This window comes from Colias eurytheme, chromosome 11, assembly GCF_061535395.1.
Source record: "Colias eurytheme isolate Ceu_HAF_F1 chromosome 11, ilColEury1 Martin Lab GWU primary, whole genome shotgun sequence".
Classification (NCBI taxonomy): Eukaryota; Metazoa; Arthropoda; class Insecta; order Lepidoptera; family Pieridae; genus Colias; species Colias eurytheme.
The window spans coordinates 4788148-4860236 of NC_142990.1; the positions used below are offsets into that span (position 1 = coordinate 4788148).

Here is a 72089-nt window from a genome sequence, read left to right on the forward strand (position 1 = left end):
ATTTTAAGTCAAACTAGACACCATTACAATTAATCTAATATTGATTGTGTTCATTGGTTACATTTTTAAAAATCTTCGTGTTTTAAAAATTGGATAACGAGGCGGGACTCGAACCAGCATTCTTTAGTGGTCGAATTTTTTCTATTCTTTATAAATTTATTGTTTATGAATTTATATTTATAAACAATAATACAAAAAGGTTAGTTCGTTGATAATTATTATTCCTTCATCATTTACATGTTGTAAGTAAAAATATACTTTGACTGTTAATACTTTTGTTCAGTATTTACCTGTATGATTATTGCTTGGTAATTAATATATTTTCATGTCGTATACCTAATTAAAAACATAAGTTTGATGTGAAACTAGCTGGATTTATTTTTACACACTCACAGTCTTATATTTTGTGTTAATGTTAAAATAGTATTAATAGTGTAAATCATAATATTTTTTCACAATTAAAAATATTTCTTTTTTTTGATGATGTTGGCATCGAATTAAACTGCGCTGTCGTTTCGTTCACAAAAATGTGAAGTTATGAGGACCGAATATGTAGCCGCTTCAACTTACGGAAACGAGAGTAACCTGCGTTGTCTGTTAGTTATTGTATAGTCGAATTTAACGTTACATGGAAATTGGAATCTAATTATATGTATACTTACTTATATACTTATATTAAATCTGTAGAGGTCAATTCTGTACATGAAATATATTTCCTAAATAACTATCACGAGGTGATTAGGGATCGACACTGACGCCAAAAATGTTTGTCCGTCTGTCTGTCTGTATAACCGTTATAGAAACAAAAACTACTCGACGGATTTAAACGAAACTTGGTACAATTATTTTTCATATTCGTGAGCAGAGCAGTAACTCTGTTCTCCATAATATTATATAAAAAATATCTCCCGACATCATAAATGTCTATCTTTTATGGTTGAGCTTAGGAGTTCAAAGCTTTCTGATTATATTTGTCTACTAGCTGTGCCCGCGACTTCGTCCGCGTGGAATAGTGACTATGGGACCTATGACCATGGGCTCAGGGTGGGGCAACAATTATTGTTTTTATTTTCATGCTTCCACTCCCACGTTCACTCCCAGGCCCACGCCCACGCCCACGCCCACTCCCCTTCACAATTGGTACCTACCAGATCAAAGCCAGGGTAAGCGCCCCACCCAGCCCCACCGTGGCTACGCCCATGCTGAATTACTACTTAACATACAATTATTGAGTAAATACGTACTACCATAAAATATAATTAAAAGAATTGTTACTTATTAAAATTTCTTACTAAACTGAGCTAAAAAACTTACGTACCAACTTATAAAAGAAAATCAAGAAATGAAATGCCTAACCTATACCAAATAGTTACTACATAATATTGTAATTAAAAATTATGATTAGTATACAATATGGAAAATCAAAAAAGAAATGCCTAACTAATTCTACGTCAAATTTCTTTTAAATTATGTCATATTATTTTTTAGGAACCAGGGGGGGAGAGTAGCAAATTCTATTTCCTTCCTTTCTTAAATGGATGTTTTTAATAATGTATGATGTAGCCACTGATCAGCTTAATCGATACTCAATTTTTATCAAATCCAGGAACAAATCCAAATTAGATGTTTCCTGTCTCACGCACGAAACTAAAGGCTGAAGAGAGAGAGAGGGAGCACGTAACTAAACCGTTTAGACGAAGAAAAGTGTATAAAAAGGAATAAATAATTTCATAAACTTCCCGACGATCTTTAAAAATAAATTATTATATCATTTTCATTCCCACTTTTACCCCTATGTAGGTATAATAAGTGGATGAACCGATTTTGATACAATTTATCTAAGAACCAGTGTCGGAAAATATGCTGCCTAACAAAAAAAAAGCCGCATCTAATTCGGTTTACCCGTTAGCCAGCTACGGTGCCATAGACAGACACACACACACACACAGAAATACATAGCAGTCAAACACATAACACCCGTATTTTTGCGTCGGGGGTTAAAAATATAATACGACATAATTTAAAGGACATTTTATGTGGAAAATTTACCTATTAGAAGTAACCATAATGTTAATTTGACCCCGCCCCCCCCTTCTACCTCAGCTTACCCCCAAACCCTTGGGGAATTTTGATATGATCACCTGGACATGTAAAGGAATAACTGTAGCGTACATATAACAGATAAATTACGTTTTATCGTACACTGTACAGTGTACAATAGAATGCCTTAGCAAATGTTCGCCGTGATTACTTATAAATTGTCATAACTTTTTTATTTATGAACCGATTGATATAAAATAAACACTAAATGTTAAATGAAAATTACCACAATACATTAGTGAAAACCGCATCTAAATCGGATAATCCGTTTCTGAGATTAGCGTGCACAAACATACAGACAAACAGACAAAAAAAATTTTAACTACAGTTTTGGGTTCAAGATCGATTTAATAATAACACCTGCTAATTTTTTTCTACATATTTTCATTGTACAGACATCGCTTTTCCACAATTTTATTATATGTATTGATGATGATGATGATTGATGATTATAACACTCTCAGTCCGTTTTAACTTAATTTTTATTCACTCGCATCAGTGCCACCTAAAAAATCTTTATATCGAAATTCGAGCAAAGCTAAGAAAATGAGAAATAAGAGTTCTCAAGGATCGTTAGAGGTAAGAGGCTTACTATTGACCGAAAACAACATGTGTTATGCCGAGAACCTGAAACCGCTTCACAACGAGAATTGCCTGTGAGACCGAAACCTTCACTGAGAGGGTATAACGTCTCACAGCTGATCGCAAATGGCATATTTTATCTCGATAATCTGAAACTTTTACTCAATATGAAGACCGTTTGACAAATAATAGGGTGCACCATAATATTATTCGATCTCTTGAAGATGAACATGAGCATAAGCAATGACTAGAGTAGGGACGCGAATATTACCATTATTTGAGACAAGATTATTTGAGACAAGTACGATTAATAAGTTTGTTTAATGAAAGATTAAGAATTGAAACTATTTGGTCTCTTGAAACGGACGAATAGCGAGAGGCCCGTCTTACTGTAGACAGATTTCGACAGTCTTAATGACTTAGAGGTAAACATAGAAGATCAATCTACGAGTTCGGTGGTGTGGTCCGACAAATATAAAAGTGGGTTTGCTTATAAGGAACCTCACAATTGATTACAGATCATCTTCTGTATAGGCGATATTAACGTAGTATGTTCTTTTTGTAATGCTTTAAAGAAGAGTAAGTAGTCGGCTTTCGTTTGAAGATATACCAGAACCTTTGAAATCACTACTTTTAGAGGAACATGTGCAATCTAAACAGTTCTTAGACAATATTCGCTCTTATAGTAGTGCGTTTTAAATGATCCTTTGGTGCTCAACAATTATCAGAGGATCCTTTCATGCTTACTTTTAAGATACAAGGTCAAGTTTATCATTTGATAGGATCCCTTTTGCCTGAAGGCCAACCTAAGTTTCTTCAAATATATCTTGTATTCGACTACAACGAATAGTCGAATACAAGAAATCAATATTTCTCGAATTTAAAATATTACAATTTTTCCTACAGTAGGGCGACGAATGTATTTTCGCATAGTAACGGAGGGGAACTCACGGGGGGTCGAGTGACGCGGGCCACGTACCACAAACATGCTTAGTTTGTTGTACCGAGCGCGAAAGAAAGTCATCGTGTTTTTAGTAAAATTACTATGTAAACTATAACGTAATTTAATACTGAGGTACATATTATATAATGATGCGCTCAAACTGTTAATCTACATTTAATTTAGATTATTATTTGAATTACTAAGTAATGTAGAATTTAAATCAAATTCACTCATGTTTTCCTCAGATTTTCGATGTCCTTCGATTTTAAGATTTTCTTATCAGAGTATTCAATTTTAATGTAGTTAATTTTTATAAGAGACAATTAAGAACATTCAAAAATAAAGTGTCACGTATTTTTTTTAAACGACGAATGACGAAAAACGACGTAATCGCGGACGAAGTCGCGGGCAACAGCTAGTTTTTTTTATAAAGCAACAGAAATTTCAAGTCACAGAAATTTCAGTTTGCACCTACTCATTTTAATGTTTAATATTTTTGTCACCAATAAATTAATTACTCAAGCTATGAATTATAAACAAAAATACCCTCTTAAAAGTTTTTGAATTTATTCAAGCAAAATCTTAGGTATTTGAGTAGTCCTAGAACCAGACCGTGCTAATAAAATTAACCGTTATAATACTAATTGAATGAGACAAAGCAATCATGAACTCTGAAGGCACTCCTGAAAGTTTTTAAGCATAAGAATCTAGGTCACTGTATAAACGTTGAATTAACAGAGATTTATTATTATTATTTTAAAACGTGCCTTATTTTTTGAAGCGAATATTTTATAACGAATTAAATTACGATTTATTCATTATATTATTATTTTATACGCGACTGTGGTCACGTGGATACAACGAAGAAGGCTAAAAGTAAACTACGTTTAACTTAGAGTTGAATATTAATAAACAAACTATTCTTAACAAAGTGATTTTTTGTTCTTAAATAAAATTTATATATTGTATTTCTTTTATGGAGGATTTTTTTTCTAATAATTAATGTATTTATTGTTTGAATATAAATTAAACACAATTTATGAGCACAAAATCTATATTATAATTAAAAGTGTGCATAATTAAACTTAAGTTTAAGTATTGTTTTTTATCATATTTATTATTTATGTTTTATCCCAAATTGTTACACTGGTCAACACTTTATAAATCAATCAATAGAAAAAAGATGTATGAGGTGTGTCTGCCTGTGTATCTATGCTGTTCGATTGATCGAAACATGACTTCCCGTTATCCAAAGTAACATACGACTTCAATCGACACCATAAAGAACGGTAAGAATTATAACCCAATTACTGTCAAATGCATACACGATATACGGGGTATTTATTAAAACAAGTGTTTAACGATTATGGCTTGGAATTGTGGAATTAATGCAATAAATCAACGTCGGAACATGTTTACGAGCTAACAGAGTTAATTCCTGTATGACATGACGTTTATATTCGTGAATAATTGTTGATTGCGGCCCGTGCAACACGTCTCATGTTCAATCTTGGGCTTGAGTTAAATAGAAACTTCTTTAGTCTATGGTATCGTATGGAATGTTTTTTGGATGATTTTGATTTTGTAACTAGAGCTTAGTGTCTGCGATGCGATGCTTTTGCGAAGAATGCGAATTTTACATACATCTTACTTCAAACTACTTTTTCGAGATTTGTCTTTTTAAAATATTTCAAAACTAAATATATAACAATGGGTGTTAGTTAAATATTAATAATATTAAAGGTAGGTATCATATTTCTTTAAAAGTATGATTATCATTTCAAGATATTTCTCGAAAAAAAACACGACCTTTATATATAAACTAGCTGTTGCCCGCGACTTCGTCCGCGATTACGTCGTTTTTCGTCATTCGTCGTTTAAAAAAAATACGTGACACTTTATTTTTGAATGTTCTTAATTGTCTCTTATAAAAATTAACTACATTAAAATTGAATACTCTGATAAGAAAATCTTAAAATCGAAGGACATCGAAAATCTGAGGAAAACATGAGTGAATTTGATTTAAATTCTACATTACTTAGTAATTCAAATAATAATCTAAATTAAATGTAGATTAACAGTTTGAGCGCATCATTATATAATATGTACCTCAGTATTAAATTACGTTATAGTTTACATAGTAATTTTACTAAAAACACGATGACTTTCTTTCGCGCTCGGTACAACAAACTAAGCATGTTTGTGGTACGTGGCCCGCGTCACTCGACCCCCCGTGAGTTCCCCTCCGTTACTATGCGAAAATACATTCGTCGCCCTACTGTAGGAAAAATTGTAATATTTTAAATTCGAGAAATATTGATTTCTTGTATTCGACTATTCGTTGTAGTCGAATACAAGATATATTTGAAGAAACTTAGGTTGGCCTTCAGGCAAAAGGGATCCTATCAAATGATAAACTTGACCTTGTATCTTAAAAGTAAGCATGAAAGGATCCTCTGATAATTGTTGAGCACCAAAGGATCATTTAAAACGCACTACTATAAGAGCGAATATTGTCTAAGAACTGTTTAGATTGCACATGTTCCTCTAAAAGTAGTGATTTCAAAGGTTCTGGTATATCTTCAAACGAAAGCCGACTACTTACTCTTCTTTAAAGCATTACAAAAAGAACATACTACGTTAATATCGCCTATACAGAAGATGATCTGTAATCAATTGTGAGGTTCCTTATAAGCAAACCCACTTTTATATTTGTCGGACCACACCACCGAACTCGTAGATTGATCTTCTATGTTTACCTCTAAGTCATTAAGACTGTCGAAATCTGTCTACAGTAAGACGGGCCTCTCGCTATTCGTCCGTTTCAAGAGACCAAATAGTTTCAATTCTTAATCTTTCATTAAACAAACTTATTAATCGTACTTGTCTCAAATAATCTTGTCTCAAATAATGGTAATATTCGCGTCCCTACTCTAGTCATTGCTTATGCTCATGTTCATCTTCAAGAGATCGAATAATATTATGGTGCACCCTATTATTTGTCAAACGGTCTTCATATTGAGTAAAAGTTTCAGATTATCGAGATAAAATATGCCATTTGCGATCAGCTGTGAGACGTTATACCCTCTCAGTGAAGGTTTCGGTCTCACAGGCAATTCTCGTTGTGAAGCGGTTTCAGGTTCTCGGCATAACACATGTTGTTTTCGGTCAATAGTAAGCCTCTTACCTCTAACGATCCTTGAGAACTCTTATTTCTCATTTTCTTAGCTTTGCTCGAATTTCGATATAAAGATTTTTTAGGTGGCACTGATGCGAGTGAATAAAAATTAAGTTAAAACGGACTGAGAGTGTTATAATCATCAATCATCATCATCATCAATACATATAATAAAATTGTGGAAAAGCGATGTCTGTACAATGAAAATATGTAGAAAAAAATTAGCAGGTGTTATTATTAAATCGATCTTGAACCCAAAACTGTAGTTAAAATTTTTTTTGTCTGTTTGTCTGTATGTTTGTGCACGCTAATCTCAGAAACGGATTATCCGATTTAGATGCGGTTTTCACTAATGTATTGTGGTAATTTTCATTTAACATTTAGTGTTTATTTTATATCAATCGGTTCATAAATAAAAAAGTTATGACAATTTATAAGTAATCACGGCGAACATTTGCTAAGGCATTCTATTGTACACTGTACAGTGTACGATAAAACGTAATTTATCTGTTATATGTACGCTACAGTTATTCCTTTACATGTCCAGGTGATCATATCAAAATTCCCCAAGGGTTTGGGGGTAAGCTGAGGTAGAAGGGGGGGGCGGGGTCAAATTAACATTATGGTTACTTCTAATAGGTAAATTTTCCACATAAAATGTCCTTTAAATTATGTCGTATTATATTTTTAACCCCCGACGCAAAAATACGGGTGTTATGTGTTTGACTGCTATGTATTTCTGTGTGTGTGTGTGTGTCTGTCTATGGCACCGTAGCTGGCTAACGGGTAAACCGAATTAGATGCGGCTTTTTTTTTGTTAGGCAGCATATTTTCCGACACTGGTTCTTAGATAAATTGTATCAAAATCGGTTCATCCACTTATTATACCTACATAGGGGTAAAAGTGGGAATGAAAATGATATAATAATTTATTTTTAAAGATCGTCGGGAAGTTTATGAAATTATTTATTCCTTTTTATACACTTTTCTTCGTCTAAACGGTTTAGTTACGTGCTCCCTCTCTCTCTCTTCAGCCTTTAGTTTCGTGCGTGAGACAGGAAACATCTAATTTGGATTTGTTCCTGGATTTGATAAAAATTGAGTATCGATTAAGCTGATCAGTGGCTACATCATACATTATTAAAAACATCCATTTAAGAAAGGAAGGAAATAGAATTTGCTACTCTCCCCCCCTGGTTCCTAAAAAATAATATGACATAATTTAAAAGAAATTTGACGTAGAATTAGTTAGGCATTTCTTTTTTGATTTTCCATATTGTATACTAATCATAATTTTTAATTACAATATTATGTAGTAACTATTTGGTATAGGTTAGGCATTTCATTTCTTGATTTTCTTTTATAAGTTGGTACGTAAGTTTTTTAGCTCAGTTTAGTAAGAAATTTTAATAAGTAACAATTCTTTTAATTATATTTTATGGTAGTACGTATTTACTCAATAATTGTATGTTAAGTAGTAATTCAGCATGGGCGTAGCCACGGTGGGGCTGGGTGGGGCGCTTACCCTGGCTTTGATCTGGTAGGTACCAATTGTGAAGGGGAGTGGGCGTGGGCGTGGGCGTGGGCCTGGGAGTGAACGTGGGAGTGGAAGCATGAAAATAAAAACAATAATTGTTGCCCCACCCTGAGCCCATGGTCATAGGTCCCATAGTCACTATTCCACGCGGACGAAGTCGCGGGCACAGCTAGTAGACAAATATAATCAGAAAGCTTTGAACTCCTAAGCTCAACCATAAAAGATAGACATTTATGATGTCGGGAGATATTTTTTATATAATATTATGGAGAACAGAGTTACTGCTCTGCTCACGAATATGAAAAATAATTGTACCAAGTTTCGTTTAAATCCGTCGAGTAGTTTTTGTTTCTATAACGGTTATACAGACAGACAGACGGACAAACATTTTTGGCGTCAGTGTCGATCCCTAATCACCTCGTGATAGTTATTTAGGAAATATATTTCATGTACAGAATTGACCTCTACAGATTTAATATAAGTATATAAGTAAGTATACATATAATTAGATTCCAATTTCCATGTAACGTTAAATTCGACTATACAATAACTAACAGACAACGCAGGTTACTCTCGTTTCCGTAAGTTGAAGCGGCTACATATTCGGTCCTCATAACTTCACATTTTTGTGAACGAAACGACAGCGCAGTTTAATTCGATGCCAACATCATCAAAAAAAAGAAATATTTTTAATTGTGAAAAAATATTATGATTTACACTATTAATACTATTTTAACATTAACACAAAATATAAGACTGTGAGTGTGTAAAAATAAATCCAGCTAGTTTCACATCAAACTTATGTTTTTAATTAGGTATACGACATGAAAATATATTAATTACCAAGCAATAATCATACAGGTAAATACTGAACAAAAGTATTAACAGTCAAAGTATATTTTTACTTACAACATGTAAATGATGAAGGAATAATAATTATCAACGAACTAACCTTTTTGTATTATTGTTTATAAATATAAATTCATAAACAATAAATTTATAAAGAATAGAAAAAATTCGACCACTAAAGAATGCTGGTTCGAGTCCCGCCTCGTTATCCAATTTTTAAAACACGAAGATTTTTAAAAATGTAACCAATGAACACAATCAATATTAGATTAATTGTAATGGTGTCTAGTTTGACTTAAAATAATAAACATCTACCTTCACTTTTAAAAATGTAGTATATTCACACGAATTATAAGCGCACCTTATAGGGAAGGGAAGATATTATGGGTTAAAGAGTTAAATAAATAAATAACATAATTATATTTAAATTATTAATTTTTACCATTGTATTCAGTAGTGTTAACATGTAAATTGATTTGATTTTTACGAAATCTCATAGATGGCGCTGTTTCAAATTTGTATACTAATAAATTCATTAAACTGATTCTCTGCCCAAATTACGTAAATGACATAGTTTTTATTGTGTAAAGCTAGATAATAGCATGGCTTACCCGAAACCAACATTTAAACATGAATCTTTAGATTGTACGCTGTCGTAATACACGGAATACGTAAGAAAAAAAAAGGTTCACAGCTCCTCCCCCGGAGGTGATAGCATGATAATATGTTTAAAAAAGCCTCACCCGACCTGTTAGTAATATTCATGCAAAATTTGAAGTCAATCTATGCAGTACTTTTCGAGATTAGCCTGGACAAACATACAGACAAACAGACAAACAGACAAACAGACAAACAGACAAAAATTCTAAAAACTATGTTTTTGGCTTCTATATCGATTATAGATCATGGATTATGTATTCTTTTAAAAAAATATTCAATGTACAGTTTTGACTTTCCTACGATTTTATTATATGTATAGATAAATTAAATAAAGCCTCACCCAATTTCCAGAATATTTATTATATTATCATTCAATGTCTTATGCATTTATCGAAAGATCTATTCTGAACCTATATTATTACTTTTTTTATTTCTTATTTATTTATTTGTAATGTTCTGTGTTTTGTCATTATTTTGTCAGTTGTTGTGTGTGTTATTATTTGTAAATAAATGTGTGTCTATGTCTACTTAAAAATAACTAATCTGCTCTTTTCAGATTAGAGCTTAATTTTGATTTTGCATTTTCTTAATAAATAATTGTCCTTACTGTGTCTCTTTACGTAAATAAAAAAAGAATGAATTTTCAGCAAAATTTTATTATTTTTCCCAATTAGCATCTCACCACTTTTAAAAGAGTTTGACCTTTTATAACGAGGATGTTTATAAAAACATAATTTTCCTTATACAGTCATTTAACACCTTGAAAATTATTAATTATTAGATTGACCTTCATTTACGTATGAGTTCAGAATTAGGTCACAGTTTTGCCTAATACGCTTTCGCCAGACCTATTAAAAAAATGTTTTGATCTAGAGTTATATTGAGTCAATTTTGTATGTATAAAATTTGTGTGAATGGTTGTAATAGGTAAAGGTTTTTACATAGAAATATGATATGACCAGTTGAGAGAAATAACTCTATCGTTTACCTAGAAATTCTTGGTTGAATGAGATTTAGTATCTTATATTATCTTCCTAAATGTTACAACAATATTTTAATGTGTACATTCAATCATTATTTTTTTATTGATTTTTATTCTGTTTTGACGTTTATACGAGGAATGAATTATGTACGTTACTGCTAAAATAAGATTGTTTTTATGATACGCTTAAATAATCTGATAAGATTTATTAATGAAACTTAATTTAATACCTTCCTTCTTAACGAGATATCGCGTAGTGAGCAAACTTTATAATGTTCGTGCTAAAGTATTTTATGATACGTATTATCGAACTTAATGCTAAACTTCGGATTGAGAGAATTTTATGGGAGTTTTAGTGCCTACCAATATTTTAAATGCTTATAATTCCCACTCAAAATAATGGAACAGTAAATTAAAGCTAGGCTATTAAAATGTATATATCCAAGTAAGTTTTGCTTTCAGAATCAGATACTATGTATATCAAAAAGGTAGAATATAAAACTGTTACAGACAGACACGAGATCGTATCGTTTATATCAAACTTTTATTATCCGTTGCTAAAACACTATCACTCAAAGAAGCATTTCTCAACGCTATCCTCAAAACTTCGATGGTACGGCACTTGAGTATTTTCTCAATTTCAGTTTGCAACAAAATCAGTTTATTCTCCACTGACAAATTGCATTAAAGTAACAAAGTAGAATTTTCTTTGTGGAATAACCTGCACACTTTTGTATTGCGCTACATATTTTTTATTGTACAGTAGGATTTGTTTATTTGGCTCGTAGCTGTGGCGGTATAAAGTTTGTGAAATGCAAAGAGATTATATCTGGAATGGCTGGCTAAATAAATTTCCCGTGTAAGTATTCGTTTTCCCCGTAATTTACTTGGGCCCCGTACGGTATGTTTCAATTACGGAGCTAGTTCACCGGACGTCATTATTTCCTGCACATGCTCTCCGCGCCGTCGCCTTCCTCCCGAATTTCAACGGTTACATATGTATATTTTGAAGGTATGGACTTTAAATCCAATTGTATAGCATTGTTAAGAACAGATTCTAAAGAAATTATATATTTAAAGACATCCTAAATTGACACCTATGTTATAGAAAGGTGATTGAATATAATTGTCGATTTGAAATAAAGTACGTAAAGTACGTAATATAGGGATAGCACAGTGTAAAAGTAAAGTTAAACAGAAAACTATTTAAACAGAAACTAAGAATCAATTTCAGTTTCAATTTGTTTTGTTTGGATCTTGCAAAGTGCAGGCTTGCAATTACAAAGGGGAAGTCATTATTTCCGGCGGTATATCGTCCCTCCTACGCAATGCTCCGACCTCTAAAATTCATAAAAGGGACCACTTATAATGCAAACTCTCTGCCGTTCGTATCGGCCTTTGTAATTGAGGGCCGGGCAAAGTCCTACGTTTTCGAAATTGGTTATTATTGAATGTTGCGCTCCAACGTTCCGCTTTTACCAATTTTGTATTAATAATTAAGGATGGTGTTTTTATTTAGTTTGTGGAAGGCAATAAAAATACTTTCCAAAAATGAAAGGCAATTTAAAAAGTAGGTAACTAAATGCATTATGCATCGTAAATAAATAAGTTTCTGAGTTTCAATTGTTTCATTAGGTACCATTATGATCTCTAGAAAATGTGAAATTAAGTGGATAAACAAAGATCTTCACAAAAAGTCAGGTGAGCCATTGTGATAACAATAGGCTGGAGCAAATTGACCACGAGGTAATACATAATATACGGTTTTACTCATTAGATATTGTTGCTGCGAAAGTTTTATAATGACGACGGGAGCGTTAAACAATAGCTTCATAGTTCTCACTCACATATGGTATTGTTCCTCTTTTATTGAATTCGATGCTCATTAAAACTGGGAATTCAAAACTCAAATAATGTGTGGAGTTAACCTTTGTGTGAGTTTTAATCAAGAAATGTCCTAAGGCGTCAGGTTTTTGGGTTAAATTAAAACGTAATTTTTTTAACGTTCTTTTGTAGTAAGTTTGAACTATATTTATCGTTATCGTGTGAATTTAAAAAATCAGAATGAAAATAGTTTCGTGAAAAGTTAGGGTCAGTAAAATAATAAAAAAGGTACAAATAATTTACAACAAATCATAAATTATCTTAAACCTTTGGTTTTATTCTACTACATAGAACGTTTTGTTTTATTGTACTGCAGTTAGCATTATTTATAATTTCGTAAATTACGGTTCACAGTTAGTTACCAGCGGCGTGGTCTTCACTTAGCGGGCCTTGCACAGAACACAGAAATGCACCTCATAGTCTCAAACACAACTAAACATAGAATTCTCTTTGTTCTTTTATACGGAGCTCGTTAAATATTTTAACTCCAACGAACAGCTTTTTAGTGAACCACTCGTAATATTTTCAGTAGTTGTATCATTATCTTTCTATGAAATGTTTTCCTTGTAAACCTTGGATGAAATGCTCGCTAACCGAGCACTATTTGTTCGTAATGTGTTGTATTTTTGCAGTCGGGACGCTTTGCAGCGGGAACCGAAAGGGTTGTATGAGATAACTGCAACCCTTTAAATAAAAAGGGGAATAACCCTTGCTTCGCTTTATTAAAAGATAAAGCAAGCGTTTGTCAGATACCAATAAGTTAAACAAAGCAGAGAAATCGCATTATGATTTTTGTAGTCAAAAAAGCACCCATAAATATTGCCTTTAGACCCTTACATCACTTAATTAAAATATAATTTATAAAGATTTGTAAGGAATGGGATAGTTAATTGTAAATACCTATGTAGGAGAGGTAAGTGCATCCATATTACAGTCGATAGTTAAATTTGGAGTTACGATTAGACTATGCCCGTCCACATTTAAGTATCTAGAAAATTAAACTCTATTGAGTTCAATTTAGACGTTCAATTTCAATTCAATTTAATATCTCGCAAGTCGCATGAGTTAAATTTCGATACTAAAAACGAATGATTAATATTTTCCTGTTATCGCAGTCGAATATACACTCGCATACGTACACGGATAGATTCTAGAAAGCTGATATCAGTTATACTTGCTTTGTTTGCAACTAGATAAGGTTGTGTAAAAATGTCCAGGAATATATTGTAACGAGAATCGAACAAAGAGCAAGCGGGCCGAGGGACGTGTCAAAGGCAAAAACGTGAAGTGATCTGCTTTTCCATCCTGTTGAATGTGATTGCAAGAGCCTTTCACGTTTTCTGACTAAATAAATACGGCTATTTATATATTTAAAATACAATGATACGCTGATAGGGATAATTCGGATAAGGGGAAGGAAGCAACTAATAAGCATGACACAGCACTTAAAAACGAGCAATTTCCAAGAAATATCCGTTAGAGATGCAAAGGTAAAATTGAAATGTTTTTCACAGATAGTTTTTTAAAATGCTAGTCTATAGTTTACTAGTTTAGTCTAATCTATAGTTTCTGAGAATGGGGAGTTAGTTTATAATACTAAATATCCATGAAAGGTGAACCTGGCAGTGACACGGATAGAGTTTAAAAGGGATGGTGCAACTTGATTCTTAATTAACTGTTTATTTACTATGTTCACGTTTAAAAGTAGGAAGATATGATTAAAATCATAATCATGTTAGCTATTTTTTCCAAACTTAAATTGACGCAAACATTGATACGTCTGAATTAAGAAATAATTCTGTATATTATGACAATGCATGCAATTAGCTTCAGACAAATTGAGGAAAATGGGTGTTCCAACTTTCAGACATTATAATAAATGCTTTATGGGTAGGCATCTTTATATAGTAGTACGCATTACTATTAATAATTCATTAATTCAAACAAATCTTGTCCTTGATCTTTCATAGTAGTTGGTTATCTAATTAGGTTGGAGATCGTTGTCTGTTTACTGTGCAGCTTTGTGTAAAGCTCCAATCTTAATTTAACTCAACACAATTTCAGAGATACTTTTCATCTAAGTGGAATTTATATTTTACATAGTATCTACATATAATTTTGGGCAATACAGAAAAAAGAAACATCAGAAGAGCTGAGAAAATTGGTCAGTGAGTTTCAATGTTTCGTTGAACTTTACTGTAATGTTTATCAGAGCACACGCATAATAAGAAACGTGAAATATGTTTAAAGTTTCACAAAATATATTCATTTGACTGGCCATAGAATTAATGTAAAGGTTCCAAGACCATCAAAGGGCTCAAGAAACGTTGATGAGGGGCGACGCAAACTCAGCGTGCAGTCATGCTCAGATTATCTTTTTCATCTTCCTGGCATTTCGTTACTCTTAATGAAATCCACTCAAAGGAAGGAAAGAATTTAATTTAAGGCGAATCAGAAAATATTCAGCTGCCGCCCGCTTGTTATAAATCATTTGAATGCTAATAAATTCATCTAGCTCTGGATGCCAGGTGGGAATACCTTTTCGCCCCACCATTGTTTTCGTTTAAAATATATTACATTCTACTTCATTACGAATTCATATCGACTATAGAACTGTTAAAAAAGATCGTTGATCTGCCTAATGAAATTATTATTTTGCGTTTATTCTGGCTTTATAAGTGTGGCCCACATTTGTTTTTACTAGATTTAAAACTTTCTTCACATATTGGCTGAAAACTTTGTTTGGAAATACATATATAATACGTCCAAAGCAATCATTCTATTCCAGTCAAAACAAAAATAATCTCTTCAAGTTCCATTTGGACTAAAAATACTGATACATTTTTCAATTAAAAGAGAAAATACTAAATAATTAAACCCTCTGAAACATTAACACTTACCTTGTGCGGCTTATATCATAAACGTAAAACCGAAAAGAAAACACTTCTTAATGAATCAGTGTAAATGAGTATATCAGTTATGAACTTTGTACACCTGTAAAAAATCTTAATCCTCGTTAAATTTGCTCTTATCACAAGTTAAGTTTTCACAAGATATGAATGTGACATTAATTAAAAATGTATGTCAAAAGGATCTCGCTTAGCCTTGTAAGGTTATTATAGAAAGTAATTAGTGTAGTGGCAGCATGATGTATTAAGAAGTATACCGTACTGCATCCGCGTAGAGGTTAAGCTGCACCGGGCGCAGCCTCAGTCCTGTATTTCGGCTTCAGTTATTCTTGACATTCCGACGACAACGCTCGCGCGTAGCACTCACGTAGAACCCGCGTAGCGCGCCTACGAACACTCGGTGCCCGTTAATCGTTCTAACTATTGACTGTAGTGTTTGTGAATTGTTTATTTATTTCACGTTTTTAATTGGATAATTATTAATAGCGGTAAGTTTTAAGTATTTAAACTAAGGTGTTGTTATTTGTGGTTAATAATTGTTAACTAAATAATTTCACTGGATTTTAAAATAAGTTTATTTTTTATTGGATTCGTTGTATAAATAATATAAATATAAATTGAAGCCTCTTAAAGTTGGGCTGCCAATAATGTGGGTTCATAACTTAAATAGTCTGATAAGAACATTTTTAAACATTTATTTTTATTTCTATATCTAGACACATACTTTTAAAGCAATTTTATAATATTAACATGTTAAGTCGTATACATTTATTTTGTTGTAATTTTGTTTAAATATGAATAAACATCGAGAGATGAGCATTTTAATTCAAATGAAGCAGTTTTTCCTACCGACTTGACACAGATGCGGAAAATGTAGGAAAATTGTTGTACGTACGCTTTCTATTCTTTGTCAACAATGACTTTAAAAATATCTTTTGTATTATAAAGACACATAAATGTACTCTTTGTTTGCATATGAATTATATTCACATTTAAATTTATTGACTCTAGTTAACAAATCTTTCAAAAGTATTAAACGTTTTATCCAATTTAAGTAATTGTTCATCAAGTAGAGGTATCTTTTTATTTTTCGAGTTATTATTTATTTATGTATAGTTTTTTTAAGATTGACATAAAACAACATTTTAAATAATTTTATTAGACTGACAATTCACATTCCACAAAATCCAATTAAAACTATATGTCTGCAGTGTATTGTACCATCAAAACTGTAATTCCACAATTAGTGAAGTTTAAGCATTCATAACGCCCTTCATTGATTGGCTCCGACAATAAAGTGTTTGACAGTTGAGTGAGGTCAACAATTTACGCAACCTTATTGAATTGGCCAAAATAAAATGGATTCAGATATAAGTAATAATCGACTCTCTTCCTTAAAATACAGGAGAAACGATTATTATATTTCTTTATAGAAGAGGTAAGATGAGAAAAATAATAGATAATTCACACGACGAAGTTGTGAGGCGTAGATAGTAATAGCTCATTAAAGCGAATTACGAGGCTGAAGATATCGCTTGAGATACACTTGATAAACGTTATTTTAGCCCAGAAATAATTTTGTATATCCTTCGGAAAATTAAGATCCACGTGTTTATTGCGACCTTGTTCTATATTGTTTTAATGTGTACGTTACTTAAGGTTTATTTAAATGATTGGCTTTTATAAAATACTTTAAATAGTCAGGAGCATGATGAACTAAAAAACAACACTGAGGAACTAAATATACTACTATAACATCGTATAAAACTGAAATATTACCATAGTTAATGGTCGCTTAGTGGTGTCACTTCGTTAATAATTACAAAGCGATTCGCACTGACTCGTAATAACTACATGCAATCTGCAACCATTGCATACCAATACTCAACACTAACGAAATGCTACGAAAAATGTAAAAAAAAAAAATAGTTTTGTTGCATTGACAATAACAAAAACACAACGTTGGTTGTTAAAGTTATAATTTTATTGTATTGTACGGGTAGGAATATGCTGGAACTCGAATATTATATATAATACTTGAAACGAAATAATGGTAGAGATTTTCGACATACACGAAAAGTATGTCATCTTAAGATAACAATATATTTATTGTGCACGTGCATTGGATGATCGTTATACAAGAGACTTGTTATAAATCTGAATTGATGTTTGTGTCGGCGTACTCTAAGGTACAGGTCACTGCATATACAAAGTAAATACCGATACAATCATAATCTTATTAAAAAGAACAGTCTCTTTGTCCCTTTTATACTTTTTAAGCAGGGGCTTAATGACCATCGTCTTTTGTACCTACACAAATGATACTTGGTAATTTGAAAATTTATGAAAAATATAAGGATTTCTGGAATTAATCGAACTATAAATATTTTTGTAATACTTATTTGATCACTGCAAGCATCAGAGTCAATTATTGGAGCGCGATAAAATGATGAACGTTACTTAACGTGTGTTTGTGTGAATAATTTTATCGAGTTCACTTCTTCGTTGTCAGCCTTTCATAAAATCCGGAAAATACATGTCAGTTAATTGGATTTTCGCATTTTAAAGTTACATATAAAATTATTTATTCACACAACAAGATGACCCTTTTTTAAAATGGTGTTGTCGTCAAATTAATATCATGATTTTGAAAAATAAAAAAGGTACATTTTATACTTTTATTTTGAAATCGATACACAATACACATATTTTTCTGATGCCTTACTTTAATAATATAAAAAAAAACCCCGTGATCGAAGTTCGAGTTTCGAAGACGACTAACGAGGCTCACCTACGTTCCAACTTCCAATGCACGTACCGCGATGAAACATGCTTTCGTTGAATCTGGAATAGAAAACCAAAACAACGACATATTTATTATTTCTACCCAACCAGAGACTATGTGTTCTTAAATTTATTCTTACATCTGTATTGAGATGAGAGATACGTTATTTTTTCATCTTTCATTTATTTAATTAGCATTAACGTTGTTTGTTAAGGCTATATTTAAATATGTAATTTGTTATGGTGTAGCTGATGGGGCACCTGGCATGAAGCATTTGTGGCGTGAAATAACGACTGAGAACCACATTCAAACATAATATCAAATAGTTTTGTACTATATCCATGAAATTATACTTTGAAATTTAAAAAATACGGTATGTTATAAATACCAAAATCACTTTATTTTTACGCGAAGCCTTACCTGCCATAAACATACATTTGGGTTATACACGATGTCCATTTTGGAAGAAAATTACTTCAAAATCGCATCTAGTTCCTAGACAACAATTATTACAGCCGTCCCTTACGATGAATTGAACAACAATACATCGATCTCAAGATGCGATAACGACAGGTCTCTCGAGTTGTTACCCGCTATTGTGGCAACTCCGAATTCGAACGCGCTGGACACAGGAGATATTATGCTATGTTCCTTTTATTGAATTTGTCTTTGTTGTCAATTATATGTTGTACAGCTTGGGGATTTAAACAAGATTCATATAATATATAATATAAATAACAGTTGATGTGAATCTTGTTTAAATATTATAATCTGAGTAGCTTTTTGTATCAACGAGAACTATAAGCTTGATATATCAATAAATATTTTTTACTTGACTTTACTTTTTGCTTACCATTTTATCATTCTAATAATACTCTTTGTTTATATTCAGATAAAGGACATAATATAAAATAAACAAGGTTTCTTACATAGTATAAATATTATTAACAAAAAGTTGTGCTTTTTGCACAGTTATTTCAAGGCATAAAGACATTGAAAACGCTGTTTTATATAAGTTATATTCAAAAGATTAAGACAAAATCACGGATCAAATTTCCGTACAGCCCATAATATATTCAATTACACGCCAGTACTTCAGTCTTTATGTAATATCTAATTATGTTGATACTAATTATGCGGTATATAAACCGATACATTGTAATAACGTTTCAACCAATATTAATTATAATTTGATTGACGCGAGTTAAAATTGGTGTAGTCACAAGTTGTTCTGAAGATTGTTCTTAACTTTTATACATATACAAAATTAGCAGTAGGTAGCTACAACGCCGTACACATCGGAAAGTTTTTCGAGCGTCGTTGAGTTTTGTAGAGAAGTTACACGAATGTTTGTTAGAGTTTATAACGTGAAATAGATCTTTTACATGACTAAACTTTAAATGCATTTTAAACAAATATCAAACGATTAATGAGGTATATTAAATGCAAATAAAAAACCTCAGACCTATTATAGGTCTGAGGTCTTACAAAAACCACGTGTGTGAGATGGCATAAGTAAGGTAGGTTCAATCAAAAAATATTCTCACTAACATACTTTAATTAAAAATTATAAAACTTTCAACGAAACGGCGGCTACTACTAATTTAATAAAAGTGAATATTCTTTTACAGCGAGAACAAGAAATATAATAGGTACTCATTTCATATTACTTTTATTGAATTTTTAATATAATTTCTTGCTAAAACGAATGTATCATTTTAATTAATAGTGATTGGTTCGAAGGAGAAATAAAAATGTTTTATAAAATTTCGATTATTGCTGTAATGGCCGTTTTAAAGAGTATTAAAAAAAATTAAAAGTGAACTGAAATATATAAGTCTAGAGTCTTCATAGTATTAAAAAAAAACTAAGAACGTAAATTAGTATAGCTAACATAAATATGTAAATATGCTAACAACACACTTTGCAATAAGAAAACTCGTTATTTCACTATTTAATATGAAAAAGCTTAACTTATTATAGCTTTTAAAGTTTTTAAATTAACACGTTTTTACGTTTTCAATATTCTTAAAATTATGGTATTGCGGTATAAATTTGCAGGCTCGTACAATCAATTATTAAAAACAAATAATCACATTTCTTCTAATATGATTCATAATATAATTTATTTTTGTGTGTAAAGAGCATGCATTCACCGTCTCAACCTTCCACGTTTATGAAATAAGTACCTAGTATAACATAAATAAATAAATATAAATATTTTTCAGAACACTTTTCACACATGGCACAATCTGATCCCATACTAAGCTTTCGCTTGTGTTTTGGAAACCAGATGGCTGATAAACATACATACATAATTTTTAAATAAATACTTATATAGATAATTAACATCCAGACACAGAGCAAACATCTATGTTCATCACACAAATATTTGCCCGGGGTGGGAATCGAACCCACGACCTCTTGGAAGGCAGGGTCCACCAAGCCAACCGGTCAGTCAAATAGTTATTAATGTTATATATTAGGTAAATGTAATAAAATAAGCTCATGTGGCTGCAGATACGGGCATCGTTACCATTATTGGGTATTGCATGATTACCATTTCATCAATATTCACGTTTTGCTCTTATTAACATGGTGCTAAGCCGATGCGTATATTAAAGACAATTATGGAAACTATTTGACAGGCTGCCATCTACATCTTACCAATATCATAATGTCTCGAGAGATCTATAAGTTCTACTAAACTATCTAATCTCGGTATCTGGCAGAATTATCAGTGTTGTGAAGCTTGCTTTGCGACCTCATGTTGAGCTGCCTTTCGTAATCATAACGCACGCATACCTATATTGTAGTGTCATTTGTCACTTATTTATGATTGTTATCTTTTATTTAACTGTATTTATTTTCTGTACAAGTGTACGGCGCACACATTGTTTATATGATAAAATTAAACAATATTTTTATTAAAAAGGAAAACATACGTAAATATATGTATACAGCAACGAATTATTAATATGATGATTAGGAAAGGTACCGTTTTAGCGATTTTGTAATATGTTCCTTCGTTAAGGTACTTTTTCATAGTTTCACTTCACTATCGATGAATAATTTGAAACATGGCTGCAAGCTTTTCATGAAACTTTTAATTGAATTCGGATCTATATGAACTTGTTAGTTATTGTAAGGACCGCTCAGCTTTATAGCAGCTTTAATAACATTAAAGCCTTAATAATAATCAGGAGAACATTAATTGTGAGCTTATTTATATGTTTATGAGATTTATGAATTATCTTGATGGACTTAATTAAAGGATCGAAATACGAGTCTATTTTATTTATTATCTGCAGTTATCATACTACACTATATTTTATTAAAATATTTGGTTTCGTTTTTTATTTACATTTACTTCAATGTTTTAATGTAACTGGCCTTCGAAACACAGTCTACCACTAGTTCGAAGGTCAGGGTCTGAACATAATGATGTACCTGTTTCTTGAAAAATATTTTTTTTATGTTTATGTTTTAATACAATAATATGTAATCAATCAATACCAATATGTCGGTAACCTATTAAAAACTCGAATTTCTATTACCCGAATCTTAAAACCCCGAAAACGGTTGTTAGAACTTTTAAAAGACAGATGTAATGAATGACAAATTTTTAAAATTCCTTTTTTAATTTCCCAGATGAATCAATTTCCAGATGCACCAAAACCAGATTTTTAAAAAGTATTTTTTTGTTTCCCGTATTCTCATAATCCAGATCTCAATATACCAGATTCTCAGAATACTTTTTTTTGTTTCCCATCGTACCATTTTCCAAATAAACTATTGCCAAATTTTCATAATCTTTTTATTTGGTTCCCATATAATCGTATAACAGATAAACTATTGCCAGATTTTCATAATCTTTTTATTTGATTTCCATACAATCGTGATTATACCTTTACTATCGACTGAAAATAAACATTGTCAGTAAGTAAATTTATTGTTTTACTTGTCCATTACAGACCGGTTTTAGTGTCAAAGTCGACTCAGTAGGTTAGGTTTGAACTACGACCCCCACGCCAGAACCGACTCGCTATTGTTTTACTTGCCCATTACAGAAAGGTTAAAGTGTTAAAATCTATTCAGAAGGTTAGGTTAGGTTCGTGCTGCGTCCCCCTGGAAGGATTACGTTTTGCTGGATATCGTTTATTGGAATTTCAAAAATCTGGACATTGTTTGTCTGGATATCAATTAACTGTATTTCAAAAATTTGTGTTTTAAAAATCTGGCTTTCGTGCATGTGGATTACGGTCATCTGGATTTTTTGCATTTAGATTTCGTATGTCTGGAATTCATTCGTCTGGATTGTAAAACGTCGTACAAATAAAGAAATGGGCAAATGAAATTCGGAGTTGCGATTATATGGCAAACAAAACTTCGAAATTTTAAAATTCGGGGTTATGAAAAAATGTCCAAACGTTTTCTGGATTATGATATTCGGAATATTAAAATTCGAGATTAAGATAGGTAACCCAATATGTCAATGTCAAAAGAATAGTTTTGGATTGAACCCATCTAACGTATAGTAATTAGGGTCTCCTCGTTATTAATGGCTCCGTCCAATAATAGGACTGAGTCAATGTCAAGTGTATGAATCCATGTATATAAACTATTGTAAATAGGAGGGCAGATTCCATATCTGCTGATATCTACTTATTAAGCTACCATTAATGTTATACAAGAAAACTCGTTCTTCTATATGTATTTTAGAATCCCCAATACATATTCATATATTTCTTTACTATTTTTACAATGCAGATTTGTAGAATGTATGTTTCATCGCGATATGTGCAGTCGAACGCAGGTGAAAGCCGTTAGAAGGAAGATCGAATTTAGGCCAGCAGGCGATCCTATTAATTTTTAAAAGTCAAATGGGTGAGTTCTGAGCTTTTAATAAATTACAGTCGAATAGCCTTCAATGGCCAACTTCTACAATATTTTCATTAATTTTATTTTTTTGAATCCATTTCAACGCAATATTTCATCTCACCGGTATCGTAAATAAATTAAATTTGTTTGTTGGTTTAGCAGAAAAACAGGGTATTCGTTTTAAATGTGAATAATTTTGCTTGTTTTTCTTAATTTTCTAGGTGGTTTTATTAGCAAATAAGGTACGCTCGTTACTCATAACAAATTAAATTGGTACTCAAATACTTACAACGACGCAATGGTAATATATAAAAGAAAACATATGCACGTTTATAAAGTAGCATAGTATCTTTTATTTACAAAAACGAATATATAAGAAGAATAGAATATTGAATTGAAAACTATTTCACTTTTCTATCGCTTATTTTTATTCGTTAAAATAATAAATACATTAATATGGTAACGGTATCGATACATTATCGTGAGATATTATCTATACTAATATTATAAAGCTGAAGAGTTTGTTTGTTTGTTTGTTTGTTTGAACGCGCTAATCTCGGGAACTACTGGTCTGATTTGAAAAATTCTTTCGGTGTTAGATAGCTCATTTATCGAGGAAGGCTATAGGCTATATACCATCACGCTACGACCAACAGGAGAGGAGCCACGGGGGTGAAACCGCGCGGAGCGGCTAGTGTTATATAACTCGGGTTGTAAACATAAGTCAAAAAGAGTAATATGCAATATTGTCATGCGCATGACTTATAAATGGAATAGATTTTTACGTTTATTGGTTTGTTTTGGATAAATTCAAATACAGGTTTTAGAATTTCTTCACCCAAACGTTCTGTAGATAACTTGAATGGCGCATGTAAAGTGAAGTTAGTGCAGGCACAGATAATAATATACCTAATAGATACTTGTTCAATGTAAGAAATGGAAGGGATTCTTTTTTAACAGATTTTTCTTGATTCTTGTATGCTATTGAGCAACGTAGGTAGTTCTGAAAAAGGGTCGATTTATTGAGTTGAATAAGAAAAAATTATAACATTTCTTCAAATGAAACTCATCAAAAACATATTATTAATTTTGGTTTAATTGCTTTTTATTTACAAATAAAGCCCTGTCACTATTTGATAAAGTTTCGTATATACTATTAATATTACAATATAATAATTATGAAACTCAAGTCATGAAATCTGATTAAAATATGTCAAAGGCATAATTGAGCATTTCGAAATCTAATTACAATAAATATGTCTTTTTGTTACCTTCTATAATTTAACATATTTAATTATTATGTAATTCAGTATTTTATTGGCAATATAGGTACGTATTTTTGTAATCATTGTTTATCATACTGCAATTTTAAGCATTTGATATAATATTTTTGTATATAAGTCAATCCATTTACAATTAATTATTATTATGTTAATTGAGAGCAATTTGATTATGACATTAAATAACAAACAGAATATTTTATCAAACATTAAATGAGCCGTTTAATTTAAATACTGAATAACAAAATTGTTACATACCTATGCATGAAATTTTTATACGTTCGATATTTTATACACATGCCTTCAGGCGATCCAGTTTGATTCATACATTTTTAGGAAATCCAAAATAGAAAGCAGTAAAAGTAAATAAAAGTAAAACAATTGTTCCTGTTATTGCCATGGCACAAATTGCATCATTACGCGGAATGGTAGAAACGATAACTCGTACAATAATCATACACAACAATTCAGCGGGAAATCTTATATGTGATAACACTTTCCTTAATATTCATGAGTAATGATCAGTACCCAGGTGCAACGAAGTATAACGGGATTCCCTGAAGAACACGTCGGCAATCGGTATGGGACCCTTATCCCTTATGTTTATATTAACTTGAGCTTAGCACGGTGTTTGCAAATTTATAACAATTACGTATAATCAGATTAAAACAAAACTTACAATTCTAAAGGCCGGTTTTACCGCATAATGTCCCTAATGGCCTATTTAACAATATGGCGTAAATGTTTTTATATTTTTGGCATTACATTTTATCATACAGAACTAGAACATAATATTTAAATCTATACTAATATTATAAACCTGAAGAGTTTGTTTGTTTAAACGCGCTAATCTCAGGAACTACTGGTCCGATTTGAAAAAATTCTTTCAGTGTTAGATAGCCCATTTATCGACGAAGGTTATAAGGCTATTATACATATATCATCACGCTAAGACCAACAAAAGCGGAGGAATGCGGGTTAAACCGCGGGGCACAGCTAGTAATTAATAAGTAGCTGTGAATCTAGCCATTAATATATTGCATTTATTATACTAGTTTTAAATTAATAAAATATAGTGGATTTCAAATTAATTACATAGGTACGTAGATGAAAAGGGCTATATAAACGTACGATGCGATCTAAGATGGTTCGGCAACATTCTATTGCCGTAGAGACTAGAGAGCATGTAAATCAGCCGATCGTCTGCTTGATTTCTCTCCCATTGTCTTGGACCTTCCGTCGCATTGAGCGATGATAGTGTGTGGAAACGTGTATAATATATGTGTACTCTATAGTGTAATGTCTTCTATCTTCAGTGCAATTGACTATATAACAGTTGATATATTATGTATAATTTTATATGTTAATGTGGCTGAAAGTTTCTATAATATATTAATCTATACTAATAATGCTAATAAAGCTGAAGAGTTTGTTTGTTTGAACGCGCTAATCTCAGGAACTAATGGTCCGATTTGAAATATTCTTTCAATGTTAGATAGCCCATTTATCGAGGAATGTTATAGGCTGTATATCATCACGCTAAGACCAACAGGAGCGGAGCACTGCGGGTAAAACCGCAGGGCACAGCTAGTTGTTTTACATATATCTGTTACACATAATATTATATGCCATAGTAAACACATACAACATTTGATTTTCTGTATATGACTCAAACTCTTTACGGGTAAGCTTGAAAGATTATGCAACTGCTATAAAACGTAACGTTGAAAATGTAAGATTATTTGCAATCGTAAAACACGCATAGCATCTGTGCAATGTTTCGTTAGTATTCGCTGTTTCGCTTTTCTTTGAGAGCGGCTGAATAAATACAAATATATTTTCGGGGTGTAGTATCTTTTAATAACGTTACAAATAGAAATATAAGTAATAGCCAATATAATACAAATACATTGATCGAAATTATTTTCACATTAAAACCTGAAATATTGAAATTATTCTTGTGCACTATTCTGATAATTTACGCAATAGAATGCGATTTAATATTAAATTCGAATCCTATTGGTTAATATTATGTTGTATAAATAGTTGTTATTATGAACGTTTTCATTGTTTAGTTTCATCGCTTTTATCATTTTGAAACTTATTAGATTTCACACAATATCAGTCTCATAATATGAACTAAATATAAACGAACAATACATAATTGTCAGAGTTGAAACGTAGACCAATAAACGTATATAATGTTCCTTTAAAAGGTTGGTTGGATTGAAGCAAACTTCACAAAAAGTGTGAATACTTCAATTTTTCGCTCGTGGATATTTGCAAAAGCGCAATATTCCCGAGACATTCTAGACAGTTCATTGGCATGCGAATGGACAATAAAATAAAGCGTCAAGGGAGACGCTGTTTGTATCGGATTTGAGGTTTAGATTGTGATGTTGAAGGAAGGAAATCATCATAACAAATAAAAGTGTTTATTTTGAAACTGTTCGGTAAATAAAGAGGTTCTGTTGCAAGAACTTCGAATTTATGTTCTATTATTCTATATGATTATTTGTGAAAGTATATTAAAAAACAAGTAACAAATAAGCCTAGTTTTTGATTGAATGATCAAGTCTCTCTCACACTTATTGCACTCCATTTGCTCACCATAAATACAGTACATTTTGTTTCATAATAATTGAAGTTAAACAATACATATACACTGAAATTTTTAACAACATTTTTAACGTTCTCTTACATTCCGAGTAAAAATAACCTCTCCCCTTTTGAATAATTTAAAACAAGTTAACAATTGTGTACCAATTTACTGTAGTTTAATAATAATCAGACGCCCGCTTTGCAATTTGCATCAAAGAGGTTGTTGTTTATAGGTTCCCGGAATCGATATATGACTTTTGCGTTCTGAAAAGGTAATTCAATTATTTTGTATTTTAACATTCAATATTGATATGTTTTCATCGATGTAATCCATGTTGCATATTCATTATGCATTATATTGTATAGAATATGCATTAATAGGCAAATAATTGTTGACTATCCTAATAAGATAGTAGGTGTGTTTTTATTTTTTAATTACATATGTACTTATTGGTAAAATCATATATGAAAGATGGCTCTATAAGATGTAAAAAATAACAAGGAAATTTTTATATTAGGAAGAATTACGATGACGTTATCAATAACATTTTAAGTGAATGGATGGAAATTGGAATATATTATTCCAAAGTGAAAAATGAAGGCCATATTTCTCCAGTTTATAGAATTGATCTAAATATTAAAGGTTCTAGGAATCAGAACTTTGAAAATAAAGTTTTTTTAGTCAACGGAAAGATAAACGTAATAAAGTAGGACAACTACATTGCGATAATACTGTTTATCGACCGATAGTATTTGTACTTTTTGTAGAAACTTCTTATATTGCTAATGTTGCCATTCTAGAGGATGAATGAGAGTATTTTTCACGAGCTAAAATTCTTCAGTTTCAGTTGAAAGAAGAAGGAACATACATTCATTTATCGTATCAAATTTAGTAATATAATGTTAATATTATTTACTTCATCGTGGTTTTTCTACTATAGATTTTACGAGTTTTATCCTATACATGTAAATTCCATTGTTCTGACTCGTTCATTGGAGCATCCAATAATACTTCGGTCACTAAATCGCGATAAAAAATAGTGCAAAAACTCGTATTCCAAATGAGTAAACAAATTACTTAGTCTCGTTATATTTAGACGAGATCGACATGTTTACACAACACGGCGTTGTTATCGAGTAGACACACATTTAGATTAATCGAATGTTCGTTAAACGTTATTAATATTCATTGATTTTACTAACCCGCTACACTAAATTGGATCACTCCATATAATCGGGTTACAGGCTATTTTTTATCAGATAAGAGCTGGATATTGCTTGTAATCTTTGAATAATGTTAGCATGTTAGCATGCACTCAATTGGAATAAAGTAATATCTGTCACTATAGGAATTGACTTGCGTCGTTTGTAGAGTTGAGTGCCGTTTTAATAGGCAAACGTTATTCAAAGTTTACATTTACCATTATATTGAAATACAAGAAGAGATTATTAGATAAATGGTGAGAGTACAAATAGGTGGTAAGGTTACTAATTCGACCGTTTATAGAGATAAATCTCGCCCGTAATACCTATTGTCTATTGAACAACTCTACCAAGAAAACGGTCAATAGTCAGATAGTTTCTAAGGGATAATATATTAGCCAGATAAAAAAGATCCTCTATGATCGTGTCAAAATGATACTGTCCCGTCAGAGTAGAAAAGGAAGAAGTTATAAAGTGCACCTGTGATTACACTCACGCTTGTGCACTATAAAATATTTCGCATCGCTCGCCTCCGTTGAGATTAGTCACCGTGACCAAATATACAAGGATGACTGAAGATTCTGAACGTTTTCATTTTTAATATAGCGTACGTGATGTCCTCTGAGATTTTCATATAGTGTTGGTGGTTATCCATTACTCGCTAAAAACAGACAACGCATTTGCAGTAGGTAGCCCTCTTTCTGTAAATGGTCAGAGGCGGTGATGACCGCCTACCATCAGGCGCACCATTAAATCCGCTGCCCTGTTAAATAAAAGCAAAAAATAAATATATAAATTAGTAATATAATAAGCGTTTTAAAGCGACGTGCACTAATGAAACCAAAGTGACTCCGCTATTAGAACAAGATAAAAGCTAATTAAAAGTTTAATTTGAAATGATGTTAATGCAATAACTAAAATTGAACAGACTATGTGCACAGAATGTAATAAATGAAGAGAAGGTTGTTCATTTTTATATGCTTAGATAAGATTATTATAGATGTTCTTAGGTATTTTAGAATATTGAGTTATGCTACAAGGCATATTGATTTTTTGTAAGTCAGATATGTGATTATTATTTTACTTTACTAAAATAGAAAGATTTCTATGTTAAGGTGAAAAATACTTTACATTATGAATGTTATAAATATAAAGTATTTATCAAGCTTGAAATAACAATTTTAATCTTGCACGACATATTTTTAACTTTTACCGAAAGGAAATAATTATCATTTTATTATAGCATTATCTTGGCGAATACAGGATTGTTAAAGAAAACAAGATTCATGTTAAGTCCCTTATAATTTTTTTTTTGTGTGGTGAATCCCTTATAAGTAAAATCCACATAGTAAGTAAAGGGTCTACAACGTTCGCACAGCAAACCATCCAGCCGAATTTCACATACATTGCGCATTGTTCGAAATGACACGCTTTACAAAAGTAGTGCAATGATGGAAATATGAACAGACTGACGTACAATGAAACAAACAAAATGGAACAACATTTTTGACCGCTCGGAACTCTATTGATCAAGCTTTCGGCTGACAGTTCGGCGCATAGTTCCAACCGCTCTCTGTCACCGAAGAAACAATAAAGTTAAAGTTAAATATTAAAATGTGTACAGTAATCCTAACAAGTACAGACTTATAGACTTTTAAATACCGAGTTAGATGTTATTTTGTTGCTGCATACATATTAAAACCACATAGTATGTTGCTGGTACCAACATCTTTATTTGGACAAATCATGCAAAAATTAAAACTATTCTATCTATATTGTAATAATCTACAAACCATGACAAAAATGTTTTATCTTATTAATATAGATTCTGAATTTCGATTCGATTGTTTAAACTTTTTCCATAACTTCAGAAAGTATAGACTTAATCTGAATTCAGAGCGCCAGGTTGAATTGCTGAAATAAATTTAGACTGAACAAAATGTAGCTACAATATCTTTTATTTCCTTTATTCTCCTAAAACAAAGCGTGACTTATATTAAAAGCGATTTCTGATAAGATATCATCTGAAGAGGGCGAAAATTACCTTCAGTAGGTATATTAAAATCGTCATAAAACAGTCAATTAATCTGTTTATTAAAAAGCTCTTATACAATCAATTGAAAATTAATATTGTATACAATTTTTCAATTGTTATTAACTTAATTACTTTTTTTTATAGAGACTAGTTCATTTACTTATCCTAAATTGAATTCTTATTAAAATTATACAATCGTATCAAGTCAATATTTAATGTAAACAATTTAAAATCATAACTTCAGTAGAATTCCAATACGTGTAAAATTCCATTGAATTGAATCATTAAAATTTCTGAGAAAACTAATTTAAACATAAAAAATCGTCAGTAAACTATTCAGAATTAAATAAAAATTATTTCAAAACACCTTCACAAGAGATAGACTGGTAAATCGTATTTAAAATGCTTGATACAATGAACTCTTTCAAATAAGTAATCTGTATATTTCCAATTAAGTTATTCCCGATGGTACAAAACGTTTTCTATTTCAGCGAAGTTATCGTTTATTTTAAAATAAAAAGGTCATTAAAACAAATCAGAGAGTGTATTTGCGTTGTGTGCTCTAGGGACGTCATTCTCTTTGTATCGCAGTGCAGATTGAGAAGCTCTTTCATTCCAGTTCTAGTTATATCGGCTACTTCAATTACGTTATTGTCTCCTTGTTAGCCTCTTAGGTTTGTACAGTAGGTACCTACACTGTACAGCGCTAACAGCTCTTCGCACCGCCATCCTCGGACACGGGCTTTTGACATGCATAGGCTTAGTGTAGCAGATGGAGTCTATCGTACTGATGTTGAGTTAATTGTTTAATTTATATTGATTCTTGGTTGATTCAATTGTGTTATCAATTGTTGTATTGTAAAGGATGATACGGTGGTACTTACTAATTAATAATGATCAATATTGTAACTATTGTAAATTGTAATCTGTATGACCACAACTTTTAACGTTTTCTAGCAATAAAAACAGCTTCATAGAATCAATTCTAATCTGTCGAAATACGAAGGAATTGTATAGGTATAAAATTATGTTCTATATTTGGAAATTTATTCCGATTAAATTGAAAAATTACAACTTTCAAACTATATTTCTGTTGTAAATAGTAAATACTATGAATCTATAGAATTTATTCAATCTTTGATTAAGTAGATTGATTAAAGAATAATCCGTTCAGTAACTGAGGAAACCTCTTAGATCTCATAAAAGATTGGAATAGATTATTTATTTAAATCCGTCACTTAAGCGCTTGAAATTGGAAAAAACACGACGACGGGTGGATAGATTAGGCGTGTAGGGGCGAGGAGGGTGACCATTTATTGAAAGCCGGGGGCAAGCGCGTGAAGCCATTAGTCCTCCCGTTCCTCTGAAAAAGTGTCGCTTTCTCTGAAACATTGCGCTGGGGTGCGCTATTCAATTGGCGAATGTATTTTATACGGAGCCAATCGATCTCGAGACAACAAAACGCACGTCGTGAATGGAGCGTCTCGCGAGGCGATAAATCACCGATGTCTTCGATATGCTTAATGAAAAGACTTCGGTTTTCTTAATGTGTGCGGATGATAATAATCGACTATGTTTCTCAGCGAAATAAGTATCTAATATCTACTACTTGAAGTAGATCAGTAGATTTATTTTATTTTTCTGTTTTTGTGATTTATTCACTACTGCGTTGTATACTTATCATTTATTAAAAAGCATAAAACTGTGCCCAACAAAAGTCAGATTTTATTTCCCACTTTAATACAAAATCCACAATCCACTCCTAATACAATTTTTTTTTCAAATTATAAATCTTAAAAAAAACTATGATTTCAATGCAAAAATAAAAATTCGTACAATATAATGAAAACCTTACAAAAAACTGGTTCCCATTTTTCCTAAAATAGACATTTTTATTGTTACAGATTCATACATGATCACTTAAAGAGGCGCTATGACAGGTCACGGACGGCACGACTAGCAAATAACTCAATTTCAGTATGACGAGAAGGAATCCAATATTTGTTTCGGCGTTTCCAAAATGAAGGAGGGCACAGGAAGGGCGCGCGGGAGTTGTCTACACGTTCCCGCGACTTGACGTGTGAGGAGACGCTCACGAAAACATAATGGCTTCACAATTCACCGCCATACTATTGTGGCTCGTGGGAAGTAAGTTTCCATAACTTACTTCACTTAATAAGTTCATTTAAGCTAAAGTTCATTTAATCTATAGAAACCAACTTAAATATCAAAGTTAACTGTTCTATTATGAAGGCAGGATGAAAGTTTAAGCCTAGATCACATAATGTTCTACAGCCTATTTTCTTTTAATTAGGGAATGTACGTGGTAGGTGTAACTAATAGTGTGTTGGAGATTTATCGTGGCTTACGGGGCGTAAGTCCGGTCCATGTAACACAGTTACCAAGAGGAAAACTTTTATTTATAGCATAATCATAATGAGGTTTTTTATCTTTTGAATAATTAGATATACATATTTGCTGTTAAATAGGTTATATATTTCCTTAATTTTTTTAACTGTCTTGTGTTTTTAAACCTCACTGAGGCAAACTAAATTACCTAAATATTTTTATATTAACTTTATGAATTATTTTTAGATTGATCACGGTGCTTTTTAGATACTGGTTTTCTTACAAAACTTTATAAATTCAGTAGATAAACATGTGTTGTGACTTTATATCCTGTAATCTACCCGTATCGAATACAGGTTGATGTATTATTAAAATCACTCCGGATACAATCGAGTTTGGAACCCAATCCCTTAAGTAAAGCTGATTATCGGAATTCCCAGAATGCGGCGAGGCCTTGAAATTTCCTGTAAAGTGCCAATTCTTCGGGCAAAACTTAACATGAATTATTGGTGCGTAGAGTGAAATACCCCGCATATAGTATACCTATAGTGTTAGGTCTCCACGGAACATTCAAATTGTCGACATTATTCCTTAATCTAAAACCTCACGAAAGTTTTAGTGAATTATATGCCTGTTTGACATTTATGGCCGGCTAAGAGAAATGTATTTGGAAATTAAGTAACCAGATTACGACAGTGGTTTTGTTGATGAAACGGAAGCCTGCGGACATAAAACTATTTTCGGGTGGGATTTATTGCGAAAGGGTCAGGCATGCAAACAAATTGAATGAAAAAGTTTATAACATTAGGAGAAACGTTGATGTTATTTGCTACATTACGAACGTTTTATGGCATATCTGCTGAAAGGGTAACACCAAAATACAGAGCAATTTAGACATAAAATATTAGGTGGCCATTTCAAATCGATAAGAAACACATTATGCGCGTACCTTCTCTATTTTATAAATGCTAAATATCTATGGTTAAATTAAATTCACCATAATAATTGTCTTTGAGTTCAAGTAGATTTGATAATAATAGAATTCTTAACTATTATCGAATCTTTTTAGAAAATTTAAATTATAAAACTCTAAACAAAAAACTTAAGAATGTATCGAACCTATTATAAAAATGATATCAAAATCATTGAGTATTATTATGTTTAAGTATAACGTATCTTATTGCAATTATTGATTAACGAACTTAATTAACGAAGTGCAATTATCTTGTTCATTTTAATTAACCTTTTTCATCACATTTATCGTTCTTATTATTAAAAATTTCTTTAAAATTTTAAAGACCTTTACAATAACTTAATTTATATGTTGTATTTAATATTTCATAAAGTAATTCAAATATTGTGTAGTTTGGGGTCAATTTAATTGAAGTGAAACTGTTCGCTTTATTAGGATCGAACTTTATTTTATAAGATAAAAAGAACACCAATTAAATAAATTTCAAAACTTTGTTCATGTTTATAATTGTACATAATTTTTTATTGAATAGAAATAAAATCGTTTTGAGATAATTTGGAAGAATAGTATTCGAGTAAACTTTTTCTGAATATTATAATATTACGCTATACCTAGGCTATAATATATTATATAGGTAACACTTATACAATTTTACCTACGTAAAAATTGACTACGTCGGAGAAAGTACGATAACAATCCTTTATTTTTCTCCTACATGCCAATTATAGAGAACATTTGATTCGTGTGCTAGATGACTGTTGAATTTAGGGATTACCGGAATTAGTGATGGTTTGTGTTTCTGGTCAATAATAGCTTTAATGAAATAGTTTCCAAGTTAGATTTCTATTGATTTAACTTTCAAGTGAGATTAGCTGTTGTATTTGCTCTAAAGATTATGAAATATTCAAATAATTCTATGACAAAATATTCAAAATATAGCTGGTCCGTTTTTTGGGACAGTGCCGTAGATACAGGTAACTAAGAACCCATTGGCATGTCCCAAGAAACGGACGTTGCCATAATTCGTACTTTAATAAAATATCACATACTTAAGAGTCTTTAATTATGTGTAGAATTATTTTTAATTATGTTCAAAATGACGAATATAATCTAAGATCAGTTAAATCTGTTGGGTCTACAATAGAACCGGGAGTTCCTCGACCTCCACATGCATTTCGTCTAAATAACGTCAAATCATCGGCCAAATATCACTTCACATTTTAGAAAAACCATTATTATGTGTATTAAATGAAACCAAAGGTTTCTTAATACGAAATAATAAATGTTATTAAACATTCCACACATCTAAATAGTGTGATTGAGCTCGAGAGGGCTCAATTATCATTTGTTAGGTATTTAATTAAAATTGAAGAATTTTTTGTTATAATAGATAGTGAAAATACCTACTGTGTTACAATAAAACAATAAAATGCTACTTGAAATTGTTTTCAATTGTGTTATATTAACTGAATTTTATATTTTTTCATTCTTATTTTTATAAGCTGTATGACAGCGTTGTGCGTTTTTTGAGACAGCAATGCAGACGGGGTTCTTGGCAAAGGCCGTTTTAACGGACATCCTGAAAAACCTACTTACAGAAAATTTGTTTTATTTCTCTACTATAGTATTTTTTAATCAATAACTATCACTAAAATCAATTCAGGTCATATCTGGGTACATTATTTCAGGGCTTGCCGTGTTAAGGGTTAAGCTATTATAAATGTAATTAATAACTTCGACAAAGCGGTGAAATTAAATTTTAAACCGTAAACAATTTTCATTTTTAGTGTCCTTAATTATATCTCATTATCCATTATTATTTTATTATTTGAAAAAACAGTTTTAAATTAATTTGATATTAAAGCTTAACTTTCACTTTTATTTTAAAAATATTTTGTTAATTATTTAAAGAATATCCTATTACTTAACTTCTATAATGTTTTGTGAGAAGTAAAATACAACAACATAATAATTACCATTTAAATTCATTATTAACACGTTTTAAATATAACACAAATAAACAATTTGAAACCGTAAACTCCTTAGGCTAAAATATATACTTTATATATATTATGCTTTAAGAGATGATTATAAACTAAGATATGATAACTACCTAATAATATAACAAGGAAAAAATTGGGACAGTGGCCTGAATACTAACAATTCTTCTTGTGACGCCAATTGTGTCGTAATTCTATATCCATAAAGCGTTCATCTGACGATTTTGTTTGTAAATACGGATTAAGAAAGCTCCGAATTGCCCCATCTAAAGTCGTTTCCAGATAACATTTATTCGACTTGTTTCTCTCTATCTGTTTAATGTAAAAGAGACTTGTATCCAAAATAACGGAGACGGTCGTTCATTAATCAAGTGTTGTTTTTTAGAGTTTTTAACCGTTCCTGGGGTATTAGATACACCCCGCTTCCAAGATAATTTTTTATACTTAATGTACATGTTTTATTTCTGAAAAAAGTGCGTTAAAAATGCAGATTCTCATTATATTCTCCATTCCCAGGTGTAATTTATCAAAAGTCCTCCCATTTTTGGCCCTGATTAATGGATGATCCCCAACCATGATTAGATGTAAGAAGGAAGTTTGGTCTCAATTAAAAAAAGAAATAAAGCCTCATTCGAAGGCATTAGCATCACTCCCTCTCGGGTCAAGGAGTCCCTAGTCGTGAAAAACTAACGTACAACTCAGCAATTCTCTAAAGTAAATTACTGCGCCTGATAGCTATTACTTAAGCTATTAGGTTAATATTAGTCAGTTGTAATCCATTATTTTTATGCTATATATGGCGCTTTATAGAATCTATTCTTTTGGAGATAGAGATTTATTAGAAAAAGCGTTTATGTGATTTTATATGAAAATAATAATACCATAGATAAAATCAGTGATCAATAAGAGCAGAAATGTTAAACAAAATGGTCGACTAATACTGTAAACATGAATTATCTTCACGTATAATTACTACGTGACAGTAAGCTAATTCACATTCATTCTTATTACGCACATAACATATGGCTGCGAGCAAATAATTTCGGATTAAATACGGGCTTATTAACAGGCACACAAGATGAAATATTATGATGTGGCTTGAACAGTAAATTGAATTTGGTTACATTATAATGAGTTCTTGTCGGGAATCGTATATTGGGCTGATCTTCAATTCGATCACGTACATTTCACTTGATTTATGTATTCCGACCACCTTTAGTATGGCTTCAGGCTAAGATTTGATTACTTGCGTCAATTCGGGATTCTGTTTGATAAACTGTTAACAGATTGACCCGACCTGAAAACAGAATAAAATCGCTGAAATTGGTTTGCAGAAAGCGTTAATTAAGAGCTCTTGGGTTTTTTCATAATACGCAATATTAAACGAAGATTAAAATGTTTATGTAGAATCGTGTAGTTATGACAAGTTTGCTGTATTATTTCATTAACTACTATCATTTTTGTTACAAATTACACGTAATTTCCTGATCCAATACATATATAATAAAGTCATTTGGGAAAGGTATTATGTATTATTACTTTAGTATTCATTACGATTTCCTGTTTTAGTCTTATTGATAAAAAGTACTCTTCACAACAAATTTTAATAACAAAAATAGCAAATAATTCGGTAAAATAATGTCAATTTCCATCTCATTATATTTGGGCTGTAACATTTTTGGATAATGGCTTTATACACAATGTTAAGAGCAGCGCTTTTATTTCATCGATTAAGTCAAAATAATTTAAAAAAAATTACTTGAGATAATTTATAATTTTTACAATTAAGGGCGAAACTGAATTACATTATTCCACATTGAAACATTTCATTCCATACTATTCTTGTTTTGAATAAATCAACGGGAGCTGGTAAATGAACTGTTTATGGAGTATATTTCTTTGTTTGTTGTAGAAAATGAGGCCGAATCTAATAATTAAAAAACTAGTTTCTGAAAAAGTAAAATCACTTTTATTTATTTCTACTTTATTACGTTTGTAATTCCAGATTGTGACATGGTCCCGGGCGGTCGTGAGCATAAAACTTTTTTTTATTCTTTTAAGTTGTTTTTAAATAATACAACTAAAAACAACACAACAATTGCACTATCCTAACATTTTACGTTTAAGTTATTAAAATTTAAAATTAAAACAACATTTTCAAGAATAACACATTCTAGTAACGGAATGAATTTTAAACGTAGATAAATAAGTTTCTTGACACGGCCATTGTCCCTGTTTTGTTAAACATAGGTACTCTTGGTGCATGCTAATATTGAGGCTAAGTATAATATCTAACATAGAGAATACGTATTTATCGAATATTGAAGATATGGGCATCGATTATGGGCAAGAAAAATACGTAGAGTAGAGCCGAAGATAAAAGTATTTTTTTAAAGATTACTGAACCGATTACAATGTATGAATTTTTCCCGTAAATCCCACAGAAACAGGAACTATGTAGGTTTTTCTTTGAGACGCGGCTTCGCCCGCGTTAAAAACATCGTTTCATTAGTGTGTTATTAGCGCGTAGGTGTATTATTCTGAAAAACAAGAGTTAGCCCTTGTTAAAGACTTAAAGGACTATCCAAAATGCCTACATATACCCAATTTTTCCATGGTAACCGATTCTGATGAACCAGGTCCATACGGAACGAGCGGCCTCGTGAAGCAATTGCCGAGAAAAATGGTAGCAAGCGTTTTACTTGACTGAGCCACGTCCACATAGACCAAGCTGATTCGCGCAGCAATTGCCTCTCTCTTTGTAGAATCGCCTACTGACTATTAATTTAACGATTTTTTGAAGTGAAACTTCTCACAATCGGGGTTAGAAAAAAATTTAGTGTAACATTTTTTCGTTACACGTGACATTTTTCGTTACGCGCCATCTTTTTCTTATCCCTACCACGCGTGATTGGACGTTTTTCTGTAAAGTTGCATATTATAGTAAATTATTTTTTGAAAAATAAGGTCATAAAGAAGTTTCACTTCTTACGTGTGTACACTAGTACACGCACACATTTTTTTAACAGGTGTGCTTGGTCTTCGGGACATACAGCTGAATGTACCAGACGCGGTTGGAGTAGGGTCCAGTGCTACATTAGGGTGCCGTTGGGCGTTGGACACAGGAGAAGCCCTATACACTGTCAAGTGGTACCACGGAGCGCAAGAATTCTTCAGATTCGTGCCCAAAGAACTGCCCAATACGAGAGTCTTCTCGCAAACTGGAATCAGTGTTGATGTAAGTGTACTCATAGTACTATGTACTAATTGCTTTTGTTTCTATACGAGTAAATAATTACTATGAACATAGTAACTGCTCTATGTATAACATTTCATTATACTCAGATCGAGTCCATGGGTCGAGTTGACATTTTCAATTAGAAATTTTAATACTTTTTTGATAACTGTAATAGCAGCAAATAATAATTTTAATTAAAAAAGGTTTTATATTTTCTGCTTTGATTTTAAGGCTTCAGAGGATTTAAAACTTACGTTATTGAAAATTTCTAAAGCGATACTTGCTATTGTACATTGTTATTAGTTTCCAAAAGTTCTGCTTATTATTTATTAATTTGAAATCAGTTCGACCTTCGTCTCGTGTCAATCTATTTGAAATTTTAACTCGACTCGGATCAATGAACTATACAGACATATATGAATAAACAATAATTAAATTTCAAAGTAGAGCGCAAATTATTTATTATTGTTACATATTGTCGTAATAATTTACAGTTTTTATTAACAGAAAAACGGATTTATTCATAATAAATTTTCTTACTTTAAATTATACATTAAATTAAACAATTATTATCTACTGTATTATATATAAGAACTGACATCAGTCGGTAACTTAGGGTAATAAGTGGTAATAATATGAAAAGTTTCCAGTGCAAATCAGGCTTATTGTCTCGAAGGAGCAAGTCATTCTTGCGATTATTCAGATTAAATCCTAGAACTAAGAATACAAGAGATTGTCAGGAAATTATTTTGTGACGGAGCTTTCAATGTAGGTAATAACCGTTCTTTCGAAAAATTATATTGCTTTAGGTATCAAGAGTTTTATAACATGCGTTATTATAATGGTAATGTGTATTAATTTTTTATAGGATAAAGATATAACACACATTTTATTTGATATGACTTGAAAGTAGTTTAAAACCTTAAAACGGCTAATTTAAGATAAATTAAAGATGAGCAAACAAGTCTAAATTACACACACATTAGCTTCAATTTATTTAATAAGGCTATTTGCTCCATGTCCACAGCATTTTATTCTAGTTTCGTAGTCTTTTACCTCTAGCCAGTGGCGCACTGAATTTGATAATATAGGTCAACAGCATTTCAACATCTTGCGAGTGTGTTAAACTGTTGAGGGCGGGTGAAAAAAATCAATTAAGAAACGTCAGACACGTTAAACCATAACGGTTGGCACGTCGCCACCACCACTATAATATTGTGCCAAAGTAATACATTAAAAACTCCTTCCAAAGATAACGAATATTCAAAGTTTGAAAGTAGAGGGTTGTAAGTCAAAATGCTTTTAAGTGATGCGCTTCTTGAAATCGGGTCAAACGGTGTCTGTAGAACGTGTATGATTTAGTTCGATATTCTCTCTTAGTAGTGACTTGCCGTAAGATGGATCGAGGCTTTTAGCTCAATTTGGTCGGCTCCAGCTGTGTTCGGTTAAGTGCTCACAGTTCTTCGTAACATGATTTCGCAGACGTAATAAATGTTATGTCGCACACGTTGATGCTCGTAGCCTAGTCTAGGTTCTCACCTTAGCTTTACCGGGCTTTTACCAAAGATAAATCGGTGCAAAATTATTTGTTCATATATAACCACGTTAGATTAAAAGGCGTTTAGAATACAGAAAATGAACGCCCTTATTTGTAATAAATACCAAATATTCACATAATAAACAAATATTTACAAGTAAATGAGTTGTCAAACTATTCCTATTTTGAAAATATAGGTTAAGCTGTTACGAGATACTGTAACTAATACATAGATTAATTAGTAACTCTTTACTCAGATATCGAGATCAGGAGCTCAGCAGGTGGTGCTGCGAGGGGCGACAAAGGGCCTCACTGGACGGTACCGCTGCGAAGTATCGGCTGATGCCCCTTTTTTCCACACCGTCTATAAAAGCGCTTACATGCGTGTTGTTGGTAAGATTTATTTATTTTTTTGTAACAGTCATCTATACATATAATAAATCTGTAGAAGGGTCATTTCTGTACATTGAAAATATTGAAAAAATAAATAGCAGGGGGTGTTACTGGATCGATACCAAACCCAAATATGTGATTAAAAAAATTTTTGTCTGTCTGTCTGTCTGTCTGTCTGTCTGTATGTGAAGACATCACGTGAAAACTACCGGTTCGATTTCGATGAAACTTGGTATAATTATACCTTATTAGTTATTATCCTGGGGGTAAAATAGGATACTTTTTATCCTGGAAAAATACGTAGAAAAAAAATTAATCTTAATTTTTCAGTTTTATCCATAGACGTTGTTCTGTAGAACCGCGAACACGTTGCGTATTATTATAGGCCTAGCCGTATTTGGGTCCAATAGATATTTATAAGATGTCATTGTCAGAATTACTCAAAATGGAGAAATAAACCATCCACGCGAAGACCGACATCCGCGCGGACGGAGTCGCGGGCGGAAGCTAGTATCTAATAAAAATATGACCACATTTTTTTTATTGCATTCGTTAAAACTTCCGCAATAATATCACGTTTTATTTCAAAGCCAAACGACGAAATGAATCAATTTATTCCGATAAAAAAAAAGATTTATAACAATGCCAATTAAACATTTTGAGGGAAAACATGTCATTAAAACATTCTTTGTAACGCGCGACCAATTTAAATATTGATTCAATCTTTGGTGCGCATACTGCGGGTATGTTGATCGGAATTATAAATATTCATTGTAGACATACTAAGTTACAAACAATGTCGTTTTTGATTAGAGTTGATTAGAGCGCCGATTTCAACTTAGAAAATGAAATTCGGTTATAAACTGTTAAATTTGCGAGTGCTATTACGGTATCCCATTGTTTAAACTTAGTTCGATTAATAACAACGTTACGATGGTCGTATAAATAATTTAAACAATCGCAGCGACTTCGTGCAAACCTAAATCGTAAATCAGAACTATTGTTGGGCAATAAATGCGGGAATAGAACACAAGGGACGTTTGATTAAGGATTATCTACTTAAATTTATGATTATTGTGTAGTAAATCGCTTACAACGAGGTGAGAACCAGCTAAATTATAACTAACTAAAGTCGGGGAATAGACACTGCCTTATGAAGGAAAATACGTACGTGTTTTTAGGTATAAGTTGTATACGTAGTATATTATTATTAGTCTGTGGTATAAGTGTTGGTTTAAGACGAAACCAAAGTAACATATATATAGGTACTCCATTTAATTTACCCGGCTCTCAGAAAATCGTTCACGTAACCGTCTCTAATATTCGAGAATATTATGTGCTTCCTACATTAAGTAAGTTCAGAAGTAGGTTATCTAGGTGGCAAGTTAGTAATGGATAAGCTTTAAACTCTTGGATAACAGTCTTTTAGGAAGGACTTAAAATGTTGAATAAAGAAACACTGTATTTCCACTTTGAAAATGTATGAATGACAGTGAATCACTCTTCTATAAATACTTATTTAAAAAGCAAAAGCATCAAAAACATGTACGGGTGTTTATTTTATTCGGAAAGATGTCACAACTGCAGTGATTTTGGTAAAGATAAGCTTCTCCATCACTAAATAAATAAAACATTTTGAAATACCATGTTAAAATAATGAATATAAAAACTATAAAACACATAAATAATAACAAAGGACAATAGTAGAAATTCAACGTTAGTAAAATGTTTATGTGAGTCATGACTTATACATCAGATATAGGTATATATAAGCTAATAATGTATAGGGATCGATAAAGGGTCGATGTTTCGTCTGACATAGCTTGTCCTAAAAACTGTCGTAAAAAGAAACGATGTAATGCGAATATAGAATACGAAAATAGGTATATAAATAAACCATACAAAAGGCTGCCCTCTATATTATTATGATATGATTCCATTGTATCATGGCACAAATAAGAACTTTATTAGCGCATAGTTTCTTTTGTGATTGATGTTAATTGCCTTTGAAGCTTATAGAAGATGATAGATGGGACTGTAATTTTTTACTAAGTACTATTAACAGTGGGTTTATGTATGATTAGGCATGAATTGGCTCATCAGTGTCGGAGCGTCACGTCTTGATGTGAGCATTCAATTAGATGCTTAACGGATTAACTCTTCGTCGTATAGTACAGCCCATGCATAACTCAGTAGATATTGAACAAGAATGTGATTAATGTTAATTGAACTAAGTATAATCAACACGACGCTGTGACACACGAGTTCAATTTAATACGTTTCCAAAGACTCAGGCGCTAGAAGCACTTAGCGTAGGTTTCTGTTCCTTGGTATTACGACACTAATTAATTATTTGTGCTATAATCCGGTGAATTTGCTTTTACCGCTACAATTATACAGGTTCAGGTGTTGAGATATATTTAAACAATAGAGCAAATTCGATCACGAGGCGGGATTCGAAGCCGCGTCTTTTTGCCAATATTTTAAAGATAACTAAATTATAAAGTTAAATATTAGGTCCAGGTGTTTTTTTTTTGTAAAATAATGAGCTTAGAATCTATAACCATGACTAATTGAATTTTGGATTTAAAATCAATTTTCCACTATTGTTTAAAAACAACTTCAGCGAAGAGAATCTTACTGCGCTATTTTTAGATAAAACTTTAACGACGTAAAACGATGCCTCTGCGCTAACAAGGACTTCCACGTTCATATTATAACAATCCAATGGCGTCCTATTGAAACACTTAAACAGCTCCAAATTAAACGTAGCGCGAGAACCCCGCGTCCCCATTAAGTAGAATTGGCAAAAAGCGTCAGAACAGGAATGTAAACACTTAAAACTTTCTACGGCGGTTCTGAAACGGGGAGCGAAAGCTTCAAGCAAACAAAGCGTCGAGTTTTAGTTCTGTCATCCTGCCTGTTTGACGATTTAATGTTCCTACAAAAATTTCCCACGAAACGCGATGAACGATTATAAAGGATGAATATGCACGGCTGGCGTTCGCAGAATAGCGCTGTACGCGTGCAACCTCTTTCGATGATTTATGGCGATCAAAGTTTTTTCTTTTGCCTTTCATGTTGACGCTTTTCCACGACCTGTCAATTTGCAACAGCGCGCACTCGGTTTTGTTATATTTCTTGTTAGGGGTTTGATAAATATGTTTTGAAATTTTCCACGCAACAACCCAACTTTTGTTCCGCGTTTGTTTTTTGTTTTACATGTTGTTGTTTAATTCTTTATTAACAATAACAATAAATTAAATTTACGAATATAAATTAACGAAGTTTATTTCGTCGTTTTTTGACTTATTCGAATTATGACTACCTTCATTAAAATTTCCATATAGTTTTTCACTTAGTTTTTCATTTTTAAAAGCCAGGACAAAGACAATATTATCTATTAACCCACGTTATAGAAAATTTTAAGTAAAAGAGAAAATTGGATATACACACCGTATATCATACCAAAAGTCCGTCCAAGGATAAGTTTATAGCTAGGTTTTATTCCGCAGAATTGCCCGAGACGGAGCCAATAATTCGAGCACAAAAGAGCTGGTACTCCGTAGGGGATATGTTACGTGCGAATTGCACCTCTCCACCGGCCGATCCGCCTGCCAACCTCACGTGGCTTCTAAATGGTTATGAGGTATTAACTAGCCTTATATGTAATTGCATTTAACTTTAAAATTACTAGATCGCATTGCAGTGGAATTACCTGTCCACTTGTTGGTTTATAATTATAATGGACTTCGTTTATGCAAATAGAGCTAATTGGCTATCATATTATAAATATATTTTATGGTAGAGTTAATTGATAGATTGAAAAATATGTTCACGGTAATGTTTTTGTTTTATTTTAAAACGATATAATGAACTTAATGCATTTACTATATTTATTGGTACTAAGTAGAATCATTTGTAGCTTATTATTATGAACTAATTATTGCATATTTTACTTTACTAGTGAAGTAAACCTCAACGGAACTATCATTGTTATTAACAATATTATCATCTTTTAAACAGGTAAAGGGTCTTGATATTCCTCCACCGGACATGTCCTATCATCGGAAGCAAAATGTGATAAGTGACGCGTCATTAGAAGACGCTAATAGAATTATATTCAGTCCTTGGGACACGTTAACCGGGTATGAAGATACTGTAACTCAAGATGCACCAAATATCAATATGAACATAGCGGAGAGACAAAGATATGAGAGTACTACTGCTACACCCAAATTTGATACAAGTAGAAACACAACCTTTGAAGAGGAGAAATCAAATAAGACATCTTCCTTCAGCCAGCTCGTTATGCGAGTACAATCGTCACATTTTCACAAAGTGAGTTCAAATAGCTAGTAATATATTTTTTGTTCTCTTCTGCAAAATTGTGTTGTTTATATTGATACCATTAAAAATAGTAAACTCCGTAGAGAGAAATATAAAATTAAATAATAAATTAAATTATACAATTCTTAGGAAACGAATATTACAAACAATAACAGAGCGCTTAACGAGGGCTACTGGGAAAACATTTTGAAACACGTTATAAAAATAATATGCACTGGGAACACATTTTAATGACGCTGGAGTAAAATTTTTGCTCTTGTTGTCTTATTATACGCGGATATAAAACATATCTGCCATTAACGTTTCATTCAAAGTGTTTATGCTTTTTCAAAAGAATATATAATTTCATTTGCCTTGCTGAATATGTTATAATGGCGCCATAACGCAAAAACGGAATTCTAGAGGAGAACTTTTAGCAAAAATCTTCAGTTATTTTGATTCTAAAATAACACCGGAAAATGTCGGTCACATAAAATAATTTGTATTTAATACGAAGCCTTTATACCAGAGCTATAAAAATGAAATGTTAAACAGATAAATAAAACATTTTAGAGTGTTTTATTTTTAGTTTAAATAAATTATGGAATTTCTTGGTAAGAGGCAGATAGCGGGGGCGGCGTGTTTACAAAGAGTACAATTCTCAAGCCGATCGATAGAATGAGACGTGAAACTAACAATCTACAATTTCACAATGAATTAATAATGTCAATTCCCATAAGCTTTAAAATTTTACATGTAACGGAGTTGAATTCTGCAGATCGCATTTGAATTCTGCAGATAAAAGCGGATTTTATTATGAATTTCTACACTACAGACTAGTGGAATTTCAGGGCAGGTAATAACAATCCTAGTACCAAGGTTCTTGATATCTATATGCGACGTAATGAGATAATCAAATTACGCCGCACATATTATAATGACAAATACATTATCCGTCTAATTCCGTCAGGCGCTAAAATGTGCAAATTATCTTTGGATTGGCAGCGATTTACGCGGTAATGTACTCTCGAGTCCCGAGCGCTCAGGCTCGCAGTAACGTTTCGAATCGTTTCATTTACAATTCGTAATCAAATCACATTTAATGGCAGGGTCGTTTGAATGTGACTTGTGTGGCGCGGATACTGTCGGTGTGGTCTGGCAGCGCTGTCCTGATTCTGGACGAGGAGCGGCCGCAGATTGCGCCGGTAATGGGCAGTCGAGACTCCAATTCTGGTATGATATTGTTATCGGCGGCTATTTCCACTAACTTAATGCTGTGTACATTATGCACTTTATTAGCAGCTCGTGTGAGTACCTACCTAAGAACAGACAGGCGAGTTGTGTAACAAAGCCAATTTGAGAAATAGGTTTCCCATTTATATATCAATTTTATCACTATTCTTGTTAACGTCCGAAGCCTTTGTGGACCATTGAATAAACATATATTCACTTTATTCCGTTATAAATAAATGTATTATTAATAATGTTCGGTTTTCTTGTAGATAATAATAACGTATATAAGTAAATAGTAAGTAGAAAGATTTAACAATACTTTTTTTTATATATTTTTACACTTTTTGGCATTATACCAGGAACGCAATGGTATCACGATGATTTAAAGGCGTTTCAAGATATTTGCACCAAATGCACAAAATATTTAAAATTTATAACCAGAATTATGTTTATAGTGCCATATAAATATTATCAATAATGTGATTTTCATACAAATCCAATATCCATAGTATTTTTAAAAGATATTATTTAAATAGACTACATATTTTACATATTTCTCCAAAGCTAAAGCATTTTTTATACAATATATTAACGTATAAAGTTTAAATTTACGGAAAATATGGTCATATTTACACACACGACACTTCTGACCTATATTTAAACTTAATATCCTTTGAATAAAATTTCACCTTTCGTCAGCCATACGAGAGTTTTAAATTTCAATGTAATTGCATACACGAATCTGTAAACATCTTCAGTGAACAGATAGACACACTTGAATAAAGTTCATTCTAGTTAAACTTCAAAGCGGATGTAATGGCTGTTTACAACTGCATCATCGCTTCAATCTTGTTTTAAAATTGCTTAGCGAAACCGAGAATGAATCTCAATTTAGCTCAAACGATTTTCCGTTCGTTTTACACAGAAGGGGTAATATTAAAGTGCTCATAAACCAATGAAATCAATCCTAATCCTCTAGAATGAGGGAAATGCTGATGTTCAAATTTGCGTACTCCGCCCCTATAATTTCATGAGCGGATTTCGTTCAGGCTACGCAAGCGATAACGTGACCTTCATACTATCCTATCAGAAAAAGGGTTTTTTGTTTTTTTTTTTAAGTAATTGGTATTTGAAATATTTATTCACCATGTAGACTCAATGTCATAAATAACTTTGGAACAATCTTTATTATTTTTGTATAAAAATATATATTCATCGTTTATTCGTTTCATATGTAAATAGCTGTTTTTTATGCTATAACATAAAAAACACATTTTTATAATATTTTATTAATATTTTCCAGGAAAGGAATGAATACATTATATATTTGTATATTTTTTCAGGTGCCCGCCCATTACCCAAATTAAGCATCTTCTTGGAAGTGAATGCTTTATTATTTTTATACCAGTAAGTATATTTCAGAACTGATGACTACGCGATAAGTAGCTTTACCCCCTAAGTTTACCCCACATAGAATGATTTATAAAAACCTTGAAACATATATTTGAAGGAACAAACTGTAAGCTGTTTCTTGCATTAAATAGCAACAAAAACTCGAGAGCGATGGATCGTGAAAGCCTCCCACACTTCCAATAGTTTCGATGTTTCACAAAGAGAAACATTTCTGAGTACAATAGGAAAGCCGCGCAAAGTGAGGCGTAGGTACGGCTGTATCAATAAGTAAGGATTACTCCACACCAGTTACTGCGAGTGTTTATTTTGTTAGCAAATAGTACAGAAGAATATCAAATACGTCGTTTAGTTTGGTTGGATTGTAAAACCTCAGAAGTATAGAACTGTCTCTTGTCATCTTATCATAGACAATCTTAAGATAAGTGTTGCGTTGCGTGGAACAAATAATTTTGCTAATATAAATATACTACTTACTACTAGCACTAATGTACATGTGATAAGTCTACTTTGTTCTTGGTTAAAGTCACTAAAATATATGAAAACTAGCGGTCCGCCCCGGCTTCGCCCGTGGTACATAATATTATCGTTTTCTCTACTTAAGAACCATCCTCGTACTTCAAAGAATATAATAAAAAAAGAATTATCGAAATCGGTTCAGCCGTTCTCGAGTTATGCGCTTACCAACACATTTTGAGATTCATTTTTATATATAAGAAGACAAGAATAAGTAAAAATCTGTACATAATACAAAACAATACGTGTATGTACAAAGAATCTCGATATGGACTTATTAAGAAGGTATGGGGAAGTCGTTTAAAATAAATCTTATTTGTAGATAGTATTTATTTATTAAAATTTTAGGCAGAGTGAAAACAGCTCTTTGTCTTTACAAAGATATATTTACTCTGCTGAATTAAGAATCTTGAAATGCTTCGCTGTGCATAAAAGTCGCCAAGTCGAGCATTTTTTAATTAGATGGAGTCGAAATCGATGTTTCTCGTAAAAGCTCGAATTGTCTGAAATATTTCTCTAGATTTTATTTTCTATTATCCTTTCTTAAATCTTTTGAATTAACTTTTCAATATTATTGAAAAAGTAAAAGGATCAAAAGTAGAAGTGATCAAATAATCGTCTATTTTTTAAATGTAATTTATATCTCAAAGTATTTCTTTTTCTTGCAGGTGGAGAGAAATGTGGAAAGACTCTAGAAAGTATTTTTAAATTTCAATCAGTGTTAGACTTTTTTAATAAAACCATTTATGAATCCAAATTCGTAGCTGACATAAAATATAATTATTATTTCTATTGTATTGTGAATATATACCTACAATCTGTTACAAAAGCGGTGAAAATTAATTTCAGTGTATACTTTACTTCTATTTTGTAGTCAAGATTTGTACAAAATGTGATATTTAATAAATACTCTCGTGTTGTAAAATGTGAGAATTAACTATCTATATTGTCCTCACTTCCCTCAGTATGTATGTATGTAGTATGTAACACAAAGTGAGTATAAACATGTAAATTAAATTTAATGTGGTGGAAATTTAATTTTAACTATAACCTATAGTATTTTGGTGTTAGTTGTGTTATATACAATCAAATTGTGCAGGTATATAATTTTTATCTGTAAGTATTTTTATTTGAAAGTAGTGAATTTTAAACTTGTATATAATAATTAGTATAATAATAGATCGTGTAAGGAAATAGTGATGTTGTGCTTCACATCCTTTATGTAACTATTAATTGTTATTGTAATTTATAAGTATAATAAAATTCTCTGTTTTTTACAATGATTTTATTTACCTCCAACATTTTTAGACACTAATGCACCTCATCTCATTTTACCTAGTCCTCTAGTCAAAGGGAACTTTTTTCTCAAGCCACAAATTAACTACTTTCTCTGTAACTTTTACCTTTATTGCTCCCAGAGAGCTCATTTACGATTGATAGTTCGACACTACTTAGGACACGTCGAGAAGTATTAGTTTCATTAATTATACGAAAACAAGAACGGAATTATATTGATGAAACCATCTGGTTCTAATTCAATCATTTCCAGATGTAATTTTTTAAAATTATTTCTTTAAGAACAATAGTTCTAAATAGAAGCAAAAATTGTATATCACATCTTAACATAATATTATATAGGGTTGTTTAATAAAATAGGCACTTAGACAGAGTAATAGTTGCTCAGAGACTAATTCAAAATAACTTCATAGGCACACACCGATACAGAATCATGTCACGCTCTTACAAAACTAAAATTTATTTACCCATAAATTAATGTTTCAAACTGCTTCGTTGGATTTGCTCTAAAATATTTGCTGTGCCAATTCCAGCTTATTTGGGTCACACGGAATCTCAGCTTAGAATACCATGAGACATGTTTATTAGGCATTCTACTTGTATTGTTACAGCATACGAGTATAAAGTCGATTATTTTTTAAGTTGCAATCAGAGAAGAAAATACTATTAAAGAAAGAACGCGATAATTCGATAGGAAAATTAAAATAGTTTTGTAATTGGTACCCAAATATGATATATAATATATATTAGGTATAGTGATATTGCAATAATGAATATTAGACACACTACAAAATGTGTGACGAAAAGAGCTTTAGATAGATCTGTATCTACTGCAAAATAGCAAAGTTTTATAAATACCGGAGAGTTTTTTCCGCAATACTTTCACAAAGAACTAACTCACAATAAGTTCTACACGTGGGTCTAGGTCCTTTGTGATTCATACAGGAAAGGAAAGTATATATTATTAGTAAATAAGACGACCGCATAAGGCTATTCTTTTATAGTTTGACTGCAATTTGTTTCCTCTTACTGAGCAAGCCTAGAGCTATAAAGTTTCATCATTGGAGACCACTAATTACGTATTTAAGAGACTGCAATTGTGAGACATTTACGAGCAATTATTTACAACGTGCAATCTTAATATTTAGGCAGGCTTTCATGAAATAATTTCTTAAAGTAATTAATTACTAGAAAAGATAGAGTCTTGAGTTCGAAAGAGTATTTAGAACTAAAATTTGATATTGATTGGAAGGTTGAAATTAAAGTTAATAAAGGTTTACAGTTAACTAACGGAATCATCTCTGAAAATTGATCACTGTGATATCTGCTGAGTTTGCAATTTCAGCTGAAGCAAATTGGTCGGTGTAACGTTATATGCGCAATGTTCACGTATGTTACCCGGCTCTGCTTATTCAGACCGAATTTGTAGTGGAATTACTAGCATTTTGCCGTGTTTCAGTTAAACAAACTATATCGTGTGTCCATTAGGAATGAAACTAAAGTATCCGAAATAGTGCTTAACGCTGCGATGTAGGTATGCATAATGGTGAAAACGTTTAGCGATCGAAAGGTAATTAGTTGCTTGAATGGATTTGAATTCTGGTGACACGTTAAATATTTTATGTCTAAAACTTCAAGTTACTTATTCTATTATTATTATATAATAAATCTATTCAAATTCAGGAGTTAAAGATGATCAGGAGCACTTTGTTAATAGATAGAATGCTCAGCAGCATAAATAAATCTTCTTATATATAAAAATGAATCGCAAAATGTGTTGGTAAGCGCATAACTCGAGAACGGCTGAACCGATTTCGATAATTCTTTTTTTATTATATTCCTTGAAGTACGAGGATGGTTCTTATGTAGAGAAAACGTTAATATGAACCACGGACGAAGCCGGGGCGGACCGCTAGTAATAAATATATACGTGAAAAACGTTGAATATAGTAAGTACTCTCACAATATCGAAATACGAATACTACAAACATTTATAGATGTAAAGAATTTTATTAAATTACTCACAAACAATGTTTAACACAATACAATAAAGTTTTCAAAATAAATCGTTCAGAATAACTGCATACTTCAGTAATTTACATTCTTGATAGTAGTAGATTGAGTGGATAAAATCAATTAATGTAGGACGCCTTCTTTGTGGAACAAAACCAAGTTTCCGAATACGTTGCAAGAGTTAGTCACTAAAATGGCACTTATAATTGAATCTCGTTCAATTTACGGCAATACGTACCCACTATCCATTGATAAAACAGCAGTCTGCATGTAATAGAAATTTCTCGATCGAATGGATCTTAATAGGGTCGGAGTGATCTCTTACAAGGGTCTGTTCCTAGCCAATATTATCAGCCATAAATTGAGTAGGTATGTCATTTTTTATATGAAAACTGAACCCTCAGTAAATAAATAACAGTTATCTAATATAATTTAAGTGTAACTACCTATATCATTAAACAATATTTGTAAATATAATTTAATTACATAGTTTCGCACATTTTATTCTTGCTTATCTGTTACTTTAAGTGGAAATGCTAAGTTCGAAACTTAGATTCGAAGCTTCACAATAAGACAGAACTTTCAAATAGGTATATTTAAAATTTTAATATTTGCTTTATATATCGAACGGTACATAGCATTCTATTATAAATAGGTTAATCATGAATGTGTATAGAAGTGTTTATAAATTACAAAATAATCGCAAAGAAAAATTAAGCTCATGATAATCTGTATTCCAGAGTCCCTTGCGCGATAAATTATAGTGAATTAGGCGCTATTATTAAATGGTTGTTGACGGAAATAAATGTGGGATATTAATTCACGGCAGGCCGGACCGCAGACCACATGTCTTGCTCAAAGAGATTTGTAATTGACCACTATTGTACCGATGCATGCCCGCTGACACAGAACATGTCACGGAATTGGAAACCCCTTGCCTTCAATTGCAAATTTACGTACACAGTTTACGTATGATACCTTTTTAAACTTGATTTTATTTGGAATTTTCCAAAATAAAATTAAGTTTAAAAAGGTAAACATACTATTCAGATGAGGGTGCTTACATTACATTACATTATACATTTTGGGTATACATTATATTATTATACTTATTGTTTTATAATCGTTATAGTTCACGGATCCCCTTTTTGCTTGTATGGTAAAGAAATAATAGTAATTTCTACTCAACACGCTTTATTTAAGTACTCTTTCTTGTATTAACTATCTGTTTATATTCGGTATTTCATGATAACAAATTATTATCCTTGAAATCGAACCTAACATTTATAACTTCATTCCTGGATCTCGTTTTCAATAACAGAAAAACTAAACATATTTTTAACAGTTGAATGGCAGAACTTTGCTTTATAACATGGAGCAAGTTGAAATCTTTTTTACGAATGTTTCAAATAAAAATCAAATACAAAAACATAAACCCACATGCTTTAAATAAACATAGTACGTACCTACAAGGTTTGTAAACAAACAATAAAGAGTTTTTGGTATAATATCATCGAAATATCTAATGGAGGGAATGTATTTAAAAAAGATTTGATTGTGTGTTTGTATTTTGTAACTAAAAATATACTCAAACGATTTAAAAAAATATTTTACCATTATAGATCTTTACATAGGCTATATTTTTTTAATCTAGTTGGTATGGGTTTTAACAGCTTAACTATTTGTGAACTGGGGACGATATTTTACGTGAATTTTCAGCATTCTTTCCTACGTACTCAAGATAAACGATTGAATATAAAATAGCATATTAAAAACAGAGACTATTTCAAATAAAAATTTTATAGTTTTAAAAAATATCAATATTTATTTTTAAAATTTACCTCTTAAAAGCAGCACATAAAGCTCGTATTAAGTATGTGAATAATTTTAAGCTTAGATAAATTGAATAGTACCTACTGAATTTGATGCGGCGCCATATTTAAACCTCATTCCAGCCTTAAACTAACCTCGCGCTAGCACTGAATAAAACATACTCTTCCTATATCCCATCTACTATTTTTATTTTTTCATCGGGTGTACTTAGAGTCGAAATTTTTCTGAAGTATTATTTCTCACTTCGAATTCACATCGTAAAATTTTAGTTGAATATGGAATTTTAACGAGCAATACTTAAAAATACAAACGAATATTTAGTAGGGTCTACTATATTTAAGTCTAATAAGTAGGTATATTTTTATTTTTTAGAATATAGTTTTTTTTTTAATAAGTGCTATTCCAAATGAGGACCTTAACAACACGTGCCGTGCAAATGCTGTTGCAATGGCAAAAAGTTTGTACATGCAGAAACACATTGCCTATTGCTCGGTTTGCTAATAATATGCACGGATAGTTAAGACAAGAAACACCCACATGTCCATCAACGACTTGTGAATCGATTCCACAGAGGATCCCCAGAATTTACTATTCACGATCTTAATACTCCGCTCTATTCCGTAGTTGCTAACCTATTGTTATACAAGCCGAACGGCACTATGCACCTTATCTACAAGAGCATTCAAATGAAGTCGAGAGGCCAAAATACACTGGTCCTTGTGGTTCTGTCCGATTATGGGAGCAACTATTTCCTTTTGGTTACATTGGTCGAAATGAAATTACTGTGTAGATTGATCAGGATGTTCTTTGTCTCCAACTAGCGAAAGAGCGTAGACAGGATTATTCTGAATACATATATGTATACCTATTAATTTATAATATTAGTGAATATGGAATTTGTGATTTGATACCTTTTTGATACCAAAAAATTATAGATCCGTTCTTTATGAAAGAACGTAACTTAGTACCTACATAATATAGTCAGGATGTATGTATAGTTTATGGATTATAGAGCAGATGCATTTCACATCTGTTTCACTGATTCATTTTTCTTTATGGGCCAGTATTTTAGCGTTTATGCTTCGCCCGTTTGAGACTTTTTATTAAGATTCAACCATTGTTTTCTGCCAAAATGGCTGCTTCTCTAGTTAGTAAATACAATTTTGAAATATCCACGTTACAAGTAAAAGGCATTATTTGTTCTTTAATCTATAATATTATTAAAAGAAAGACAGAATCAGTTGACCACCCTCTTATAAAAAGAGATGCCTATTACAGACGTCTCAATGAAGTGCTCAACATTTAACCACCGCCACAAATGTGTGTTCCAAGACGTTAGACGAATAAAGTGCAAAGAGCTGAATCTCAAGGGCACTCTCACGGCACCCGCCGAGTGGGTGACGGATGTGGAAAGCAATAAATTTCCAACGTATTTTTCACCCTCGACAGTTTTCGCGACGCAGTATAATTTGATATATTACGAGTTTCAGTTAATAATGGTTTGAGGAATGCGTTATTTTACAGTTTGAAGTACACATGTGAATTATTTTTTATGGAGTTTGCTTCGGTTAATGTTTAAAGCGGTATCTGTAAACAATTTGGATAGAAAGTAATGTAGCAGTTTAATCTAGTCTTTATTTAGTCTCACAAACATAAACAGAGCAAGACCTTAAAAATATAAAAATAAAAAGTGCTTATTTACACCAACAGTACCTACCATCACCTGGTTTAATTTTACATCCCAATATATATAATAAAAAAAAATTGTAAGATTTCTAAGAATTATACCTTTTTAAGAATCCTTAGCAATTTTCATAAGCTTTTTACGAGAAATTTTTTACATGAAGACACAGATGAAGATTTAACTCTACACACCAATTGTTGCGGTTATTCTTGGACATTGTTTGTAATAGCTTCAGGTGATAAGAGACATACCTATATTGTTCCAGAGCATTGCCATAAATCTTATAAAATGTGTTACGTGTAATTAAATGTTTGGCTGTGGATCTCAATAAATTCTTCGAACAGAAAGGGTTACTCTATCTTATCGTCGTAACAACGCTTATCACCAATTTTCCTTGAGTGTTACCTAATTACCTTCCTGGAGTGCGTGACCCATGTCAATAAGTCAGGTCAATCTATTTCCCTTCAATCCTAATTGTTCTTTAGTTGGTGTTATTTCTTTTATAAAACCCTGTTATTTTGTAGGTTGTAATTTCAGTGTACTTAGCCGTGATGTTTTGTATCAAAATATCGTATTATTTTACTGATAACGGAGTTTTTATGCCGACTCTTCTAAGAAATTACTTTCTGTATTGGCGGTTTAGTATGATATTTAATGTTGCCAAAACACTTCTAAGAAAATGTATTTGAACAGTACAAATAAGTTTGGGTGTTGAGTTTAGGCGTCGCGTCGTACTGGCGTAGTTGTTAATTATAATGCATTAATCCTTATAAGGCAATATAAACATAAATATTATAATAATAAAATCAAAGTACTAATCATTTGCTGTTTTAATTTTTCCATGAAAATTTCAATAACTGCTGACAAAAATGGAGAAAAAAGAGTAGATTAGATGATCTATTTACTTGAGCGATAATTGCCTTATATGTAGATATTATATTGTATGGCCTTACCATGAATATAATATTTTGGGAAATTATACGGTTAAATATTTCACAAACATCCCATTAAATTGGAAATATGCTAATTATTTGAAACACAAGCGTATCATCATAAAGCGAAGGCATTTATTAAAATTTGGATAATTGTTTATGTTGTAAATTTCATTCTTCATACATATTGAATTATGATACACATACAATTTAGGTACTTACATATTAGATTAATTAATTAATTATAATGATTACCAATGTATAATTAAATTTTACATGTAGGAATCTGTAATGCAGGAATTCCATATCAATAATTAATTTATTACCATAGTGTATGCATGCTCTGTGTTTCAACATGTTGTCCTAGGTAGTTATTTAAAAAAAACAGCAGTTACGAAGTAACACCTCTTGAATAGGTTATCTGAATCAAAAAAATTAAAAGAGTATTGGGTACAAAACACACTTATATAAGTACGAACACGTTGTTCGACAGTCGGCTTTGCTGAATCTTTCAATACATTTTTTTGTGTCGATATGTTCTATGTTCAGCTTTTGAGAAATACGCCAGTGTAGAAGCATAGTAAACGGTGTAGAAATGAGAACGCAGCTCAGTGAGTTATGTTTTCATCAGGGATCTCTTCAGTCTTCGGTAGCTGTTAAAATGTGGAGTGAAAACTGTTGTCGGGGATGAGATCCGACATCGGTAAGTGCATACAGTTTATACACGTCGGCGTCGGAACAGGAATGGCAGCGAATTGGATCACCCTAATTTATCTTTGGCAGTAAATTACAGCGAAACAGCTAGTGTGCTACAGTCACTTATTTGTGTATCTCTTTTTGCGTTGAGCGCATTAATAAGCGAAACGCTCATTTTTGGTCCGTCTTTTGTTAGAAATGCTTGAAATGAAAAGAAATATTATCGATGAATATGTGTTAAAAGTCTGAAGATTACAATCCTAGAGTTCTTAAAGTACTTATCCAAGAAGTGCATTCACAGCACACGGTCAACCAGTTCAATCAATCTTAACTCGATAGAATTATTTTTATTTATCCTTCTAAGAACGCATTAAATATGTTATACTTACCTTTATTTCTAAGAAATACTATCAATTTATTAAATGAGTATATTCTAAAATTATTCGCTCCTTAAACGGATGAAGCATAAACTTCGATGAAAAAATCGTTCATAAACGTTCGAATATTGAATTCACAAAGCTCCAGTTTAGTGCAGCAATTCTTATTCCACGGTTCAAGTTTAAGATAGCGAGTGCGATAACAATAATAAATTTGGTTCCAGTTGGCTTTCCCCACCAAAGTTTCTACTTTCCTAGTGAACTGTTATACACAAAGTTTGTTTGCTCAGCAAAACTTACGGCTACAATTGTATCTCCATCTAATCACACTCAATCTAAACTTAATTACTTTAACTCTATTGTTCTTAACATGAAAGTTAGACATTACATGAGTTAGATAAGGATTTAGTTTGCGTGTACTATCGTTAAATTTAATTATTATTGTTGTTCTATGCTTATAGAGTACATACGAAAGTGACTATCTTTTGTATTAGGTTTCACGCCCGTGCCGCGGAATGGATTTTGATCAATTTTCATTGAAAGGGTCGAAATAGCGGTTGAAAATTTTTACGGGGAATAGATGAAGTTCGTGAAAATCACGCAAAAAAGTGAAGTCGCGTATGAACAGTAAAGGACAATTTATTTACAGTGAATAACTAAAATAATCAAACTATATACTGATACTGCCTTGCCTTGAGCGTGCCTTAGATCTAAGTGGACATAAAGACAAACAAAGACAAATAAATTATGGTGGTGATAGATATATATAATGATAATGATCATTATGATACTAATATTAAACGATAGATTATTTAATAATTGATATGAATTAACACTAAACTAATTAAGAATACAAACTAATTTGGTTCCAAGCTTTTCATTGATATTTAATGGTATGCTATGGAAGTTAAACGATAGGAATGGGTAAATATCATAAGCGTCCGAAAGTTATAATCTAAACGGAACAGACACTGGAAGGACTTTCATCGACCACGTTGGGTTTTATATGCAAATTTTATTTCATCTGACTTTGTAACGGAAATCCTCTATTTCGGGTTCGAGGAAGTGAAGCGAGTTTTTAAAACATAAGAAAACATAATATTCATGATGAAGAGACAAGAAAGAACAGTATTAAAAGGCAAGTAATTGTAGAATGTGATTATAGAGCAATACTGTTGCATAAACCGATTGGGGAAACACTCCCAGAGGATGTTCGCAAAAGCAATCTGAAAGCCTGAGATCTCTTTTATAGCGACCAACCTAAACATTATTTACGCTTAAAAAGAGTAAATACAGTCCCGATTTAAACCTCAAACATAGTTATTATAAAACGTTAAAATATTTCTCGTCAATTTTAATGTAACAATTACGGGTAATGGACATCGCAATATTTCAAATCAATTGTAGTATTCAAGCTTTGCTTTGTTCAAGTCGAACAACAATTAAGATTTTAATACATGGAAAAAAAAATTTACTTTTACTCATACGCATTTTTCATGAAATAATAGTTTAAACTGAGAGCACAGAGCACTGTTAGGTTTCTCTACTACTAGAGACATATTGATTTCATAAACGTGCCAGTGACCCAAGTTTTAAACTATTTTAATATTAAATAGTTCTTAGCATATTCAATCTTCGTTGTAACATATTTTCTACGACATTACACAGGCTATTGGGAAAATGCGAATCGTGTACTTGTCCCCAACCGCTCATACTCCAAGATTTTTATGTTGTTAAATATTTATTTGTAATCGAGAGAACCTCTGTGGTAAATAACTACTTTTCCTCAAAGTAATAGGTAATTACATAGGAAATAAATTATTCCCGTCTCATCGAGCCATTCAACGCACACCGCTACTTCAAACTGTATATGTATAGTCTTCTGAAGATAATTGCTTTGGAAATAGTATACTTATAAGAACCGTTCAGATTCAATGATAAAGGAAAAATAATGCTTATTGTTAATACATTCTAGTCTATGGATGAAATCGGGTTGTAATAAATATCGGCGAAGAAATCTGCGCTTTTGTTATCAATAGCTTATCTCTGTAGATATTAGGAAAATTTTAATATTATGAGCTACTAGCTTTCCGCCTCTGGCTTCGCCCGGGTTTTCAAAGAAAAATCCGCATAGTTCCCGATCCTGTGAGATTTCCGGGATTTTAAACCTATACTATGTTTTAATCCACGTTACCCTCTATATGTGTCCTAAATTTCATTGTTATCGGTTCAGTATTATTTGAGTGAAAGAGTAATAAACATACCTACATATATACACATGCACGTGGGTACATATGGATGTAAAGATGTAGATAGTAGAAGAGGACGGCCTCAAACTTTCGCATTTATAATTTTAATAGGATAGGATAGGATTCTTTGTCACATGACAAAATCTTTATCTACACATAGAGCAGGCTCCAAGGAGATGTTCGTTTGCAAAAATAGCCGTCCTAAATCCGACTTCTGATATATATTGTATAGATCGCAGACATCCTATAAACAGATGTTGCCAACCAGTTTTGTGGTCCCCCTCCCCGCACCCCGGTAATTAAATATGGCATACAAAGAAAAAAATAAAAATTTCCAAAACATGCCGCGTAGGGTATCAAATGAAAGAGCTTATTGAGTAGATCACGAATATATAGCATACTATAACATTTCTTACACTTACTCTAAGATTTTTTAGAAAATTTACGAAAATGCTCCATTTTTGAGTTAACTTTAAACCACTATAGATTGAAAACTCATGAATATATTTTTTTAATTATTATTTAAAATAATTAACATTAAGTTACAGTACATTAGTCCATCGTTACCGTTTATTAAATTAATTGTATAGTATTTGTTCAATGCCCTTCATTAATTTATTTCGTGACAACAAACTTCATTTGCATTACTGAAAATTGTAATTAAATGAAACATAATGATGGATGTTTCATAAAATTAAATACGTGTTAAAATTTAATATATTAATAAATCATTTTGAACATGTTCGTGTCCCTTTAGAAAAAAATATAACATCATTGTGCGTAAGAATTTTTATTGACCTATAATAGAAACAATTTTTATACTTGACACAAACACTAAAATAACAATAAGAAGAACTGTTAAAGTTCTAAGTAAAACAAATGCTTAAAGAGTCGGAATGTCTGGAAAGCAGTTTTCAAGGAGCATCTCTTAAGTTGGACTTGAGACTATTTTGCAGCTGTTTTCTAGCGAACAGTTCTACACAATGCTGCTTCAGAATACGTGACCAACGGCTACCTTCGTTTTATCAATGACACTCCATTCTTCAAACTCAGTTATTTTTGTATAACTATCAAATTAATGATCGGGCTTTTTGTGTATTTGGATAATTGATGGGTGTTGATGTTTTTGTGGTCATTACGATTAAATGTGCGATAGCCGCAAATCAATAATTATTGAATTAATTAATACACAAATTGAAACTATAAAATTAGAAATAGGTGTGTATTAATATAAACTGTATGTAACGATATTTAATTTCCTTTCGGTCATATTGTATGTGTTCATAAAATTTTATATGCAATAAGCAAACAATAAATCAGCAGAAGTTTTGACTTCATATTGAAAACTATTATACAATTAAGAACCTTCGACTTACTATACAGAGTCTGCTAGAGCATTACAGTATCGTATATGGGGTCTATAAAAGGATATTTATTGAATAAAAACCTTTACCATAAAAATAATAATTAAAAAAATTACTTATAATGTTTTTCGTTGAAGGGAGAGCTTAAAAGACAACGTCGATGGAGCCACTATTTGGTAATTGAACAAAATTGCAAAAGCTATTTTCAGCAGAATAAACCGTATATTGAATTATTATCATCCCCAAAATTGGGTGTATCAAATAACCTGTGAACTATTTAATATTATATGTTATCTGTTATATCTGTTACACATGTATAAATAAGTATACTTATATTATCTAAAAATATGACTATAGAAATATTAAATGTACCTTAACTTACTAAGTAGTATTGTTAAACCCACTTTAAAGAAAATTCTGAAATGCAGTCATTCTTCACTTTCGAAATTTCAAACGAACTAATGTTAAAATTTGTTCATACAGTTATAAATACTTCTTGCAAATTAAAAGTCTTGTGCAACTTACCTAGTTTAAAAATAAGGTTGTAGCTAAATTAGGATCAAAGGTCGACCTACATACCGAGGTTTGAACCATAACATAACTTTAGAAACTCAGTAAACGACTGAACTAAGTTTGTTATCGACGTTTTAAATAGGAACATTTGATAAAATACTAAAGGAATTAAATGAATATTCCGATTATTAGCAGATAGGTCAGGTTATTTCAGCTTCTCATAAGAAAAACCTGTAGGTGTAGATACCCATTTTCCAAATGTAGCTGAAATCAACAAACCTGATTATTTGCTTCATTAACACTGCAAAGTATGCCGCCAAACTCAACGAAATAGTCTATTCCTGGGTTAGATACAAGATATGCCTTGCAACATTCAGACGGAAAGTGCGGGCGGTAGTTGAAACTTGAGGTAAAACTTGCGGAGGCTCTTGTCGCTGCGCAGTTGTTATCTCAAACACTTGGCAACTGCGCTGTGCTTTTTCCTAAGAGTAGAGTCTGTTGAACGCGGAGCGAGTTGCTATGTTTTGTTACGATTGGCTATATTCATAATATTCGTGTTTTATAAGATGTATTAACGGATTTTATAGAATTCAATGACTGGAACACAAGTCAGAAACGTACATTTTCAAAAGATTAATGTTTTTTTTTTCAGCTTACGTGACTTTGTAGTACATAATTCGAATCATAATACAACAAATATAAACTAGAATGAACTTTGAACAAGCAATCAATAAAATCTATACAAACAAAGAGAGTAATTTATTCAAAAGCCTGTTTATAGTTAAAGAAATGAGTTAAAGTTAAATGACGTTTACATAATAAAAAAGGTTTCGTTTTTCAAATGCTTTGTAACAATCTATTATTCAGTGATGCCCGCAACGTTCGATTGCTTTTTATTTAATATACCCACTGAATACCCTTTGTATTGACTGTTACGTTTATTGAAAAGCTGTTTTGTCACGATGAACTGATTTTCCTTTTTATAAACGTCAAAATATTCGATGAATCTTTTAATTATAACATCACATTAAAACATAATCTTTTGAAATTTAACCACTTATTATGTAAATTTTGAATCAAAATAATTAAGAAATGATTTTAACAAATTTCTAATGTATTTCACAGTCTTTCAGTCTAAATTTACGTAGCTATTGTATTTTACCTATTCACTTTTACCTTTGTTAAAAATGATACAAAGTCTCATTGTGTTTGATTTAGGACACATTTAGAAATTTAGGCTATAGAAACTTAAAACCCATTCAGTATTAATTAACCCTGGATTTTATACATTTTCGAGAAAACATTGGCTGCTGTATTTTCAAATTATTATCTACTATCTTTCCTCCCGCGGCATCACCCGCTATGTCTAAAATCTAATTCACTTTATAATAAAACCGTCCTCTTGCATCACTCTATCTATTAAAAAAATCAGTAATTTTAAAGATAAGAATGTCTCTAATGAATGAATGTGTCTAAGTATGCAGACACCGTCGGCGGAAAGCGACTTCGTTTTTATGCTATGTTTATATTATAGTTTTTAATAATCGCTTAAGTTCATACCTTAATTCCTTATTAAAAGTGTGGCTGTCATCTTTCTACCTTCCCGTTAACGTCGAACTGCCAAAGCTGTTTCTCCAGCCACTTTACCAAGTTACCTGCAGTTTCGATAGATACTATCAACTTCACCTATATTAGTTCACCTGTTTTAATTAAGGAGAGCGTATAGAGACCATTTTGTTGATTATGTGTGCAAAAACTTAAATGTTCAATGACATTCTCAAGATATGGCGTCCATATTGTGTGTGTGAATGTTATGCGTGTTGGAATAATTATAAGTTCTGATAAATTATTTTCTAGTCAGACGTAAAATAACGTTATTTCATTATTGTTGTTGTTGATTCCCCCTCCCCCTATATAAGGAATAAACCTAATAACAAATCTTAACCAAAAATAAACTTGATAATAATTTCATATTGTTGTATCAAAGATCGCTTACAGATTGTTTACAAATTCAATTAAAGTTCGTAATATCACAAGAGCGAGTTCAGAGAAACAAGGTATTTAAACTTTTGCTAAGCATGAATTTTATGAAGAAGATCTTTGTTTGAATCGGCTTTACAAACAAACCAATACAATACGAATTATATTTAATTTTTATGTAAATGTAATTTCCAATTTCATGTCTTTTAAACTTGATATTTATCTAGTCGTAAAAATCGTGTTTTAATCTTAGTATTAGTACTTTAGTCTTTACTTTTATGGATAATGGCAAGTCCTCGGGCAGATTACAAGATGAATCGGATTTAGAAAAATAAGCAAAAAATGTTTATTATCATTTTTATTTACATTGAGAAACACTCAATTTCTTCATCTATTGAGTACAACTATCATTTAATCTGTTCATTACTTACTCAGTGTCACAAATTCGATTGTCTGGATAAGCATTGGAATGCAAAACTGATGACGCTTTTACATATAAAAATAACATTTTGGAGAAATTGTATCGCAGAAATATAATCTATGAAACCGCGGCGATCGTCGGTAACATTTCTTATCTTGGTACCTATAGACATTTACCCCTCGGCAGCTGAATGTAAAATCTTATTGAGCCTTAAAATGCTGATATTGAACTTCGAACAGCGATATTCCATGTGTCTGCGGTATAAGAGCATACTTATATATTCATTACATATTTACAGAACATTTGAGACAATCTTAAGCTTTCGTCTCAAAAGCTAGCACTATAAGCAATTTACTTAAAAATACACGTAAAACAATTTTCTCTAGAAACCACGAATTAACTTCTAAATTATTATGAGAATAGTAAACATGTCTAGTTCTTTTACGTTCTTCGGCTACGTTTATATAAAATATGTAAATAAGAAGCAGGTAATTAATCGTGTGCTCTATTATTCTGAGCCTCTGCAATAAACATGAAAATACAAAATAGCGTAGCTAGTTAAGAAGGTATTTTGGTAAATGTATTTTCACCTCGATTTTGTGCTGAAACTGAAAATTACCAAATAACATCAGACATTGCAGTATATCGAGCGCGGCCACAGCGCTTTCCAAGTAACACTGAAAGGAGCCTGAAAATCGTTCGTGGTTCGCTTTATCTAAACGAGGCACCGCACCGGCACCTTCAGCCAACCTCACTTCCTCCCACACATTACTATCCAACGAGTATGTTAAACCACGCGGTAAACAAACCTTATTCAATTTTCTCCTCACGTGACTTTTGGTGATTCTCGTTTACTCGTGTTACTTACACAAATACTGTAACAAATGTATGTAAGAACGCGACGTGACTAATTTTGTTTACTCCCGCGGTTTCAGTATAAAATGATTGGTTTATGTTTATTGTTACTCTCTTTATTAGTAGAGGTAGGATTATAGCAACATTAAAATTTACTATCCTTTTAATATCCTATCCAATATAAAACTTTAATGCTATGTTAAAATCTTATGGATTATTTTACATCAAAATCTAAACTTTTATGGAATATTGCACACAAAATTAGCAATTTTAAGTATTTGGTTTCTAGACAATCTATATACCACAGAATATTTCGTTGCAATCCCTTTTAAAATTTACTAGAAATATTTCGAATAAAATACATAGAATTATTATAAAGAATTCAAAAATACATGTTTTTAAATTCATTTATACACATTAATGTAAATTCATTCCGTTAAATAAACACGTTCCAAATATTTAACGTAGTCAAAGATAACAGTAAATTGAAATGTAAAGGATATCCTTTGTTCAGTTTCCTCGGTAAAGATATGATTGTCGAAAATTTAAGCAGAGTTAGTGTGAAGTTCGCGGGCCGGGGACGGGACGATATTTACGACTTCCTTCGTTTCCAAGCCTCGAGGTTAAAAAGGTAATAAAACGACGGCCAAATAAAACAACTTTGCCATTGTGTCTACGCTCGCGGATTATAATTAAACTTATTTTTATTCACACATCGGTTTTCCTCTTGAAACAGGAGATTTCAGCGAAATGCATGATTAATAGAATGGGGCAGAATAATAAATGTACATTGTACACCCAATTTTATTCGTCTTTGAAAATATTGAATATTTTTATTATAAGAAATACAATAGATTATAAATTAATACATATTATTATTCTGAGAGAACACTAATATGTTTGCTAAACAACGCAATGAAGTCCCTATACCTATCTATCTTTAACAAATATTAATATAATATCTTCACAAATGAAATGAACGTTATCTTATTAATACTGCTCTCTACAACCTTGATTTAATAAAAATGTTTTTCTAATTCCGCTAATCACGATGAGGACCATTAGCACCCTAGTACCTACTAATTCAATTTAACTTCAATTCAAACTTGCTTACAAACTTGATTAAAGTGAAATAACATAAATCTCATTTCAATTACAGTCGTGAGCCGAAATTATTCAATATGAAGGGAAGGAAGTGAGACGACAAAATGAAGTCACTTAAACGAACGGCGGAAGAATAATGAAGGCGGCCTGCGAATTCGCTCTACGTACCTTCATTCCCCAAACATTATATCAACTAATTTTTCTTTGCTTAACCTTTTACAGGTGAAATTCAGGGCAATTTTTAACCTTCTTCCCTGAATGAAAGTAGAACGATACCCGCGAGGCTGGCTATTCACGTGTATTATATACTGCAAGCAGGTAACACCTATATAGTTACAGAAAACTAGGGTCAGTGTACCACTAGCTGACCAAGCGCCAATACATGACCGAAATTCAAATATACGCGCCAATTAAGAAAATACGGCAGCCCCAGATGATAGTTTGTTGTTTTTTTCTGTATAGCAACATCATCTATAAAAAAAAAACAAATCTTGCTGCCATTGGTCAGAAATATTGACATTTTTTCAACACGAAGGTGGCGCCCCGTAAGTAATCACATTTTTTACTAAGAGTTATCGGGAGTTGATTGGAAAATCTTAATTAATCTTGAATGCAATCGATTACTTATTATATCTCTTGTTATAGGCATAATGTTAAACCATTCTGTTATAGACTTTCGGCTTCATTTTTGGCATGAACAGTTTTTCATGATTTTTAGCGGCCTGGTTATCTTTTGGAGCAACGAAAACAACTTTTCGCCTATTGTTGACCAGTATGGTCAGCTCTTGGTTCTTTATATTTTGCTAAGAAAGACTTGCTTTGTTTTGTGCTTATACCTAATTTAACAAACCATATAAGCCGTAGTTAAGTCATAGCTTTATGTTGCATATTTCCAAAAGCTGACCACCGTAAGATTTTGTACCGAACTTAGTTGGTCAGGTTTCGGGACCGAGAATATTATTAACCTTGAGTTGTCCCCTTGATTTCCGTGACCAAGTGGTTTGATTTCATCAACCTATCTACAGACCTGAAGATCTTTAACGCATGGCAGTGTGGAATTTATCCATTTAACATTTCTGCAATAGACTATGAGATGTATGGACCACGAAACTAGAAAAGTTGCGCCTGTCATGCAATCTACCTACATTGGAGACTGAAGTTGGCGTAGAGATCCTTTTATTGATAGAATATAACATTTAATAAAAAAAACTTCAATTTAAATACAGACTTTTTTTATTTATTAAACAAAACTAATGTTCGAAGAAGGACATTTTGTCCATTTTGAAAATGGTCAACTTTTAGAGCAATGATGGTCAGATATTGGTGATCAGTGGTCAGGTAATGGTGTTTTTAGCAGAAGTAACTTTCAGAGTAGTTTTCATAAAACCTATAAAGGTTATCAAATTGATACTAAGAACAATAGTTGCAGTGACTATTCAATTATCTATGTCCCAAAAATAACATTGAACGTAAAACAAATAACCCGTTTTTATTATATAGCTAAAGAAAAAACCGCTTAAATGGTCAACTAGTGGTACATCAACCCTATATTAAAATATGATTTCATAATTCATTGATATCAGTTCAACAATGTTAAGTTCATGAATTTGCTAATCACCAAACAATTTTTTCTGAATTAGAAAAATATATATTAGAAAGATAGGTACATTGTGACTCGTTTACATAATTTTAAAACAACACAATTTATCTAAATGTAATTTTAATTTTAAGGTGTTTGAGTTATAATCGCCACCTAACCTCCAGCAAATTAGTACCCAAAAATATGCTTAATTATAAATAAAGCCTTCTAGTGTGAACTGCAGAAGGCTTTAATTATCCCTACAATATACATATTAAGAACACGTGCTGATTTTCATTTTAATTAACTTTATTTGATATTATAATGAATCGTTAATGCGTGGCTAAAAGAGAAGTATCCTCACATCTTTTCTTGGAATTCGGGTTCAAATAAATATCACAGTAATTTAAACATCTTGAATAAAGAATAATATTATTGCTTAATAATGATTAATTTTTACGCTCTCGCATTAACCATTTTTTGTCTTTTCTGATTCTCTGAATTGACGTATCTTGATTTCTGTAAAAAAGAAACTTCCAAGAAAAGTATTCATTTACATTTTGGTATATATATTCGTTCATGTGAAGGTTGTCTCAATGACTATGTTATGTTATTTAAACATTCTCTTCAAATAGTTCTGTCCCCTTGTGGATAAAGAGCAGATGCACTTCATCTGTTTCACTGATCGATTTTCTTTTCGAGGAAATAGGTGACCCTGGCTTTATGCACTCCCAGATTGGGACCATTTTTTATTAGCCTTCTATGTAAATTTAATTCAGGATCACCGATTCTACGCTTGATCCGTAGGTTCTATCTATAGGAATTGAAAAATGCTATATATATATTTAACTAGCTGCGCTTCGTGGTTTAATCCGCGTGGCTCCGCTCCTGTTGGTCTTAGCGTAATGATGCCTTTCTTGATAAAAGGGCTATCTAAAACCGAAAGAATTTTTCAAATGGGATCAGTAGTTCCAGACCCAGAGATTAGCGCGTTCAAACAAACAAACGAACAAACTCTTCAGCTTTATAATATTAGTACCTATAGATAATTGAAAAATATAGCTTAGTTAATATTAGCTCTATGTACATACTATTTATTGATGGCAGTTATATGTTACGTCGTATACCTAGTTCCATGAAACATATTTTACCGGACCACGGCCATTAGTCAACCACTGACGGACTCGTGGTTGAGTCGAGAGCATAAGTAACGACGCAATGTAATGCGAATACATTCCCTCGAATTTTTCAAGCCTACTAAAAATAACATTTTGCTCAAATTGAGTACGAACCAGTAACGTAGAATGTTAGTTATTATTTTGTTGAGGTTTCTTTTGTGTGGATTTTGGTGGTTCGATTATGCGCTATTTATTGTACAGTTTAGTTATTTGTGCTTCTCTCTGTTATTGAAGACGTATAAAGTAAGTATAAAGTCAATCAGTTTCTTTCTTCTAAACTGTATTAGAAAAACTTTAATTTGGTTGGCAGAATCAGATACGCCGGTTAAATATTAAAATGAATATTCACCCGAGAACAAGTCCCGCTCGTTATCCATGATCGCGAACAAAAAACTTTTAGCAACTTCAGACGGAACAAATCTAGGGAGAAAAATGTTGCCACAATATAGTAATTGAGGTGCATTTATCCGCCAATTGGCCGCGTCCCCTGCGTTTCCGTTCGTTAGCCCGCTCGGAAATGTGCCGGAAAATTGTTGCGATTCTCACAGCCTTTATGTAAAACAGAGGAACCGGTCGCTCGAAGCATTCTATGATATATGTGCACTAGTTTTTCCCATACATCATGCGAGCGTACACATGTGTACACATTCAATAACCATTTCAAATGTTTGCTGTTTTAACCCATCTCATTGAATGTCTTCTTTTGTTCGTGTGACAATTAAAATCGTGGGGTTAAATGAAAATGGTTTTTGCGTTTTTCATCCAAATTTTCAATGCAATACCCGGTATGTGTAGACGAATATTAACAGTGTAACAAAGAGGTATTATTTGTACAAAGAGGCGAACTTTGTTGTATAAAACAATATCTTTCAGGCATCCTAGTATGAAAGTAATTAATTATTCAGATGAAAGATCTGAAAAAAAAGGAAGATATTTTTCAATCAACGGACGAATCGCGTCAACATACATCAAAATGTATGAACAGAAAATCCTTAATTGAAAAAAATAAATGTTTAGTAGTGCGCTACATTTTAAAAAATGAAACGCACAATAGCACCGACACAATGGATAGTGGAGTAGTGATTTTTATGGCTGGTTTGATGCCAATAAGTGCTATTTCCAGTTCTCGATTTTGCGGGAACGGTTCACTTGAATTCAATTCTGTCGTTGATTGAAGGCACATTGGGGATATTTCAATTTAAATAAAAGTAAAACATGCTTTATTTACATATTTATTGAGAGCACCGTCTTTATAAATAGTCTCCGTAAAAATGGTGTGTGTATTTCAAACAATGGACTTTTTAAAATAACTCTTTATTTCACTACTAAGTTATAAAGCAAAATAATCTTTAGTATTATTGTTTCTCAATCATCTACATTCTACAATATACTAACTGGATATGCATACAATTTTGTTTAATATATCATGTATAATTTATAACCTAGATAACACAAAGAGTGCCAACTTTTATCTCTGTTAAACCCGGGCGTAGTAGATGGATAGTATTATACTGAAATATTACACTGTAGTCTTTTTAATGAATTCTCAACTTTGCAAAAAATACGATCCGTGAACCATCATGATGTTATACTTTTATTAATTTGTCTAATAATTAATGACCAATTCTCCAACATTTTTTAAAATAAAGTAGCAATTTATATCGGAACGTTACATTACAATATAACCACATTACACCTTCTATGGAATAAAATTTTCTTAATTTAACAGAAGCATTCAAGTCAGAACCTCTGAAGGTAGAATAGTTTCACAGACTAGTCGCCAAGCTAACGACAGAAATGATGCGCGTCTAATAAAGCAATGAGGTTTGAAGAGCAAACTCTAGCACAATAACAAAACGTATCGCCGATGTGTTTTTGTGTGTGCTCGTAACAATAATTGTCGTGTCAGAAACGAGCTCAGCAGATGTTGCTGTTTAATTAAAACTTCTAGCCATCGTTATCCAACCCTTCGACATTATTGAACCTTCCCGTGGTACTCGACTCTTAAGCCGCTCATAAACTTTTCGAACCACGCACGCGTCGATAACGCTTCCGCTATCAAATGTAATGTTCACAATTCGTTGGAACTTTATATATGTAAATGATTTCGTTGGTACGTAACCTTTGTAAGTGCAGATAACAAGAACATTTATTGCTTTGTACCTTGTACCTACAAATTATAAATTGTTCATTGCTGTCTTTTCTAGAATTATTATGATGTTAAACATGTTGTTTAACGTAAAGTGCGCGAGATATTCTGTGCCTGCCTGCGAAAAAATATAACATAGAAGATAAAGAATATCTTACTTATCGATCACAAATAAAACTGTTAGGATTCGCTCTACTATTATCTAGTACTTACCTTAAAATCAAGTAAGCACATAAAAAATACAAAAAACTCAAAAGTGCTATTGTCGTCGAATGGTATAAACGAGAAGATAAAATGGAGATTGTACGCTTCTAGAGAATACTGCTGAATATAATACTGTAAAACGTAGTGAAGGTGCACTGTTGAGACTTTCGTACAATGAAAGAGATTTGCAAAATAATGCTGTATTATTTAGATACAGTTGAACCTATATTGAACATCGTAGTGCCGATAATATGAACGAACTTATGTTACATTTAGGAGGGTTAATGTCTCTGCATTGTTATTGTTCTATTGTGTAAATAAACATGAAATATTATTTGTGAGAGTCGCAAGCTTCTGCGGGATTTTAATCTCACCCGAAGCGGGCGACTTAGAACTTTATCGATGTTGGTTAAGCGTAAATGTGTTAATGCATAAATAAATATATTAAATTCTATGTGTTATACGAATAAAGCATCAAATAGCATTTATTATCCTTTTAACCTAACGTATCTTCTTACTTCATACCCTTAAGTAAATGATCGTCTTTATAAGAAGGTATAAGACAATGCATAATTAATCTAATTTCATTTTGTTTTGTGAAAAACATTGAAATCCAACCATTTGCAAAATAAACATACGTACCGTACACATTTAAAATAAATAAATATCCTTGTCTAAGTGCAAAATCTGATTAATATTCTACAATTTATAGCGATTATTTAAACTTCAAAGCTAATTAGCTGTGCTTTTAATCCTAAAGCCTTTTAGCATGTGTGTTTTATTGGCGTTTTATACAATATTAGATTTTATTATGAAACCGGTGGTACTCGTTACTAATTCATTTTATTTTACGCCTTTATTACTTAACTAATCTGTCTTCTAAATAAAAATGTCGGTTTTGGGCTTTGGCATTATAGACGCTCATGAAGCAATACCACGTACGTATGTTCTTAAAAAAATAATTATTCTATTGGCTTTATATTTTACGAAAAGTAAATTAATCAAAAGTCAAATATAAATTTAGCGATTATATTTAAATAGTGGTAACCGTTAGGTATACACACTCATTGCACTTTACCAGAATCAAAACCCTCCATCTCACAAATTAGATTGAATTGAAACCATATAATTATAAGTACCTACACTAAATTGAAATTTGAAAAACGGTAATTTTTTTGAAAACAATTATACTATATTATATCCCTACATGTCGCGGTTACGGGCATTGTGCCCAGAGGGCTACCACAATAAACCGCGATTTAAATCAGTTTACAT

At 31.8% G+C, this 72089-nt stretch overlaps 1 protein-coding gene across 1 annotated transcript; it reads left to right on the forward strand.

Annotated features, from left to right (window-relative positions):
- Positions 1-15974: 15974 nt before the first annotated feature.
- Positions 15975-49560, forward strand: LOC149904536 (uncharacterized). The gene is made up of 9 exons (XM_090107231.1): positions 15975-16112; positions 32314-32557; positions 38761-38969; positions 40764-40899; positions 44415-44548; positions 44926-45240; positions 46338-46461; positions 47805-47868; positions 49056-49560. The coding sequence occupies exons 2-9, from the start codon at positions 32515-32517 to the stop codon at positions 49093-49095; spliced, it is 1065 nt and encodes a 354-aa protein (XP_089963357.1). The 5' UTR covers positions 15975-16112; positions 32314-32514; the 3' UTR covers positions 49096-49560.
- Positions 49561-72089: the final 22529 nt, after the last annotated feature.

Coding starts and splice junctions, on each gene's coding strand:
- LOC149904536 (XM_090107231.1), top strand. CDS start 32,515: ATGGCTTCACAATTCACCGCCATACTATTGTGGCTCGTGGGAA. Junction 38,970..40,763: donor AAACTGGAATCAGTGTTGAT/GTAAGTGTACTC, acceptor CTCTTTACTCAG/ATATCGAGATCAGGAGCTCA. Junction 46,462..47,804: donor CAGTCGAGACTCCAATTCTG/GTATGATATTGT, acceptor ATATTTTTTCAG/GTGCCCGCCCATTACCCAAA.